The 72,089-nt window shown below is 46.1% G+C and overlaps 1 long non-coding RNA gene across 1 annotated transcript; it reads right to left on the bottom strand.

Moving 5' to 3' along the window:
* Positions 1-5,190: 5,190 nt before the first annotated feature.
* LOC132247737 (uncharacterized) lies at positions 5,191-47,666 on the bottom strand. The gene is made up of 4 exons (XR_009459109.1): positions 47,598-47,666; positions 32,706-32,922; positions 8,387-8,543; positions 5,191-6,812 (listed from the first exon to the last, which is right to left on the bottom strand). It is a non-coding gene; the product is annotated as an uncharacterized LOC132247737 (long non-coding RNA).
* Between the last annotated feature and the right edge of the window lie 24,423 nt (positions 47,667-72,089).

Below are 72,089 nucleotides of genomic sequence, written 5' to 3' on the forward strand. Positions count from 1 at the left end.
GGCAGAGATGGAACTCAGGCTAGCGACCAGGATTAAGGACAACAAAAAGTCCTTCTTCAAATACATTGGGAGTAAGAAGAGGGCACCGGGTAATGTAGGGCCCCTGTTAGACTCAAATGGTAATCTTGTGGCTACGCCAGATGAGAAAGCCAAAATTTTTAACAAATTCTTTGCCTCTGTTTTCTTGGACAGGGACCAGGACAGCTCTCCCACCACAGGTAGGGATAATCTTGGGAATAGCTCTGCCAGGCCTCGGGTCTGCGCAGAAGTAGTTAGGGATCTTCTGGAAGGGCTGGATGTTTTTAAATCTGCGGCCCTGATGCCCTCCACCCATGAGTGTTGAGAGAGCTGGCGGGGTCATTGCTCTGCCCTTGGCCTGGCTGTACGAGCAATTGTGGTCCATGGGCCAGGTGCCTGGAGATTGGAAACTAGCTAATGTGGTCCCCATTTATAAGAAAAGGAGAAAGGAGGACCCAGGAAACTATAGGCCCATAAGCCTCACACCAGTGTTGGGGAAAATCCTTGGAAAAATTATCAAGGATCACATCTGTGAGGGCCCAGCAGGGGAAATCATGCCTAGGGGAAATCAACATGGGTTCATCAAAGGCAGGTCCTGCCAGACCAACCTGATGGTCTTTTATGACCAGGTAACTAAATCCTTGGATGATGGTGTCACCGTGGACGTAGTCTTTCTGGATTTTAAGAAGGCCTTTGACACCGTCTCTCACCCCATTCTCATTAATAAATTGAGCAACTGTGGCATTGATGCCTACACAGTTGGATGGGTCAGAAATTGGCTGATGGGGCACATCCAGAGAGTAGTAGTGGACGGGTCGTACTTGACCTGGCGGGATGTGAATAGTGGGGTCCCCCAGGGCTCAGTCCTGGGGCGTACACTGTTCAACATCTTCATCAGTGACTTGGACGAGGGGGTAGAAAACACGTTGTCCAAGTTTGCTGATGACACCAAGATGTGGGGAGAGGTAGGCACGCTCGAAGGGAGAGAGAGGCTGCAATTAGATTTAGACAGACTACAGAAGTGGGCGGGTGGTAATAGGATGGTGTTCAATGTGGATAAGTGTAGGGTGCTGCACCTGGGGAGAAGGAATCCACAGCATACATAAGCTGGGGAGCTCCCCCCTTGAGAGCACAGAGGTGGAAAGTGATCTTGGAGTCATTATTGACTCCAAAATGAACATGAGCCACCAATGCCAGACCGCAGCCAGCAAAGCCAACTGCACCTTGTTGTGCATGCAAAGATGCATCTCAAGCCAGTCCAGAGAGGTGATACTCCCCCGCTATGAGACATTGGTTCGACCTCAGTTGGAGTACTGCGTCCAGTACTGGGCACCGCACTTTAAGAAGGATGTGCCCTGCCTTGAGAGGGTTCAGAGGAGGGCCACCCGCTTGGTTGTAGGGCAACAGGGCAGGCCCTATGAGAGGCTGAGGGACCTGAACCTGTTCAGCCTCAGTAAACGGAGGCCGAGCAGGGATTTGGTGGCTGCCTACAAACTCATTAGGGGAGATCAGCAGCAAATAGGAAGGGTCCTAGTCCCCCCAGCAGCACCTGGGGTGGCGAGGAACAATGGCCAGAAGCTGCTGGAGGATAGGTTCAGGTTACAGATTAGGAGGCACTATTTCACTGTTAGGGTGGCTAGGATCTGGAACCAACTTCCTAGCGAAGTGGTCCTCGCTCTTACCTTGGGCAAATTAAAAAAGAGTTTGGATGAACACCTGTCTGGGGTCGTGTGATCCCAGCATGTGCTCCGGCCAGTGGCGGGGGGTCAGACTAGATGATCTATTTAGGTCCCTTCTGACCCCTAACTACTATGAAACTACTATGAAACTATGACACATCAAGGAGGAGGACACACCTACCTTTTGCATTTAGGCCAGATACAGACATTACATTTTTACCAGCATAAGTGTATCAGAAACAAGTCTATACCTAGAACAGAACAGAAGTTCAGGACACATAGACTGGTTTAAAAATGGTGGAACGTGATCTTTCTTCCCCAACTCCCACCCATCCTTCCCTCCCCCACCAAAGGGTGAATGGGTGCTCTGTTTGCTACTGATCTAAATGACACTGCTTACAGAAAACCATGTAAATTTAGATTGATTCTGCCTCAAGCTTTTGGAATATTTGTACCTAGCCTTACAGTACACTTAGGTGCCCAATAGGTTCTACTAGATTCTAGTCTTTACTGTCTGTATCTCAGTGCCTATCTGGAATATGGGTCTACTAGAGCTTGCCCAAGTCACAATAGCGTTGGAAGAATAAACAAACATACTGGAAAGGATGGAAGCACTGAGATGCAATGTAGCAGAGACCACGTATTCCAATTCAAGGTAATATACCTGCATTGTGCATAAGGCAGAGGTCAGTAATAGCCAAACAATTCTAGTCTGGGCACGTTCCTTTAATTTATTCAAGTTCTAGATTGACACAGTCTTTGCTTCAGTCATTATCATACTGCAAGTTATCCCTCCAAGTCAACCTTGCTTCCTTTTGACTTGGAGTCACTGAAACAGGGCTTGTTTACAGTGCTCATCCAGCATCCTCAAAAAACTTATCCAAGGAGCATCCGTCTTCTTCCCCGAATTTTTGGACAGTTGTAGTTTATTCTGCCTGTTTCAAGGTCAACATTAATTTAGTCTGTCAGAGCACCATATTCTGAATAACTGGTTTAGGCAATGGCAGTGAAACCTGCTTTACCTTCTGTTAGAGAGACTTGTTACTTTTCCATGGTGCTGAGCTATAAATGAATGTTTATTATAGTGCTGCTAAGATTCACAGCTTGGTGTTGAAGTTCACGTGATAGTCTTTTCTTTACTGGTGTGAGCTTCCAAAAAGTAGTGCTCATCTAACTCACTTTATTGTCAAATGGCCATAAAAGCACTACAGATCTAGATATCCCAGTCTCTAGGCAGCCCAGTACAGACACAGATTCATTAAATCAACCACACCTTGTTTCCAATCAAACAGCTATTACAAAAGTAGCTTAAGCAAAATCAAGAAGATCTAGGGAGATGAAGACCAGTAGTGCAGCCTTGCCAAAACGTACGTGATAAGCTTCCAGGAAGGATGACACCACTGGCTGCATTATTACAATACTGCAAAGCACCTGGAAATGTTGTTCTTGGGGGATGTACTTATTCAGATTTTTTTTGTTCATTTGCTTGTTCTTGTTCCCACCCCCCCTTTTTTTCCAGAATTGAGTGGACAATTGTAAGTGGCCTCTTAAAAAGCATTACATCAATTGCAACCCTAATCATAGTACTAGTCTACAGCCTCAGGAACTTTTTGGTCTCTTGGATGATGTTGGTTGTCTAAATAAATGATAATTAAATAGTATGCTCCCTTGCCTGCACCTAGCCTGAAGGTTGCACCCCAGCTTTTCAGATACAAATCTGGCTGTGATGAGCCACACATGAGTGCTTACAAATTTATTATGACTAACTATATTTTAAAATCAGCTTTAGCTTGTAAAAATGCTACCACTTGTCTGTTTCATTATAGTATTTTGCTCACTGTATTGGCTAATAGCATAACAAAGATGGAGTGAGTGGGGCACCAGCCTCAGGCACCAGACTGCCAGAATCCTTCTATTCCAGGAGTCTTTGCTATAGCAGGGCAGTCCTGTGTTGCCCGTGCCCAGCCATGGCAGCATCCCTGAACCCAGCAGTGTGTCTGAGGGGTGGGGTGTAGGGCGCAGGGGTGGGGGAATGAATGGCATGAGCAAAATGGTGCTCTTCCCTCCATTAGCCCTTGCTAGAGTTTCCATGGCCCTGCACCCAACAGCATATCTGGGGTTGGGTGGGGAGGAGGGGGAGTGAACAGAATGGGCTCCAAAGGAATGGTTCCCAGGAAACCTGTGCCATGGGGCTGCTGCCACTGGAGGGACACTGCTTCAGCAGTGGCAGCAGTATTAGTGGTCTTCAGTTTGCAAAGAGCCCAGGGAAGGTAAGACTTCCTTCCTCCATGGCCCTCTTGGCATAGGCATGGGCAAACTGGGTGGCTGCCTGGGCCCTGGACAGAAAGGGGGCCCAAAAGTGGTAATTTTGTTATTATTATTATCATCATTTCTGGCAAAGGGGGACCCCAATACTAGGAGTTTGCCCAGTGCCATCAGGAGTCTAAGCATGGTGTTATCTCCGCCCCTGTCCTGGGCACACTGAGTTTTCTACACCTCTGGTACTGGGCTTCCAATTGAATTCAGTATCTAGTTAAAAAAAACTGTTTTGATATTCACCGTTCTTTATAGAATAGGCTCCACCTACATGATTTACCATGTTTTCCTCTGCGACCATGATGATAAACAATGCAAGTGATCCACCCTTAGGGAGATTTATGGGTACAGGAGGCAGAACTGGTACTTACCCTGGAAGTGTAAGCATGACTCAGGGACTACTTCACCCCAGATCCACCACAAGGAACTTAACAACTTTTACACACTTGGAACTCCAACCCAATTTTTTCTACAGAACGGGAAGCAAAAGAGAGTGTGGCACTGCCCACGTTCAGGATCCTGGTGGCTGGTAGCTGGCTTCCAAGATGCACTGGCTGGGCTCTAGTCTAACACCCAGATACTGTTTGCATCTTAGACAAAGGCAGGAGACCGCTTTGTCTTTAATGCCACTATCTTGTCTCCAACTGTTTGAAGGAGCTGCTTTTCCTAAGCAGTAAAGTGGCTATAGAACTACAGATTACCATGAGTTGAGCCCTACATATTTTGGAATTTGATTAGATACGAGAACCTCTCTCACACTACCATAAATGATAAGTGAACTATGACCTTGTTGACAATACAGTTATGAGCATTAGTAATACTGGACTGTAGAAAACAGAGGGAAAGACATAAAATTGGATCTGGAGCAAGGCTACTACATGTGGAACAGAGGGAGGACTTTTGAGGGAAATAGCTAAAGGAGGAAGGAGGGGTTGATGACAGGCAGTGAAGACAGCGTATTGTAGCAGGCTTGTGGAAGTTGGGATAGGAAAGATTTCTAGAACAACCAAAGAACAGTGTTGTGTCTTATACTGCCACATGGCAATTGTGCGGGCCGGGTCAGGCCCCGGGCCCTTTTCGTCGCTCTGCACGCGGGCTGTGGCTGGCAGCCCGGGCAGGCTGGGTCGGAGAGGGCGGGCGCAGAGCTAGAATTAGGCACAGACACGTAATGGTTGATTTTAAGATTGTTTACTTACACCGAGATGGTCGCGGTGCAGGCTGAGAACTTGCTCGAGTTGCGGTTACAACAGAAAACACGAACACACGTGGAGTTTGCTAGGCTCCACGCAGACAGAACTCGAACAATCACGTGGAGTTTGCTAGGCTCCACGCAGACAGAACTCCGGATGTCCAGGACAAGCACGCATAAAACTCGTCAATACGTCTTATAGTAGGCTCCGTTCGAAGACGGGAAGAGGTGGGCAGTGGATCAGGCCGCCAAACTCCTCTGAGCAACACACAGGGTTTCTATTACCCTGCCACGCACACCCAGAGTCCCCACGAGATGGATGCGGAGTCCTTTTCGGCTTGGGCGGAAACTGCTCAAGCCTCTTATATGGCTAGCAGGCCAATCGCTAGCCGCCACGTGTGAATAATTTAGCACTAGCCAATTGCGGGGCACAAATTTGCATACGACGAGCAGGAACTCCTTTGCACCGTGCATTTCTGTGTTGCAAAGAAAATGCACCCTGCAAAGACAGCTGAAAAGTGGCGGGAACACTCCTTTGCACATGGGTTCTCTGCGCAGCAGAACTCCTCCGTGCAATGAAGCTGTAAACCCACGGGAATAATTCTTAGTGCTGAAGCGCACACACAAAAAACCCCCCAAAAAACCAGACCTTTGGGTCATGACAGCAATGACTGAAGAACAGTGTGTGCATATGCGACTAGAATGCTGCAGAAATATATTGTTCAGAGCCTCGACCACTATGTTGCATCAACTGCTTGCCAGCAAGTGACACAGGTTTGCTCCAGATCCTATCCCCAAATTGCATCTTGCCAGATACACTTTCATCACTGTTAGCACCCCAAAATAAGTTTTGGAGCCAGTTGTGTCATAATGACTGTCTTGAGGCACCTGGTAAAAAGTGCCACATGAGACTATTTATATTCCACCCAACACACCAGTAAGTGGAGTCAATACTAAGCTTTATCCTCTGAAAAAAGTTAGATCTCCTTAAAATGTTTCAAAGTGGGTACCTAAAAACTACTTAAAAACAACAAATAGAAAAACAAACAACCCCCCCAAAACTTGGCCATCATTGTTTGCTGTTCTATAGAGAATAAAAGGTAGGGAAAAATGACAACTTTGGTGAGCCCTGTAAGCCAACCAGTTTTAGAATTTTTTCTTGAAACTGGCTTTTCCATTTTTTGACCAGTTTATCATCAACTAAGTTTCAGCTGCAGGGCTAAATTCTACCTTTGTAACCCCCCTGTAAACATCTGCACTACCTTTTTCAGGTGGTACATAAACCACAAAGATCACAGTTTGGATTTCAAATCCAAAGTCAGGCATGCAGGACAAATGGGAAAGACAAAAAGAAAATTTGCCTGAAAAAAAATAATTTGACCTGGAAATCACCAACACACTCTAGATGAAAACTTACAATTGCATTTCTATATTTGATTTTCAAAATGGAATGAATGTGATTGATACAGTAGTTTTCCTGAAGGCTACAACACAAATGACTTTAGTGTCATGCCAGATATGGGCGGCCAAGTCCAGGGGTCACTTCAGGATCAAGAGAAGCCAGGAAGTCAGCAGCCAGGAGATCTGTCCAGGGAACCAGGGTCAGGTATCTAGGAGAATCCATCAGAGTCAGTAGCAGCACTAGCCAGGGATACAGCATCCTAAATACAAGGCTACACCTTGTTACCCAGGCACTTCCCCTTCTGGGTCAGGGTTTACATTCGGAAGGGGTAAGCTCAGCTGACCTTGGCTGGCCACTCTGGTGGCAGAGAGCGGGTGTGTACCTAGACCTAGATGGGGGGTTTTGGCTACCTGTTTCTGCCCTGATGTTCTGCTGAGGAGGCGGCAAACTGGGATGAGCTGCTGCACCAGGTAGGGCAAGGTCCTAGGTTTAAGGTCACATCCTGACATTCAGCTGTGCATCTCATAGGAGTCAGAGCAGTTCAGCAGAACCCTGTTTGGAAACTAACTGAATGCAAGTCCTGTTCTGTTCTGCCAGCCTCCAAAGGGCCGCAAATAATTTTCCTCAGCTATAAGCTGGAACAGGAGGTTTCATAGTCTGTGCACCAGCTCAGGACTATAGAAATTCATTGTGAATCTAAAGTTCTCTGCATTATTGTTTTTGGAAGCCCCCTTGAGCCATCAGTCATTAACCTTTCAGTTCCTTCAATTCCTGGCAGCAGCTCTTCTGTACAGAAGATAGACTATGCATATTTCTAGAGACACATTTCACCTTCATTACCTCCTTCTGCTTTTGTGAACTGAAGAGTTAATTGGAATGGAAAAGACTCTCTCTGTAACATTGTTTTAAATTTAATGCTCATGAATAGTGCCAGAATAGCATTCTTAGAAGTTGCAGTCCTCTGTTTAAAATCATACAGTCCAGTTAGTTCTTCTCCAAGGCAGCAATATATAGTATTTGATCTCTACTACTCAGATGGCTCTTAAGGGAGTAAGAATTCAGCTTTCATAATTGTTCTGCTCTTGGCACCTCAGAAAGTGTATCGATACTGCAGTCTTAGTGACATATCTGAACTAGCTAGAAAACTAGCTTCCTGCTGGTGCCCAAGCTAGCTACCCATGGCAGCTTGACTTCCATGCCCAATTTGTCCTTGATCTCAGACAGTTAATAAGGTTGTCAACTGGTGCTCGTGGCTTTTGAGATGTCAAGACACAAACCTACTGGATTTTCTGAGTACTAAATATTGGCAGGCTCCCAACCATATATCATGGGCCTGTTGTTGGATACAATGCTTACAGGTTTTCTTCACTAAACTGCATATTTAGAGTTCTTCTGCTTCAGGGGTTATTGTTTAAACAAGTGAGGCATACTAGCTGCCCTCCCTAAGGTGCTATATGTCCATAGTCTACAGTTGAAGACTTAAGAAAAAATTCAAGATTTATGATCAGTCAGTAGCACAGAGACTTCAGTGCAGTTTAAACACCTGGCACACACAATCAAAGTGCTTTCCTGGTTTTTAGAGCTCACACTGAGGTCTGTCTGTCTGTCTGTCTCTCTCTCTCTCAATGGGTATGGTTACTGTGCGGGCTGGGGGTGATCCGTGGCCCGTTTTGCACACGCGGGCCGTGGCCAGCAGCCCGGGCACGCGGGGTCGGAGAAAACCGGGGCGAGCTAGAATTAGTCACGGACGCGTAATGGTTGATTTAAAGATTGTTTACTTACACCAAAGGTGGTCATGGTGTAGGCTGGACAGTTTTCCAGGTACAGCTCCACTTAAATCCTCGTTAGAGGACTACGACAAATTCGCTCTCTCCCACAGAGTTGTTGAAGCTCCGTGGGTTCGTCTGTTTCTCGTGCAGGAAGGGATACGTCTAGGAATCTAACAGCGACGGGGAGAGGCCAGAGGCTGGTCAGGCCCCTGTTGCCTTTTAAGAAATACGTTGGGTCCGTAAGGATCTGCAGCGCTTAGAGATCTTCACGCAAGGTGAAGGTTTCTCTCTCACTCCGATTTCTCTCCGACTTTGATTTCTCTCCAACTTGGGCGGAAACCACCCAAGCTCTTTATACGGCTAGCAAGCCAATCGCTAGCCGCCACGTGTGCATAATTTAATGTGAACCAGTAATGTGGCTCAAATTTGAATACAAATGGCGGGAACTCTTTGCACCGAGCATTTCTTAGATGCAAAAAGAAATGCACCATGAAAAGAAAGCTACAAATTGGCGGGAAATTCTCCATTGCACCGGGGTTCTCTTCTGCGGCAGAAAACTCCACCGTGCAAAGAAGCTGCACTTTGCTAAATTATTTTCCCGCTAGTGCCGAAGCGCACACAAACAAAAAAATCACAACTTTGGGTTGTGACAGTTATCCTCTTAGATAAAAGCTAATATAGGTATGCCTACCCATGCTGCAATCACCAGTTACTTCAGTGTCCTGACCTACCAAACATCTTTTGTAGTCATATCATAAATTTTCAGATATTCCCCAATTCAGTTGTTATACAATAAGAGCATTAAAGGCAGTTAAATATGATGTGGTGGTATCTTTAAGCTTCCCAGCCATTTAATAGACTCATAGAAAATAAGGGTTGGATGGGACTCAAGGAGAGTAGCTAGTTCAACCCCCTGCTCAAAGCAGGACCATTCCCAACTATCTGTTCCAGTGCTTCACCATCCTCCTAGTGAGAAATATTTTTCCTAATGTCCCAGCTAAACCTCCCTTGCTGCAACTGAGACCATTGGTCACTTACACACATGCAGTGAGTCTGCTGGAGAACATAACTGATGTTCTCAGCACTGTGTCAGGTACAGGTGTATAAAGTGGTGCAGTACACATTAGTGCTAAGAAAATGGTGGGTGGTGCTCTTTGAACTAACAAGTTCAATGTGTTTTAGTTCAAAGTGCACCGCCTGCCATTTTCTCAGAGCTGACATGCTGCACCACTTATACACCTGCACCTGCTTTTAATTAGCACTAAAAGCACCCAGTGCTGCATTGGAAGCATTTATAAAAATGCCCATTGGTCCTTGTTCTGTCAACTGTCCCCACTGAGAACAGTCTAGCTCCATCCTTTTTGCAACCACTCTTCAGGTAGTTAAAGGCTGCTATCAAATCGTCTCTCAGTCTTATCTTCTGTAGACTAAATAAACTCAATTCTCACAATCTCTCCTCATAAGTCATGTCCCCTAGCCTCCTCACCATTTGTGTTGCCCTCCGCTGGGCCCTCTCCAACTTGTCCACATCCTTTCTATAGTGGGGGCCCAAAACTGGACACAGTACTCCAGATGTGGCCTCACCAGTGCAGAATAATTACTTCTCCTGATCTGTTGGCAATGCTTCTACTAATGGAGCCCAGTATGCTGTTAGCCTTCTTAGCAACAAGGGCGCACTGCTGACTCATATCCATCTTACTGTCTATGGTAATCCCCAGGTCCTTTTCTGTACAACTGGTGCTTAGCCAGGTAGTCCCAAGCATGTAGCTCTGAATGGGAATGTTCCACCTTAAGTGCATAGATTTAATAGATTTTTAGGGTCAGAAGGGACCTGGTAGATCATTGGGTCCGACCCCCTGCTCCAGGCAGGAAAGAGCGCTGGGGTTAAGTAACCTCAGCAAAATGCCTATCTAATCTCTTCTTGAACACCTCCAAGGTCAGGGAAAGCACCACCTCCCTTGGAAGCCCATTTCATATTTTGGCAACCCTTACCGTAAATAATTTCTTCCTTTTGCCCAATCTACATCTATTCTCCTTCAGTCTGTGGCCATTATTTCTGGTAACCCTGAGGAGTGCCCTGGTAAACAGAGTGTCCCCTATTCCCTGCTGATCCCCACCCCCACCACCTGATGAGTTTGTAGGCAGCCACAAGATCACCTCTCAGCCTTCTCTTGCACAGGCTGAAGAGATTCAGGTCCCTCAGTCTGTCTTCATAGGGTCTTACCTGCAGGCCCTCAACCATATGAGTGGCCCTCCTCTGAAACCTCTCAAGGTTATCCACATTCCTCTTGAAGTGCGGCGCCCAAAACTGGATGCAGTATTCCATCTGCAGCCTCACCAATGCCATATACAAGGGAATTATCACTCCCCAAACCTGCTTGTGATGCACCTGCTGATGCAAGAAAGAGTGCGGTTAGCCTTGCTTATTACCTCGTCACACTGGCGACTCATGTTTATTTTTGTGTCAAGTGCAGGACCTTGCACTTGTCCTTGTTGAATTTCATGAGATTTCTTGTCCAATTCTCCAATTTGTTGCTTGGTGTCATCCGCAAACTTGATTAAGGTGCAATCTATCCCATCTTCCAGATCGTTACTGAAGATATTGAACAAAACCAGCCCCAGGACCAGCCCCTGGGGCACTCCAATTAGATCTTGAGCCACTGATCACTACCCATTGAACCTGACAATCCAGCCAGCTCTCTCTCCACCTTACAATCCATTTATCCAACCCATACTTCCTTAGCTTGCTTGCAAGAAAGCTGTGTGGGAACATATCAAAAGCCTTGCTAAATTCAAGGTATATCACATCCACTGCTTCTCTGCATCCACAGAGCCAGTCATCTCATCATAGAAAGCAATCAGGTTGGTCAGGCATGACTTGTCCTTGGTGAATCCATGCTGACTGTTCTTGGTCACTTTCTTCTCCTCCTCCAAGTGTTTGGAAAGGGATTCCTTGAGGACCTGTTCCATAATTTCTCCAGGAACTGAGGTGTCATCTGCTTAACTGTCTCAATATGGTAATATATATATAAAAATATATGGTATATATAAAAATATTTGTATAGAGGGCAATAAAAAGGCCATGCCTTTGCTGTTATGGTGATGAGACTTGGTAGAAATTACATCTCAGATATCTAGTATGAACTACAGGTACTGTAGGCAATACTGCCTGATATACATAAAGCAAAACTGAATTAAATGTTTTGGTCCAGATTCTGATTCCATTACAGCAGAAGGGCCTCAACTAATGGCTTCCACAGGCTATGGATTAGGTCATTAATGGCTATGGATTAGGTGATAAATCTGGAGTAACTCAATTAACTTCAACCAGTACTGAAGCCAGTGTAATTGCTTAGAATTTACAGAGATCAGATTCTGCTGCTTTGAATTCTGCAGTACAAGATTGATTTTCAGATCTCCAGACTCTTTGAATTACTATTAGAGAAGCTATTGCTAGCTTTTTAGAAATGAATAAAATTGGCCTTTTGTCCCAGTGCTGGGATCATGATGTTTGTTGTAAATTGACTTCTATATTTTACCAGTTTTGTACCTTAACTTTGCAAAGATGCCCCTTTAAACACTTGCTTGGTAAGTTATTTGAAAGATTGTATTAAACCAATTGTCACTTACTTTAAGTTGAAACAATCCTGTATCCTTCTCAGAAGTGGCAAGCTTCAATGTGGCACACTGTAAGAGTACAAAACCATCTAGACAAGAATGTGCATGAAAATTTGAGTACCTGCTCCCAATTTTGTGCCAATGTTCTACAAAACAGTCTGTTTTAATCATCTGGACTTTGTGTTAAAGCAGCACCACATGGAAAATATATTCAGGAGGATTGGATCAAAGTCAATAGCTCTGTAAAAAATTGTGTGAAGGGAATGGAGCAGCAGACAGTGCCAATTCTGTAGAAGCTTGTAACCATAAAAAAAATTTTAAAAAAGGGAAAAATGTCTCATTTCAATACATTTCTCTCATGTCCACAATCAAGAAGCCTACGCTTGATGAATTTGATCCTCTGATGGCAAAGGTAATGGAGAAGGGTTTAGAATGTCTTTCTTTGTTTTCAAAATGTTTGTAACCTGAATGTTTCCTTTAAAAATATTATTCAAGTCTAATGGACAAATTCTGCTGGAATAGATGTTGGGAACAGTCCTTCTGAATTTGGGCTTCTTTGTGATAACAGGACTTAGGGCTTCACTGGACACATCTACACATTGCCATGCTTTAGTACTTCCTTTTGGAAGTACTAAAGCATGGCACAGTATGGGTAGTTATTGCACTGTGCACGCAGCGCACGGTTAGATTTTGCAGCTACGTTGCCATAGCAGCACACTATACTGGGGGAGTGTATTGCTATGGTGATGTAGCTGGCAATCATGTGTAGACCCACGTTGCCATAGCACACTGTACAGCAATACAGTGCTCCGCTACATTATCCTAGGGAGACACGTAGATGCTCCTGCTGTCTCTGAAGCCCAAAATTCACTGTTCACTCTCCTTGACCTAACCTATTCCACACTTTTATGACCAGCAAGTCCTGTGTAGGGGTGGTAAAGAAGTAATGTGCAAGAGCTAGGGTAGCACAGGATGTAGGTTTGCTGTTAATAAGGAAGTTAGAGAATCTATATTATGCCCCAGCAAGGAGATAGGTACAGGTCAAAAAATCCCCCAAACATTTCAGTGGACATTGAATCAGGTCTTAGGGAATCAAGATATCCTAACTAGCTAGGGATTCAGTATGTTATCACCATCAACCCAGCATGAAGTAGCATGTACTCTAACTATGAAGCACTGGTGTACAACTAACAAACATTACCTTTACTATTATGACTGATAGCTCCCAGAAGACAACCTGGACAGTACTGCTCCAAATCCCAAGGAGGGTTGGTGCACAATTTCTATACAGACATAAGTGGAATGGTACTTTATTACTACAAAGGAGAAACTACTGTGCAGTGGAGACATCTCTAAAGTGTGGCCATACATTGCCTTCAGTCTTTGCGCGTTTCCCATTAACATCCCTAGAACCAGAATCCTAACAACAGTTCCAGGAACTGGTTTACTCCTGTATGAAGTTTCATTAAACCAATGGGTCTCTATGCAGAAGTAACTATGGGATGTCTCCTCAGCAAAATAAGAGTGTGACTGTTTCCTGAATAGACACACTTGAGTCTGGGTAACAGTAGTAATAGAAACACAGCAACAGATTTTAGTGCACACTAATATATTGAACATGCCAACAAGGACCCTGGTGGCTTTATAGTTCATACTGAAGAGTCTGTCTTCCCATGTCCTCAGTGCTATAGTAATCTCTGATAGGTAGATGCCTACATAGATGCCTATTCACTCCAATCTCACCCTCATGTTAACATAATGTACATGGGAAGGGGTAATTGTTTGTAAGCTCAGTCCCTAAGACAGCATATGGCCCAAAGATCAGATTTTTTCATAAGCAGAAAAAAAAAGAAGATTTTTTTAAGTCTTGTCATCAGTATCCTGGCTCAGTTTCTTGTGCTTCCTTTCCTTTTCTTTTCCTGACCTTTATTGCAGATATAAAATTCTGATACCAGCTTTCACCCTCTTGCTAGCTTGTGTTTTATATTCCTGGATCACCCCCCTTCCTTTCTCTTTTGATGGAGAAATTAGGCAGAGATCCAAAAGCAGAGATGGCTCTTAAAAAATGGTACAAATTAATTTAAAATCTGATGTTGTTCTCACTGTATAATAAAATCTGGGTCTGAGACGCAGTATTGGAATAAGCAAATGCTACTGTTAGGAGTATTTTTCGACAGCTGAGAATTCTGTAAGTGGTGAATCAAGTACTAGATAAAATGTTTTTAAAAAGAACAGTAACTAAGGGAATTTGATGACTCACAGGAAAAGATTACTGTGTCTTTCATCTCTGGTTCATAGCCAGTTCTGATTGGTATTAACTGAAAGATGTTACCACCAAGTACTTCTTTCATAGCCTGGATGACACAAATTGGATGCTCTTAATGCAGCTTCCTAGTGCTCACAGCCTTAGGAAACCTACCATCAAGTGGCACTAATATGGGCTTGTTGTCAGGCTCAGCAGAGAGGCCAGGGATAGAAGAAAAGAGAGAATGAATTACCCCCTTGAATCCATAGTTCAACTAATCTTAAGTTTAAAGTATGTAGGGGAGATGGAAAGTTGAGCTGTTTTAAAGGATTCTAGTCTTCAGGGTTGCCAAACCCTCCCCCCCCGCCCCTACCTTCCAGAAGCAGTAAATTTAGGCGCACACAAAGAAAACTGCATTATTTATAGAAGTGTTGCATGTGGCGTTCATTAGCATAGGCCATGAATAAAAATTCAGTAGCTGATCTACTTTAAAGTGCCCTTTTTTCAGACTATAGTCTCTCAGTTCACTTTCAGTATGACTTTGTTTTCAACCTTCCTAGCACAGATGGAAGAGAACACAGAAAATAATACAGACTAGTAAGAGAATCAGACTTCCATAGCTGGTTGTTATAACTTAGGCAATAAAAATATATACCAAACAAAGAACAAAGAAAGAAAAGAGAAAAAAGTGAGAAGAGCAATGCCAAGGGGTCTGATTGAAATTTCATCAAAGTCAATGGAAAAAGACCTCCTGCCTTCAATGAACTTTAGATAAGGTTCATAGGAAGCAAATGAGAGAGAGAAGGCATAGAAATGAGTAGATATCCAGAGTTAACCCATTAGCTCAGCTGTCTGAAAGCACATAGCCTGGGAAACAAGAAGGTAGAATTGGAAATCCTCACACAGTCAAGGAACTATGGTGTGATTGTGTAACAGCTGCAAAGGCTCACTTGACTGCAAGCTGAGTGGGTGAGCTGTGCCTAAGAACTTTGCAAGAAAGGCAGCAAAAAGTTTGCAGAGGGTGCAATAGCTTTTCTAGGCACCAGGGTACACTGTGCACAGTGCATGCTTTTTATTGGAACACTTGAACTGTGACCAGAGGCCCCATTGTAAACCAAGGGCTCTGATTGGCTGCTATTGAGCCATAAAAAAGCTGAGGGAGGAAAAAGAGAAACAGAAAAACTACAGGAGACCAACGCCAGCCTGGAGAGAGGGACAGGGACTCAGTCCCCTCCTCTCCAGCTCAGGCAGTAAGGAATGGAGCTGAGGCTTGCCAGGGAGCAGACATCAGAATGGAGAAGAGCCTGAGTCATCCAAGGAGAGGCTGATTCCCTACCCAGGTTGAAGCTGTGCAATCAGGTACCCAGGGAAAGAGTTGGTAAGTTGACTAGAAACTTGGAGAAGCTGCCTGGTGAGAGACCTTTGGAGAGTAGCCCTCTGTTTGAGCTGGAAAAGCTTGTACTGCAGGAACAGAGACCTGCAGAGGGAATCCACTATCTGCATATGGAGGTGTTGGGGAAAAGAGACAGCCCAAACAGCAAGTGGGCTATGAGAATCCCAAACCCTGCATGGGTATGTGGGGGGACACTTAACCCCTAGTAATTGCAGGAGGTGTATGTTTTCAGAAAGAAACTAAAGAAAAGAAGCTTATTACCTGCAGTGGCTGAGTGGAGACCTGTTCTTTGCTAAATTACCAAGAAACACCAAAGAGTCCACTTTCCCCAGAGCAGCAGAAGCCTCACCTCTGCCATCTAATAGTGGATCATAGTTAAAGCTGTGTTGCCATTTATTGTTATGGGAGGGGGATTGTAACCAGAGGAAAATCAACCTGGGTTGGGGGGGGGGGGGGAGGGGGGACACAGAACTGTTTTAAAGGGTTATCACCAGGTAAACGTAATTATTAAAGTTGTTTAATGCAAGTAGGACCACCCAGTGTGTTAAAATTATTCACCTAATATTGCAATTGTAAATTTGATTCAAATGGTTAATTTTATTATTAACTGTTGACACGTGTGTGTTTCATCTTTTGATTAATCATTAATGTGTATGGTTGTATATAATAAAAGCAACCAATAGGTTTATTGGGCGGGGACCAAATTCTTGGGCAGTGAGGGTGAGGGACATAACTCTCCATGGGACACCACAAAATCAGCAGACCTGCCTTAGAGGGTTTCCCAAGGGTACTGGCACCCTGAGGACCCAGAATCTGGTACATCTCCCAGCCTAGCATTCTGGCATAGGTCACAAATGGAATGCCAGAGACTTAGTGGGATAGCTCACATGACTGGATCACTGTCATGGATGGATATAAACTGTTCAGGAAGGACAGGCAGGGGAGAAAAGGAGGAGGAATTGTACTTTATGTTAAAGAATGATATGCTTGCTCAGAGATCCAGTCTGAAACTGGAGATAGGTCTGTTTAAAGTCTCTGGGTTAAGGTCAGAGGAGAGAGCAACAAGGGTGATGTTATGATGGGTGTCTGCTATAGACCATCAGACCAGGGGGATGAGGTAGATGAGACTTTCTTCAGACAACTAGAGGAAGTTTCCAGATGACAGGCCCTGGGTCTCATCTGGGATTGCAATAACCCTGACATCTGCTTGGAGGGCAATCTAGCAGTGGACAGGCAATCTAGGAAGTTTTTGGAGAGTACCAGAGACAATTTTCTGGTGCAAGTGCTGGAGTGGCCAACTAGGGGCCATGGTTTTCTTGACTTGCTGCACACAAACAGGGAAGAATTGGTGGGGGGGGGATGTAGAAGTGGATGGCAATTTGGGCAGCAGTGACCATGACATGATCAAGTTCAGGATCTTGACAAAAGGAAGAAAGGAGAGCAGTGGAGTATGGACCATAGTCTTCAGAAAAGCAGATTTTGGCCTCCCAAGGGATCCTGCCCATCAGTTCCTAGACGGAGTCAGTGATGGGGAAAGGAGTCCAGGAGAGTTGGTTGTATAGTAAAGAAACCTTATTGAGGGTGCAGGAACAAACCATCTTGATGTGCAGGAAGAATAACAAATATGGCAGGCAACTAGCTTGGCTTAGCAGAGAAATCTTAGGTGAGTGTAAACAAAGAAAGGAAGCTTACAAGAAGTAGAAGCTTGGACAGAAGACTAGGGATGACAGGCCCAGGGGGCTGGCAAAGACGTAGTGCATTTTTGCTGCAGGCAGAGGGGGCACCTCTCATGAGAATGCCCCACGCAACCTGCTGCACAATGGGTCCCAGCTAACCAACCCAGAGGTTTCCCTGACCGGCGCCATGGCACAGAAGTGGGTGAACCTATGGATTGCAGCTACGCCTGCTGTGAGGGGAACGCAACGTGGAGCTGCTCGACTGTCAAGGCCTGGGTAGACGGCTGGCCTGTACGGGCCACTCTTGACTCAGGGTGTGCCCAATCTATGGTAAGAGCCGACGTGGTCTGACGCCGAGAAGGGAGGGAGGCCCCACCAGTGGCAGTGGCCTGCCTCCATGGAGAAACCAAGCACGTGAGGCGACAATGGATACAGCTACGCATGATGGAGCACCAAGGGGAGCTACTCATTGGGGTGATGCCAAAGCTAGCATGTGAGATGCTACTAGGTCGAGATTGGACATCCCTCTACGATGTACTGGAGTGAGTGAGAGACGTAGAACTCACCCGTAAAAAGATGGGAGCCAGAGAAGGATGGCTAGGCGAGGAAGAAGCGGATCCGACCAGCATTGAGGGTTCCATAAACCTCGACCTAAACTGTATCGCCAGTAGCCGACAGTTCCGGGAGGCACAGAATGAGGACCCGGAACTCGAAACCCACTGGAGACGAGCCCACGAGGACCGAGCCAAGGCCGCGTCACCCAGAGGGGAGCAGCCCCAATTCGAGGTAAGGAACCACCTCCTCTATCGTGTACCAGGGCCCAGGCGGGAGGGCCCTGCGGAAGCACAGCTGGTAGTCCCGAGACAGTTCCACCAGGCGGTCTGGCAACTCGCCCATGCGAGCCCAGTGGGGGGGCCATTTGGGGCGAGATAAAACCCTGGCCAAGGTAGGACGGTGGTTCTTTTGGCCCGGGATGGGAGAAGTGGCCTGCCGATGTGCAGCCTGTCCAGAGTGTCAGAAGACCTGGACCGAGCGCCCTGCTAGGGCCCCTTTACAGCCAATGCCAGTCATAGATACCCGCTTTGTGAGGATAGCCCTAGACATTGTGGGGCCCTCGCCCCGCAGCAGTTCCGGTCATCAGTATGTGCTAGTCATGGTGGACTATGCGACGCGGTATCCCGAGGCCGTCCCGTTGCGAACTGCCACGGCTCCCCGGGTGGCGGAAGAACTGACAAAGTGGGTCGCAAGAATGGGGGTCCCTGAAGAGATTTTGACCCACCAGGGCCGAAATTTTATGCCAGGCGTCATGAAGGTGGTGTGTCAGACCCTGCAAATACTACAGATATGAACCTCGGTGTACCACCCCCAAACCAACGGGCTGGTGGAACGCCTGAACGGCACCCTAAAGAGGGTATTGAGACGGTGCATCCAGGGAGATCCTCAGAAGTGGGATTTACTGTTGCCGTTGGTCCTATTCTCTCTCAGAGATACCCCTCAGGACTCCATGAAGTTTTCCCCGTTCGAGCTGGTCCTCAGGCATCGCCCGAGGGGATGGCTGCAGGTCCTCCGAGAAGAGTGGGAGCGGGACCCTGGGGGGGTGCAGGACCCGGCAGAATATCGCCAGGCTTTCCAACAAAGGATACGAACAGCCCAGAACATAGCTCACGAGAATTTGAGAGATGCCCAGGCGCGGCAGAAGGAGAGGTACAACAACAACACCAGAGAGCGGGTCTTCAGACCTGGGCAGCGAGTACTAGTGCTATTACCCACGTCCGCAAGCCCGTTCCTGACACAATGGCAAGGCCCCTTCGAGATCCTCCGGCGAGTCGGGCCTGTGGACTACGAAGCGCACCGGGGCCAGGTCATCGCTGACAGAAGCAAATCTTCCATGTGAATTTGCTGCGGGAATGGAAAGAACCAACGGGCTGGGTAATTTTCGTCGAGACTGAAGGGGAGGATTTGGGGCCCCAAGGGCAACAGCGAGACGTGACACCGGCTGGCGAGGTACAGCAACTAATCGGGATAGGGGAAGACTTGTCGGAACCACAGAAGCAGGAAACACGGAAGGTAATTCGGGAATTCCGGGATGTGTTCTGCAAAGAGCCGGGGTGGGTCCATGGCGCAACGCATACCATTAAGACACCTCCCGGGGCTATAGTAAGGGAGAAGTGGAGGCCCATCCCGCACCACTTGCTAGACACTGTGCGGGAAGAGGTGGACTCCATGCTACAACTGGGAGTGGTGAGACCTTCCCGAAGCCCTTGGAAAAGCCCATTGGTCCCCGTACGAAAACCGGCCGGGTCACTGAGACTACGCGTTGACTACAGAAGGTGGCCAGCGCGTTTAACCTTTGACGCATTCCCCATGCCCCAGGTAGACGAGTTAATAGAGAGGATCGGAGAGGCCCAATATATATCAATGCTGGATTTGGCCAAGGGATACTGGCAAATCCCAGTGGCCCCAGCCGACCGGCCAAAGACGGCCTTTGGCATGCCCTGGGGCCTATGTGAGTTCGTAAGAATGCCCTTCGGGCTACATGGGGCGGCCGCAACATTCCAACCGTTAATGGACCGACTGCTGGCCCCACACGCAGAGTACGCGGCGGCCTACATCGACGACATTATATACTCGCCAACCTGGATGCACCATAAACAAGCCCTCCAGGCTGTATTGTCGGAACTAAGGCGGGCCGGGCTTACAGCAAACCCGCGGAAATGCGCCTTAGCAAAAAGGGAGACCAAATACCTAGGATTCCTGGTGGGTAGAGGCACTATCAGACCCCTGGCAGACAAAGTAGAAACAGTGCGGAATTTCCCAGCCCCCCAAAATTGCCGTCAGCTCCAATCATTCTTGGGGCTGACCAACTATTACCGGAGGTTTGTGCCCCACTTCTCGGAACTGACGGCTCCCTTGACAGAGGCATTAAAGGGGAGGAAGAACGGGGCAGTAAGGTGGATGAAGCACATGGAGCAGTGCTTTAGAAAATTAAAACAGGCCCTCTGCGAGGATGTGATAACGCATACTCCTAACTTCGGGAAAACTTTCGTTTTACAGATGGACGTGTCCAAAACGGCAGTGGGGGCCGTCTTCATGCAGGAGGAGGAAGGAATTGAAAGACCGATAGCATATGCCAGTCGCAAGTTGACACCGGCAGAAAAGAGGTATGCCACAATAGAAAGGGAATGCTTGGGCATTCGGTGGGCCATGGACCATTTCCGATATTATTTAATGGGCCGAGAATTCAAGCTAGTAATGGACCATGCCCCGCTCCAATGGCTGAGCACTGCCAGGACCGATTATGCCTGGATCACCCGGTAGGCATTGGCCCTACAACCTTACAAATTTCAAATTGTGTTCAGGCCTGGAAAATCAAACGCTGTGGCGGATTTCCTGTCTAGGTGCAACAGCAGCGACTTGGGCGAAACAATAGAGCCGCAGATGTACAAGGCAGACAACTCCCCCGGTGTACCCCAGAAAGGTAAAATAGGAGCGCCCCAAGGCATTTTGAGGGGGGGGTTGTGTCCCAGGGGAGTGGGGACGCCGGGAGACCCCCGTGGCAGCAAAGGGGTCCGCTTACCTCCCGCAGGGCCGGAGGAGCCGAAGGGAGTCCACGCGCCGGCTGTGCCGGCGCGGGTCGTCAGCCAGGCGTTTATCCAGCTGCGGCTGAGCAGCAGGGGCGGGGCACGCCTGCCGGGAGAAACAAAAGGCGGCCCCGCCGAGGCAACGGGGTGGCTGAGAAGAGAGAGCTGGAGCACGGAGCCCCAGCGAGTGGGGGATCAGCCGCCACCCGCAGAGTGCGGGACAGCACAAGGAGAAGGTGGAGACGGCTGCGAGCAACGCGGCGGAGCAGCCAGGAGCAGCACGAGGAGGGGAGGAGTCAGCTCCGTATGTTGGAACACAGCCAGCAGGGAAGCCGGCAGCCGAGGCGGCAGCAGGGTCGGCAGCAGCGCCCAGAGAGGGGCCAACTGCACTCCGCACCACAGAGCCGACGGTGAGGGTAACCGCGGCGTAAGCTATTGGAGCAGCAAAGAGGCCAGCCGCATCCCAGGGAAGGAGGGATCAAGTCAGCCTCCCTACTGGGGGTATACCCAGTCCGAAGACCGCTGTTGACGGCCACGTGGAGTGAGGCAAGAGAGGACAAGGCAAGAATGGGTTAGAGGCCAGAATAGGAAGACCCTAAGGTGGCGAATGGCCGGGGTGTAGGGGAGGACGGAGCCCTGAGAGTACCCGCAGAGGAGCACGCCGGCGCTGGGGTACACCCCAAGGGAAGACCCCCCACTGAAGGCGTCATCAAAGTTGTGGCAGGCGAGTTCTGGGGTCCCCCTAGATACCAGTTGGGGTAAACTCCGGGGCGCACTAGCAAAGCCCAGGTGCACGAGATCTTGGGCCCGGGCAAAGGCGGTGCGTGAACTCCTGGTGGAACGGAGGCGGGTACAATGAGTATAAGAATATTGCTTGAGCATGCAGGGATGAAATCAGGAAGGCCAAAGCGCAGTTAGAAATACAACTACCAAGTGACAAGAAGAGTAACGAGAAGGATGTCTACAAGTATGTTAACAACAAGAAGGTGATCAGGGGAAGTGAGACAGGTGAGAGAGAGGCTTAAGTACTCAATACCTTTTTTACTTCAGTCTTCACAGGCAAGGTCACCTCCCAGACTAGTGTGCTGGGCAGCACAGTTTTGGGAGAAGATGAGCAGCCCTCAGTGGTGAAAAAACAGGTTAGGGACTATTTAGAGAACCGGGATGCATACAAGTCCATGGGGCTGGATGCACTGCATCGGACACGGAGGCGGTTGAGAGAGTTGGCTGATGTGACTGCAGAGCCACTGGCCATTATCTTTGAAAACTCATGGTGATTGGGAGAGGTCCCAGACTATTGGAAAAGGCAAATATAGCACCCATTTTTAAGAAAGGGAAGAAAAAGGATCTGAGGAACTACAGACTGGTCAGCCTCACCCCAGTCCCTGGAAAAATCATGGAGCAGGTCCTCAAGGAATCCCTTTCTAAGCACTTGGAGGAAAAGAAAGTGATTGGGAACAGTCAGGATTCACCAAGGGCAAGTCATGCCTGACTAACCCAATTGCCTTCTATGATGAGATAACTGGCTCTGTGAATACAGGGAAAGCAGTAAACATGATATACCTTGACTTAAGCAAGGCTTTTGATATGGTTCCACACAGCATTCTTGCAATCAAGCTAAGGAAGCATGGGTTGGATGAATGGACTGTAAGGTGGAGAGAACTGGCTGGATCATCAGGCTCAATAGGTAGCAATCAATGGCTCAAGATCTAGTCAGCAGCCGGCGTCAAGTGGAGTGCCACAGGGGTTAGTCCTGGGGCCAATTTTATTCAATATCTTCACTGATGATCTGGAAGATGGGATGGATTGCACCCTAAGCACTTCCATGGATGACACCAAGCTGGGGGAGTAGTGGGTATGCTGAAGGGCATGGCTAAGCTTCAGAGTGACTTAGATGAATTGGACCAAAATAAATTTCATAAAGTTCAACAAGGACAAGTGCAAAGTCCTGCGCTTAGGGTGGAACAATCCCATGCACAGCTACATGCTTGGGACCAACTGGCTAAGCACCAGCTCTGCAGAAAAATTGCTGGGGGTCACAGTGGACAGTAAGTTGGTTATGAGTCAACAGTGTGACCTTGTCGCCAAGAAGGCTAACAGCATACTGGGCTGCGTTAGTAGGAGTATTGCCAGCAAAATGAAGGGAAGTAATTATTCCCCTTTATTCAGCACTGGAGAGGCCACATCTTCAGTACTATGTCCAGTTTTGGGTCCCCACTGTAGAAAGGATGTGGACAAGTTGGAGAGAATCCAGCATAGGGCAACAAAAATGATTAGGGTGCTGGGGAGCATGACTTATGAGGAGAGGTTGAGGGAACTGAGTTTATTTAGTTTACTTGAAGGGTTGTTCTAAAGAAGATGGAGCTAGGCTGTTCTCAGTGGGAACAGATGACAGAAGAAGGAGCAGTGGTCTCAAGTTGCAGCAAGGGAGGTTTAGCTTGGATGTTCGGAAAAAACTTTTGCACTAGGAGGGTGGTAAAGCACTGGAACAGGTCACCTGGAAAGGTGATAGACTCCCCATCCTTGGAGGTTTTCAAGGCCCAGCTTGGCAAAGCCTTGGCTGGAATGATCTAGTTGGGGGTGGTCCTGCTTTGAGCAGGGCATTGGACTAGATGACCTCCTGAGATCCCTAATTTTCTCTGATTCTAATTCTATAAATTGGGTGGGGTTTCTACAATGAAATGAGAGAGATTACATGACTATTACTGTCTTAGTCTATGTTTTAAGGAAATACTTAAGTATATACAGTAAGACCCAATTGAAATCGATAGAATTAAACAAATACTTAGCACTTAAGTATGTACTTCACTGTGTCCTGAATAGGAAGAGTCTCCTGAATTGGAATGTCATTACCATACTAGAAGTGGGTCATTCACGCAGCTTCCTTATCTAGGCCAGTCAGCTCTGTGTTCAGGTTTTCCATTTTTATTCCTTCAACAGTGGCTTCATAGCACAATAGACAAATCAACACAAACAAACAAACAAACAAACAAACAAACCAGTGTAGGTCACACTGGGCGAGTCTACCTGAGACACTTTACTGTACAGTACACTAATCTGCTGGACAGTAAAGTATCACAGTCCACACATGCGGGACATTTTTTGTTCAGAAAAATAGGCTTCTGTGCAGTTATCTAGTACCTGTAAATATGGGTACTAGATTAAGCATGCAGTAGTCACTGCGCAGTACTGCATTTGTAGATGCTGACTGGGAGCAAACTTGCAGAGGGCCATAGGGAATAGAGAGCTCTCTGTCCCTTGTCCCGGCACTGCTCAGGCTCCCCCTCAGGAGCTGATCAGTCCTGGGACTGGGGAGCCGTCCCCTGTCCTAGCTTCCAGCCCCCACTTGTTCTCCAGAGTTTCCAGATCTGTGCCATGCAGAGCTGCTCCAGGGGGCAAGTGGGGGCTGGGAACCCAAGCAGGGCAGTTGCCAGTGAGCCCCATGCTCCCCCACTTAGCAGGGGGCTGGCCAGGAACTGTCCCACAATTGGGGCAGCTGTCAGTGATCCCCCTACCTGTCAGGGGGCTTAGCGCTCACTGTCAGCTGCCCCAATTGTGGGACAGTTTCTGGCCAGCTCCCTGCTGAGCAGGGGGACCTGCCCAGCAGGAGGCTCACCCACACCCAGAAGAGCTCCTGGCAAACTCCCTGCTGGGCAGGGAAGACCCACTTGGTAGGGGGCTTACTGCCAGCTGTGACACAATGTGCACAGGGCCAGGAGAGTTTTGCTGGCTGCGGTGGCAGCCGTCTCCTGTTCCTTCAGCTACTAGTAGGTCTCAGCCACCTGCTCAAAAGTCTCTAAGAAACCTCCAGGTCATTTACCTCCCCACCTTTGTCAAATACTCTGCCCTCCCCATTTGGGAATGGGTGACATGCCAATCTGTATGAGGGTCTTCTCCAGATAAACACTGAATAAACTGCTGTTGCTTCTCTTGTTGTTCCCACTGGAAATGCTGCTGCTGTAGTTGCAGATGCTGGTATAGTTATTGCTGCTGCAAGCCTTCTAGCCATTTTAACACACATTCTGACTTCATAATGCTGGGAAAATGTAAGCTGCCCACGTTCTCCACTACATATAAGCAGGTCACTCAGCCAGCTTCTGCATCTAGGCTAATCAGCTCTGTATTCAGGCTTTCCATTTTTATTCCTCTCACAGAGGTTTCACAGTCACAGTAAATAAATCAACCCAAACCAAGGTAAACAAACAAACCAACCAGACTCTGCTGCTGTCCTTCAGGCCATAGGACAGCCATCTTTCTGACTCTGGGTTTCTCCCCAGCCCTGCAGCTTGTCCATTCTCTCTCTGTTTCTGTCTCTCCCTCCCCTTCCAGCTCTTAACCCTCTTTAAGACTTCATCCTGGTTAACTAGTCAGCAGTTTCAGCTTGTTCCCAGCCAGGCAGACTATTAACAGCAAACTATTAACTGTTGACCATCTGCAACTGGATTTCAGCCCCTTGAAGGCTGAGGATCTCCTTACACAGACTAATGGAACTACAAAAAAATAATAACAGATGAACTGAAGAAAAGATTACCTTATTGAACTATACTATAGAGAAATATTTCACTGAAGACCACCCAAATCTCTCCAGCAGGATACCAACTGACAACACACAATTAGTAGACATTGGGTCAAATGCACAGCATTGTCAGAAGAAAGGTCCTTGGCTGATTGTATCTTGAAGCAGAACATCAGGGTAGACATTACAGAAAGCTGCTTTCATTAAATTTACTCTTTCTTGCTTACCAAACATCCTAAATTGCCAGAGGAGACCCAAATAATAAAAGGTGCTATGAGCCTGATCTGACACTCCTTCCACCAGCAAAACTTCCATTGGTATTGGTTACTCCAGCTGAATAATGATTTACTTAAGTTTAATTGTGCTAGGCTTCTGCAGTAGTTGTGTAGACATGAGTATGCCTATACTCGTAGCCTATAGTGACAAGGCTAGTTATACTGATAATTATTAATTTGGTCATGAGAGCTGTATAAAGACTGGCATTTGTAGAAGCATTATTCTGATAGTCTAGCAGGTCTGGTGCTGGGGTGGCAAATTCACCCCCGGCAGCTGCCTGGACTCCACCTTGTTTGTCTCCTCTGGCCTTTCAGGGTCCCACCTGTTGCTTTCCCTGCCATACCTTGACATTATGATTGGACAGGGAGGCTGACCCTAGAGGGCAGCGGGGGTTGGGATCTTTGGCCCTTGTCTGGGCTAAGGCCCCCCTGGTCCTGGCCCACTTTACTCTAGCTGAGTCCCTCCACCCAAGGACCACTGTACCAGGACCCTAGGTTCCTGGGCCCCAGGTCTTACCCTCTATGGGCTCTGGGCCCCTCAGCCCATGGTCTTTACTGTCTGACACCACAGGCCTGCTAATAGCAGTGCTAGACCCTTCAGAGGGTCTAGGGTCTGGGGTGCCCTTGGCACTCTTCTCAATGATCTCTTCCACCCCTACAGCCACAACCCAGTCCTCGGGTCTTTAAACACAAATGACAAACTACAAGCATCTGCTCTCAAACAAAAGTTTCCCCACCCTGGGTCAACACCACCCTATGGCAACACTACCACACAGGCTCAAAACAATTATCTGCTGCTGCCCAGTGCTGCAGAGGTTTCCTTCCCACTTCCCTGCAGCCTGGGGTTCTTCCTCCTTGGTCAATCCAGCCCCTCTCCTCCCCAGAGCTCTGCTCCCTGGGGCATGCAGGGCCAGACAGCCTTCAAGCCTCAGACCCTGGGCTTATATGCCCCTCTCTGGGTCAACTGACCAACTACTTTGGCCCCAAGCCTGTCAATCACAGGCTGCACTGTGCTGGCCACAACTGGCATGGGTGGCCATTTTATTAAAGGGCCCTCTGCCCCTATCAGTTCCTTCAGAGGCTAGAGCCAGCTAGCAGTTCCCTGGGTCCCACTCACTTCCAGTAATAGGGCCCCATTACAGACATAATCAATGAAATAGTGTCTATATAACATCTTTCTAACCCGCTTGAATAGTCCATTGTGAACTATATTGTTTTGTTTTTTCTATCAATTATTTCTAAATAAAATATTGTATTACTCAATTAGTCCCATCTATTCCTTACACATACAGTAATGACTATTACAAAGAAAACAGCGTTTGCCATCAAAGTATTATGTTAGATGTAACATTTCCTCATGCTTAGAGTCAGAAATTATTATAGTAACTGTGGAATCTGAGAACTTCTGGATTCTTATTTGCAAAACCTGTATATACACTACGGAGGTGGTAGTGAGAAGAACCACATGACACGCTGCAGTGTTATGTGACAAAGTGCATCTATTCTGTATTTTAACAATGTTGCTCACACTTTGTCCACCAGCCTGTCTCCCAGAGGCATCCCTCAGAGTTTGTGTCCTGGGGCATTGAAATGGAAGCAGGAGGGCTCATGAATCTGGCCATGTGGAGCAGTGCCGGAGCAAGACACTACTACAAGGGGACTTGTCACCTGCAGCTGTTGCCAAATTAAAGGCTTGTATTGTTGCTTGGCATATAAATCTGTGATGACTGCGTGGCCAGAGAAGGGTTAAACTGGCTGTTGGAGACAACACACTGATCTGCATGGCTGGAGGTGTCCTGCCTCTACTTTGTGTGGCCAGAACCTCAAGTGCCCCTGCCTCCATTCTAGTGCCCTCCTTTATGGACTGGCTTGTACTTCATCTGCCTATCCTTAATTCTGCTACTGGTGTCTCCTGCAGTTTGATGAAGTAATCAATTGTTGTTGCAGTAATGAAACCTGCAACAATCTTAGATTCTTTATGACCCACATACATGTTGTGGCAGAAGGCCACCTCTGTCTCTCTCCAAAAACTCTGCTCTGTGACAATTTGGTTAATACAGGCCCTGCAGAGGGCAGACATCCCATCTCTTAAGTAACCTCTGTTGGATACATTCCTAAGGGAGGGGGGGGAACTGGTTTCTTCTGCCTACATGACTGGCATTACATACCTGCCAGCCTGACTGGGAGGGGGCTAGAGACCCTGCCAGTTTGCCCAGCAACCAGTGATGCATTTCATATTGGTTGGCTGGCTACCAACAAGTGCTGGTCTCCATTGGACCAGGTAAATGAGGTCATAAGGGTTATATAAGTTAAGGACTGCCCAGGAGGAGGAGCAGTAGCCATGATGAAAATTCAGAGAGAGAAGAGCTGGATCATCTGAAACTTGCTATCTCTCTTGAAACTTGTGATCAGTGAAATGCCTGCCTCCAGAGCAAATCTCCACCTGCCTCTGGATGATACTCGTAAGTAAGCTACCTGAGCTCTAACTAGATATATAGCTTGCAGTAACTCAGATGCGTGATCAAAGGCTACACAGCCATGCCAGTTTGCTCTAAGGTATTTCTCTGGTATTGCTCTACTCTGTACCCTATTCTAAACCTACTCCTTGTAACCAATAAAGTCCTCCTTTGTACTTCACATAGGAGACATTGGGAGTGGGTCTAAATTATGCCTTGGGGTCCCCTTGGTTCGGCTGACTAAGGGAGACCACTATTTGTGATTCAGACTGAGGGAAGCACCCCAAGTTCTTGAAATGGGTCAAGTACCCTACTAGCCCTGTGTTTTCCAGGGGGCACAGTGCCATGATCAGGCCAGACCCTGGGTGGTGGCGGCACTACCCCCAGAGTAGCAGGTGTGCTTCAGGAAGGGGGTCGGCCAGACATGAGGCACCCCCAGGGAGGCACTCAGAGCCTGGAAGGTGGTTGGGCACAGTGAGGTGGGTGGCTCAGTGCAGGAGCACCCCCTACTGGCCCACCACACATGTATCTTTAAAATCATGGCATGATGGAAGGCCCAACTTGCAAGGTTTGCGACAGTCTCTGAAAACTGTTTCCTATTCTTTCTTCTGAAAGTACCACTTCTACTGTAAATTTCAGCAAAAGTTTATGTGTGACTGAAACTGAGACCATATGACATGCAGTTTATGATACTTAAATCTCTATTACTAAATCAAAACATCCCAGAAGAATTTTCAGGGTAGTTACATGAAATAAGATACTCAACACTTTACATTATTCTTCTTACACTTTTCACCAAAAGTAGAAACCCAAACTGACAAATAACCCTACTTATCTTGCTATATGCAATCTATCTCTTGCTATTGCCTTAATTATATGTGGTTACATATATATCTTTGAGGATTTGAACAAGGATACTCTTAATTTCAGTGATATTTTTGAGAAGGCCTTGCTTCTCTGTGAAGGACTTGCTTGGAGTTTGGATCTGCTATTGCAATGAAAATGTGCTGCTTGAGAACAGTAAGCTGACACAGCCATTTCTCTTCTGCCTCCACTCTAGTCCTTACCCTTACCCCCCAAATATTCCTACTTTCTTCTTTTCTTTTGATTGTTACTCCCAACTTCACAGAGTGAAGGTTAAGGTTGTATCTCTAGATCTGGGTAGGCAACCCTTGGTATGCATGCCAGAGGATGGCACACACAGCCATTTTGCTTGGCACATGAGCTTCAGGGTGGTCAGCCGGGGAGCCACAAGGGGCCTATTTCTTGTTTTGGTAGTGCAGCCTTGGCCCCTTTCTTATGGTTCACCTCATGCCATGCATGCACCTGCCATTGGCAATGAGCTGGGCTGGGGCTCTGTGGACTCTGGTGCAGCTACTTGCAGCCTTCCTGCAACCTGCTGTGAGTATTCTGGGCTCCGTGGCAGGCAGCAGGGGCCTGCCCAGAGCCTGGGTCAGCTGTGATAGGCTGCAAGAGGCTGCACTGGGGTTTGTGGAGCCTCAGACTGGCTCATTGCTGGTAGTGGGTACATACATGCCTTGGGGCAGATGGCGAGGAATGGGCTGGGGCTGCGCTGCCATAACAAGGATTGGGCCCCCCATAGTTCCTCTGGTGTCTGCCCCTGGTATGCCAACATTTTATGAGTCAAAGTTGAGGGTGCTTTTGGCACCCTGCCCAAAAACATTGCCAATCCCTATTCTAGATGCACAGTTTTATTTCCTAACAGGATTCCTAGTCTTGATATATATATTTTTAGATGGAGGCAGAAAGAACTTATTCAATTTCCACTGTACTGTCTGAGTGCCATCTAAACCCCCATGTATGAATCTAGGGCCATTGGTTCTAAAAAGCAAGTATTACAAATATTATACCAGAGATAATTACTTCAAATTGCCTGCATCTACATGAAAAGCCAACTGTGCAGTAGCTCGTTACTAGTGCTTAGTAGCGTCGTATGGCACAAAGCATGTGATGCTACTGCACAGTAGTAACGAGCTACTGCACAGTCAGCATCACCTAAAAGCTGTTGGGTGACACTATTGTGCAGCAACTCTGGTTACTTTGCAGTCATTTAGTACTTGTGTATGCAGGTATTAAAGTAATGACTCTGCAGCCAGCGTCTCGTGTTGACATGGCCACTGAGCCCTATATTTAGCTATAGTTGTAAAGCACTTTAGCATGCTTTGGAATGATTTAACACTCTCACTGGTGATTTTGACCACTATGTATGCTAACCTTATAGCCAGCAGCAATAATTCATGCCCTTTCCCTCCCATTTTATTTTATTTTTTTTTCAGATTGGTAGACAACTCCAGCATACATGGAAAATCACTTATATGTGCAAATCTCCTTAAAAATTAACTTTGACTTTGTAAAGTGCTGCCAGTAGAACTCTATATATACACTCCTGGTTTTTTAAAATTTTTGTATTTATATTGTGTCCTTTTTATCTGGTGCCAAGAAACCTTTCATCTGGAACATTTCACAAAATCTTTCCAAAGCAACAGTAGAAAAATTTCCATTTGACATACAGCAATCTTACTTTTCAAGGAGGATCCTTTTTTTTTTTAAATAGCAAAAATAATTTGGCACTTACGATTAACTGGCAAAGTAATGCTAAGTGAAATAATCTGGTCAGAAGCTTAAAGTAGAGAACATTCAAAACTTATTCTTCCCAAATTGCATGTGATTGGAACCAGATACATTAATTCTGCTACAGACCTGATTAAGACTGTTTATATAAAGAAAAAGGTAGCTGATAGAAACACCACCTTATTTAGTATTCAGAATTTAAAGGGTATTGCACTTGCAAGTAGCCAGCATTCACAGGTGCTTCTCAACATCAATACTTGTTTGAGAGACTTAAAGTCAATCATTTAGTTTCCCCTCTGATTTTGATTTATAGTGACTGTGTGAGGGTTAATGCATCTTCCTGTTTCAATCCCATCATTTCAACCCAATCTTGCTTTACAAGATCAACACCGATTTTTCCCTGGGAAGCCTGACGACTTAGTATATTCTTGGCATCGCTATGTTGGTGATCTTTGCTAATCATTTTTCAGTTGCTGTCTTGGTTTCTGTTAGTAGTACCTTAACAAATGAACCTTCTGGAATGAGTTATTTGTTAAGGTACAGTCTTATCAGGAACAACCTAGGTTAACTATATTAACATTTTGCCTTCTGTTGGATTTTTATTTTTCATTTTTTATATGACCCAAAGAAAATGTATGATGGAAAGGAGTCAACAAACAATCACTTCTAATATCATAGTTGCCTGTTCCTCAAATTCACTCCCTGCCATGAAAGCATAAACAGAAACAGTGTAAGACTTGTAAAATTATTGTTTTGCCCTCTCCAGCTTGTCTACACAGGAAGGTTCATTTAGATTAAAGTAGGTAAATTTAAAGCAGATTTAAATTGCAAACCTAGGGCTGGATGGGATCTTGAGAGGTGTCAACCTCATCTGGCCCCATGGAGCAGTGAGGGGCACAAGGCTGGTTTGAAGACCAGGTTGGGCTCGCTGACTAGCCCCACATGCTGGATCCAGTGCATGGGGCTGATATGGTACAGGCACCACATATGGCATGCGCCTTGAACTGACCCTGTGTGTTGCTGGCAGTGTGTTCTGGCTCTGGTCCTGTGCACCGCATGCCAAAAGTGCTGCCCCAACCCTGCATGTAGCATGTGGTATGTGGGGTGGATCTGGGGTGTGTACACACCTGGCATACAGAAGAAGGCTGAGGCATGTGCTGCATGGGGTACCCATGCTGGACTGGCCCAGTGCGCTAGATCTGGTACACAGGGCAGTTCTGTGAACCTGAACTGGCCTGGCCCCAAATCCAGTGTGCAGGGCTGGGCCAGCATGTGTGCCACATGCAGCACCCACCCCAGAGTGCTCCTGTGTGCAGCGTGCAGTATGTGCTGTGAGGACTGGAGCCAGCACATGGAGCACAGGGATGGTCTGGGGCACATGCTGCACATGGCATCTACACCATCTTGGCCCCGAGTGCTGGATCCAGCATGTGCAGCTGGTCTGTGGGCCCAGTCCGGCACACTAGATCCAGGGCTGGGCTGGTTCAGGTGGCTAGTTCAGTCCGGTGTGGGCACTGCATACAGCACATCCTGCAGACTGGCCCCATGCGCTGAGTGCAGCGTACACACCAGCTCCAGGCCCCATGCTGTGTGCAATGTGTACCAGATGGCCTCCAAGCATTGCATGCCGTACACAGGCCAGTCCGAGACTGATAGGCAGCACTAGGGGCCAGATGATAGCACTCTATGGGCCATATCTTTGACACTCTAGGTTTAGATCAATCCTCTGTTCAAGACAGGATCATCCCAGTGTAAACCATCCCAGGCAAGTATGTATCCAACTCATAGAGAGAATTTACCACTTCTCTATGCAATTCATTCTAGACCTTAAACACCCTAAAGCTGAAGGGTCTTCCTAAAACCTAGCACAAATCAGTCATGTTACAATATAAGATCCCTAATTTTTGTATTCTGAAGTGGATGTAAACAACAATCAATCACCACCCTTTTTATAATTTTTTTTTTTATTTGAAGACCTACCTCTCTAACTCCTTTCAATCTTTTCTTCTGTAGACTAGACACTTCCAGTTCTTCCAAACTTTTCTAACGTGGCATATCTTCTAGACCTCAAATACTTTTTGTAGCTCTCCTCTGGATCCTCTCTATAGTCAGGCTTAAAATTTGGTACCCAAAACTGGACACAAAACTCCAGGTGAGGTCTCATCAGGCCTGAATATAGTGGAAGTCATTAACGTTCCTGTTAACACAACAACACTTTTCTTAATACATGATGTTCCTGCTCATGCAATTATTCCTATTTGACTTTCTATGCAGATGCTGGGACAAAAGTGCCAGCAAATATTTAATGATATATTGCAAAATGTTACACAGCTGAAAAAGATTCCTACATACAGGGGGAACTCAGAGTTTTCAAGGATATGTTTCCAATATCATCTGCCCATTTCTGAAGTGGAGGATGCTATTTAGGAGTAAAGCACCCTCATTCTGGAATGAGAACATCCACACAAGGAGTCAGTCAGGAATCATTAAGGAAAAGGCATTCCAGGATCATTCCTGTGTAGAGAAGCCCCTGGAGCAAGGGCAGCCAACCTGCAGCCCATTTGCCACAAGTGGCAGTGGCAACCTGTGTGTGGCATGCAGCAGATTGAGGATGGAGCAGGCAGCACAATGGCAAAAAGGGAAGGTAGCAGAAAGCAGAGCAGCAGACTGGGCAGAAGAAGAGGATCAGAGTGGCACTCAGGGAAGGAGTGGGGTTTAATTTGTGGCACTCGTACAAAAAAGGTTGGCTCTTACTACCCTGAAGTAATTCACTTAGCTTTCAGAGGATGATTTATCCCATCTGCAAAGTAGGACACTTTGATGGTTTTTTAACTTGGGCACCCAAAAATCACTGATCGCTTTTCAATTTAAGCAATTCTGTTGAAATGTTCCAAATACTGCCTTTTAAAATCAGAGCACAAACTGCTGAAGGGAACAAATATTAAAGCTTGCAAAATTATTTTCATTGGGTTTTGTCTTCTGTTATCTAGACCACATCATTGTTGTCACTCTTTAGTTTTAAATGAGTAGTTTTGGAATCTGAGCCACTGTGAAATAAAGTGACACAGAAATGGCTGACTTCTGGGAACAGCTGCAGTGAGTACATCTTCTGTGAGGATGGGAGGGAATTGACTTATTTGAAGTTTCCTGCATTAAATGAAGTGTTAAGAACTAATAGTGGTAGTTAGAATGTGAGAGGGAAATGTCCCACCATCAGTCTAGAAATGATGACTATAACCAAAAAAAATCATAAAAAATTGTCACTACCATGATCTCTGGAGGCTTGATGCCCTCAAATTCATTAATTCATAGCCAAATCATGAGAATAGTGAAGAATGAATTAAACCAAAAATGATGGACGTAGAAAATGAGCCAGCTGCCTTGCTCACATTGGACACATCTACATGAGATGTTAGCTGCTCAGTAGCTTAACACCATGCAGTAGCCTGCTGGGCAAAAAATGTACTAATATAGCACTGCACAGTAGTATTAGGCTACTGTGCAGTAAGTGTAACTAAAAACCCATGTGCCGGTGCTACTGTGCAGTAGCACGAGTTACTGTGCATTGATTTAGTACTTGGTTAACCAAGTACTAAACTTAATGTGCAGTAACTATGGTGCATTAATGAATATGTAGACATGCCCACTGAGTGGGACAATACCTGCCAGCCACAGGTAATTGTAACCCATTTTCTATTTGCTCTAAAAGTGGATTTTTTTTTTTTAGTCATAAAGGATTCTAGGTGGAAGAGCACACAGTTATTCATATGCTCATTCTCCAGTTCTAACTCTGGTCTGTTTTGACAAGCCTACTGGTCCCTATACTTTGGCTTTCTTGTTTCCTACCCCTGGTTTCAGCTGTTGTTTCTGGACTCTGGCTCATTTTGGATTTTCCCATGGATCCGTTTCCTGGCTCTGTTTGATTCTGTTCTCAGACTTCAACCTATAGATTATCCCCAGGACTTGGTAACTCAGTATATGATTCCTGGACCCTGACCCCAGTCTGTGTTGTAGATTTTGTCCTTTGATTTCTCTTCAGATTTGGTAATTTGACTCCTGAACCTAGCCCCTGGCCTCTGCCATCCCTCGGTGGCCTAACCATTAGGCAAGACTGCCTACAACTTTGTCTTCAACTAAAATATAATATGCTTACTTTTCTATAGCAAATAGGCTGCAGAGGACTCTCCATAAGCTTCCTTCTCTGGTGCTCTGAATATGGAAGTAAACTCCCTGGACACTTCCACATGTGATGGGGGTTTAGTCCTCTAAATTGAAATGGTGCATTTTGAATTGTGATGATTAATAACCCACCATTTCAATTTAGGGGTTTCCATTACTGTTACAGTGAGGGGCCCAATCCTTCCCCCCCCCCCCCCCCCCCCCCCCCCCCCATGAAGCCTACCTACCTCTCCTATGGCCAGAGAATGAGCCTCTGGTGCGCTGAGCAGCCCATTCCTGGGTGGTCCCAGGTGGCGGGGACAGTGCATGGGGCGTTGCTCTGCAGGCGGGCTCGGGGAAGAGTTGGATCCATCAGGTGCTGCCTCCAAGCTGGGGCAGCATCTGGTCCACTAGCAGCCTACCCAGGCATCCTCAGTGGCAGCACCTCTTGAGGTGAGAAGGGGCACTCAGGCCACTGGCAGTTGGTGTGGGCAGGCTCTGCTGGAAAAGCAAAAAGCAGCAAGGGGCCCAATCCTTTTTTCTTTTTTCCATGGAGCCTGCCTGCAGCCAGGGGACAAGCTGCCAGTGGGCCCTGAGTTGCAGAGGGCCCCGGTCCTTTCCTCTGCAGTGGTGGTGCCCCCTGGGGCCACCCAGGTGGGTTGCTAGCAGGCTGAATGCTGCCCCAGGTTAGAGACAGCACACGCCAGATTCAGCTTTCCTGAGCCCGCCCAGGGAGCAGTGCCCCATGCACTGGGACCACCTAACTATCTGGGACCACCTAGAAACAGGCTGGATTGCCCCTGGGGCAGCGTGGAAAGGCAGCAGGAGGGCAGCTTGGTGGGTGCATGGCACACACATGGCACACTGGAAGCCTGGGGAGGCTCAGGAAAGCATTGGATCAGGTGCCTCTGAGCTGCAGCAGCTCCTAGCCTGCTAGCAGCTCACCTGGGTGGCCCTGGGAAGGACTGCCACCATGGAGGGAAGGACTAGGGCCCTCCACAGCTCAGAGGCTGCTTGGCCAACCAGCAGTTTATCCCCTGGCCATGGGAGAGGCGGGCAGGCTCTGCAAAAAAGGAAAAGATCGGATCCCTCACTGGTTCTTTCTTCAGCCATCCTCTCCTGTGGCAGGGGGAGCTGGAGGTGGAGGGAGAGGTGAACTGTCAGATTAAAGGCTGCGGTGTTACAAGTAGCTACTTTGCAAATTAAACTACATGGGGATGTGGTTTAGTTTGCAATGTAACAAACTCATTTAAATTGCAAAAAAGACCCATGCATGTAAACTGCAAAAATTAGCAAGTTTTGTCATGTGTACAAACGCCCCCCGAGTAAAAGACATACCAGCATCATCTTGAAAACAAAGCTAGTCAAATGGCTGTGTGCCCATTATGTCTGGAATAAATTAATTCTATTCACTTTTACAACATATAAGCCTGTCTCTCTTGCCACTTCTTTGGGAAAAAACAATATATGCTTTGGGCTTGTAGCCACTGGTATTCAGAAATCTGTGTACCGTTCCTGAAGACAAAAATATTAAAGAAAATATTAGAGCTGTTAGGATGGCATTTCTGATATCAAACTTCTGTCCCCACTTGCTAACCGTGACCCAGTTGGCCTCCTAAAATTCTACACTCTGCACCCATTTCTGCCTGCACAGCAGATCCAGTCTGTCTACAAATGCCTCCATGGTTTTGACACATTGAGTGCCTGTTGATGTGTGGGACGCCTGCTCCAATATGTTGGAGCAGACTCAATTAATCAAGTCTGATGGAGCGTGTTAATTAGCACACTCCAGTGCCTCAGCATCTTGTGTATATATTTCAGTGTCCCTGCACTTCAAAATGGCAATGGGGGCACTTTAACTAAAGCTTGTTGAGTGAGCTTTAGTTAAAGTGCATCCACCACCTCTTTGAAGCATGGGACTCTGAATACACGAGATGCTGCAGGTGCTTTAATTAGAGTGGCTCCTGAGAGGCACTCTAATTTTAGCACCTCCCCACTGGCCCCCACAGCACATGTAAAGAAGCCCATTGTTTTTGTTCAGACCTGCTTACAATATCTTATATGCTGCCATGCAGTTGCTGCAGCCTTAGTTTCATTGGTACTGTACTTTTAAATTCTCAAGAAGTTGTTTTTGTTTTTTTCTTTGTGACTGGTGCAAGACCTTCTATTTTGGCAGAGATGTTACAGTTCAAGGCGACTGCTGTTGCAGGGGAGTTGCGCTCACACGCTCACACTGCACTCTCCATGGAGATGTTGCTTGTTTTTGTTATTCCCCTCAATCTACAATAAAAGTAACTCAGAGAGAGCATACGGTTGTTCTTTGTTCAAGGGCAAACATAACAAAGCATTACAGTTCTTTCTGACAAAAAGCATAGGGCCAGAATGTCAGCCAGTGCAGAACGGCATAACTCAACTGAAGTAGGGTGTGCTGCGGTGAGTTACAGCAGCTGAGAACCTCATCCAGAATGTTTGAAGTACTGATTTGATGCCTAGTATGGAGCACTGCCATGAGGAGGAGTGCAAAGCCATGAATCTTAGATTATCATTGGCTGATGCTTTTTATTCAGTGTCTTTCATCTTGAAAGCTTCCAGAGCTCTGTCTAATCATATTTATATTACACTAATCCCCTTGTATCTGGGCACCATTTCATCTGATGACAGTAAGTATGTACTGCCCTTCTGCAGTAAGTTTTACTCAGATGTCTTGTGAACTCTTAGGGCAGAGCTGTCCAACTTCTCCAGACCCAGCTGCTGCACACTGTGGGGGGCTACCCCTCTGGACCCGTGCTGCACGCACTGCCACCACTGGCCATACATGCTGTGTGCACATCTTTGCTCTGCCCTGCCATGGGTACAGCTCCCCCACTCCCTTCCCAGCCACACATCTGGTAGATATCTTGTTGATGAAGTGCAGTTCATAGGCTCATCTGTGTAAAGTGGTTTGTAAATTCAAACAAGCGCTGAACCTTGGTAACCTCATCACCAGAAGCCAACTTCCTACAACCCAAAACACACCGAATGGATCCAGGCCAGGCCATGACACGACATGTAAAACCTGACAACAAACTCTCTAGTATGGAGATATCTTCACAATACAATACATATCTCCATCAGAGCACCAAGTGCCCTGATGGAAAATATGTAGGAGACACGAAACAACAACTGCGCACCAGAATGAGCGCACACCAAAAATCTATCAAAGACAACAACAGAACACAACCTGTCTCCAGTCTCTGAGGCCTGATTCTCAAAGGGAATTTACAAACCACTTTTCACAGATGAGCCTATAAACTGCACTTCACCAACCTCCTAGGTGCAGAAACTCATGGACTCAATATATGCAGTGGAATTTTGACAAACTACAGCCTGCCAGACAGCTGACTCCCCTGATAACTCTCCATTTTTACCTGCACTGCTACATCCCCCTTCCCCACCCACCCCAATCTGTCCCTCCCCCCTGACACCTCCATTTTGTCTCTAGTGGGTTATGGAATAGAGAAAATCCCACACAATTTACTGATTTGTTTTGATGCACTGGCTGGGGGAGTAGTTAACTGATTGCATGATTTCACAATGATTACACACTTAATTTATACAACACAATTTTATTTTAAAACTCTTTGCTATGCACATAACACTGCTTAGCTTTAAGAAACACCACAAACATTAAAAACACAGTAATTACATATATCAGAAACAATGCTCCGAATGCACTTCCTTCCCAAACAATACTATAAGAATATGTTACAAAAACAACTACAATTACAACTAAAAGTTAAATTTGAATCAATACTATTATTTTTCATATTATACTTACAATCCTAGAATTCCAAGAAGCCAAATACCAAAATATGGTTTCATTCCTCAGTAGTACGATTTAATGGGTTGGCCTCAGTAGTACGGTTCAATGAAATGGGCTCAGCAATACAATTCAATAGGCTGGCCTCAGCAGTGATAGGACTAAGTCCCCTTCCTTCAGTCCCTTTCAGGTGCTCCGCGGCTTCAGCGTGAACTAAGAGATTCGTGTTCACAGAGAGGGTGGTTCAGGTGATCAGTCTGGACCCGGGCTATACTTGCGATTTTTCCTTCGTTGTTCTACAAGTATAGTCACCTCCAAATTGGGACAGTAAGTTACCATTTTTATTGAGCAAGCTGCTGTCAGTGGGCTCCTCCTACTCAATATATCACTGCTCCCAAATTTGGGCTCAGAGCTTACTCAACAGATTCTTTTACCTTTGTTGAGCATTTTAAATTACCTTTGGGAAACTTCCATATCACTGCAAATGCCCTTTTCTTACCAACCTGGTCAAAAGGCCTCAGGGTTTGATCTCTTGGAATTCAGGATATTTGCTCTCTTTGTAAAAGATTTCTAAAAGATGAAATTTAAATTAAGACTTTAAGCAAAGTCAGGACCTTTTGCACGTAGTCCCCAAAACAAAGAACTAGATAAGGAGATAAATCTTATCTTCTTCCTGAAAACTGGCTAATGGGCAACCTACAAACATTCAAACTATTTCATTCAATATGACACATTTCCATTTTCACTGACTAGTTTTCTTGCCTGCATTGCATGCCAGCCTCTGGCTTCTTTACCATTCCTTTCATCCAGGAACAGTACACAGACACATAAACTATAGGTGCTTCCTCAGCCTGACAAAGGATATTTCAACCCGAAAGCTGGCATCCAAGGCAGCTAAGCTGAGCTCACCTGGAGCCTCACAACTCCACTGCAACCAGCAAGCCTCAGGCTTGTCAAAAATGTGATGGGACTGGGCTTTCTCCAGCCAGGACTTTGTGTGTGCGTGTGGTGGCTGGAGGTTATGGCTTTGGCTCGGCAGTGCAGGCAGATAGCATATGTGGGATCATCTGCCAGCTCAGAAGGATCCCAGACCACACTACCCGCTCGCTTCTGGGGTGCAGGTGCATGTGCAGTTAATGCTTTTTACCCCTCCTCAGCAGGCAGAGGCACAGCAACAGAAGGAGTGGACTCAGCTGAGCCACTTGCCTCCACAACCTCTACCTCAGCTTCCTCCAGAGTGCTTTCTGGGGAAGGAGACCTGGCTCTCGGGGAAACTTGAGGGATTTGGAACACAAACTCAGCTCATTTCCCCTCCTTCCCCAGAATTCCCCTTGCTATGGCACTCAGATCCAGATCCCTTCCTCTGGCACTGAAAGCTTCAGCATGGGAAATGAAACGGGGGTGGAGGAAACCGTCATACTGATGCTGCTGCTTGTTGTCATGGTGGTGGTGGTGGGGGTTATGGCTGGTGCTCTTGGAGGGGATGCAGACTCATGCACAGGCAGTAGCATTGACACTGCTCTCCTCTCCTTGCTGCCTGTAGAACTAGTGGAAGCCTCATCCCTGCTTATTGTAGCAAACAGGCTGCGTCTCAGTTTCAGGGTGGGGGAAACTTACAGATCTCCCTCTAACCCCTCTTCTGCCCCTCTCTGAAGGCTTGCCTGCTGCCTTTCCAGGACCCTTCATGGTGCGTTTCATAATGCCTTTGCCTTGGAGTGCTGGAAAATTTGTGTTCTTCTATAATGTTATCTGATTTATGTAATATATGTAGATAATTGGATATGTATGGGTATTTATGTAATGTATGTGCTTATGTATTTATGTAATAAATAAAATATAAATATAGAAATGTATGTATGTATGTGTTCCTGTATAAACTCTATATTATAATATGCAATATATGCTTTTCTTCCCTGCACAGTGAATGGAATGCACAGTGCGAGAGAAAGCATAGATTAAAAAAAAAAAAAAAATCAAAGTAGACTAACAAAAACAAAAAGAAGATTTTGGGGGAGGAATAAATTGAAAGGAATCAATTAATATAATAATAAAATAAGAGGGTATAGAAAGCAAAAGGTATTGATGAATCCCACTTGCTAGGCTAGCAAGTAGGAAATGAATGAAACTTTATTGTCTGATGCTTCTGAGCTGCTGGAAAACACAGCTCAGTAACTGACCTCAAGGCAGAAAGCAGCTCAGTTCAAACAATGCTGCTTTTTATGCTGTTTTTCTATCCCTCCCCCAGAACACTGGGATTGGAAGGGACATCAGGGGAGGATCACAGTCACTGGCCAGCAACACAGTCGATATCAGAGAAGTCTTTCCCCCCCTCTTTCTCCTCCCTCTCCTTATTTTCTGTTTCTCTGCAGGCAAGCCCAGCTTCAGCTTCAAAACTCAAAATGTTTTGAAACTTTCAAAACGTTTCGACTGTCCTTGTTTAATTTCAGAGCTGTTTTGAAGCCCTTTATTTTATTTTGATTTTGCTGTTTTGAGCTCAAAACAAGTTGAAACAGAATCAAAATGACACAGCTGGTGAAATTTCACATAGCCCTAATGTGCACCACTGCACTGACCTGCCCCCAGGAGTAGGAAAAGGAACCAGAAGCTGGAGGAGAGAGAGGAAGCCTGCAGACCCCAGTTGCCACAGCTGCACGAGCAATGGGCAGAGTGGTGGTTCAGCGAGAGCTGGCAGACAACATGTTAACCCCCCCACAGGCTGCCAGCTGGACAGCCCTGCCTTAGGAAATCATCACTTATCCTGATACTTAAGACCATGATCAAATACCAGTGTCTTCTGCTGAAACAGGATGGATTTGTTGGATCAACAGTTCTACAAAAGTACTTTAATACCTAAACTCCTGACTAAAGGCTGAAGCTGGTTGGAAAAGTTGAGAATATTTTGCCTTGTGAAGTCTTCCATCAGAAGAAAATGCTATTGATCCTATTATCCCCTCCTCCCCCATTAGACTTCCAGGGAGAACTATAAATACAAGATGACAATTTTCCTTTTGTTCAAGTTTAAATGTAAAAATATTGTTAAAAAACTGAAATGACAAGTGTTGCATCTCTTCCCCTCCTCTATTGTCTACTCTGCAATCACAGTATAAAAGGGAACCTATTTTTTCACACCCTACTTTTTCTAATCCTAAAATAGATTTAGATGTATCGAAACTTTGAGCTAGAACAAGCAGTGGATTTTTCTCTTCCTCTTTTCCAAGCTTTTTCCAAAATATAAAAGTAGGAATATTTAGAAGATTTCCAGAAAATTCAGATAGACTCATAAACTGGTAGGGATATCAAGGGTCATCTGGTCCAATCCTAACACTGATGTAGGATGTGCTATTCCTAATCTGTCTCAGACAAATACCTATCCAGTCTCTTGAAAACCTCCAATGGAAAAGATTCCACAATTTCCCTGGGAAGGTTCTATTGCCCTACTGTTTCTAGAGTTAGGAAGTTTTTCCCCAAAACTTAATCTCAATCTATTTTGCTTCAGTTTAAACCCATTGCTTCATATCCCGTCATCTGTGACAAGGAAGAATTTTTCTTCCTCCTTTTTATGGCAGCCTTTCAAATATTTGAAAACTGTTCTTTATTGCCTTCCTTGATCTCATTTTCTCCAAGATAAACATACCTAGTTCTAGCAACCTTTCCCTGTACACCTTGCATTCCAGGTCCTTTATCACCATTGCTGCCTGCCTCTGGATCCTTTCCAGTTTCACCATATTCTTCTTAGTTTGTGAAGCTCAGAATTTTACACAATGCCTAACAATATTCTATAGTCCAGTTCTCCAATCTAGCAAGATATTACTGAATTCTAATCCTATCCTCCTAAATGTTTGCAAGCCCCCCCCAGGTTTGTGTCATCTACAAACTTGATGAGGAAACTCTATAATTTTTTACATAAACCTATTTTTCCAATGAAAAATATTTTCTTCAGAATGCTTTTAGATAGACATGTTAGCATTCAAGCCTCCCTCTTCCACTGCCAGACTGTGGAAAAAGTAGGGCTGGAAGGAACCTCCAAGTCCATCTCTATCCAAACCATTCTATACAAATCCACTATCTAACTTATTAGCAAAACTACATGGTCAATGCTGACACAACCACAAGACATAACACCTTAACCTGACACAGGTAAGTCAGGTGGACAATGGTGGCCAATGCCCTGCTGCTGTGAGGGGTGTTAAAACATGCTTAAGAAGGCCACACCCCCCAGAATGGAGAAAGACACAAACTTCCACGGTCCGTATCGGTCTGACCATGGGGTAAAATTCCTTCCTGACCCCAAATATGGAAATTGGGCTGACCTGACTGGAGAACATTCATTACTTTGCAGGATCAAGACCTTAGTATTTGGGAAGCTAGAATCTTTGCTTGAAGATGAACATTTCTCTCATTACAATCCCACTGCTCTTCTTGATACTACAATGGATGATGTAGGGACATAATCAAAAGTGAAAAGATAAAAAATGAGGTACAGCTAGTAACAAATATTAGAGACAACAAGAAGGGCTTCGACAAATATACCTCTCTTTTTGGCCCAGAATACCAGATATGTCTTTGGAGGGGGGTGGGAGGAGGATTCTACTTTCTTTTGGGCCATGCATTCTGAAGGTACCATGGTGCAGTTAAATAACTTGCACGTGGTGGTTGGAATTACATTACTGTCATCGAAACAAGCAGTGTGTGCTCAGATAGTGGTTTTGCGCCAAATTGATTCAGTGCCCTTTCACAGCACAAAAGAATGAGAATAATGATTAGGGCTATACAGGATTTTATACAATTCCTTCTTTTCCTCATTTTACACTTTTGGCTTTGCCAAGTCCCCTTTTATAATAAAACTCTGTTTCACTTTGAAGATGAGGCCTGACATCTCAAAGCCCTGTGTTATTTTACTTTATTACATTTCTTTTCAGTTTCTCTCTTGCTAAATTTGTGATTGAAGCCAAATGAAAAGGAAAAGAAGTCTTTCTGCTTCTGCTCAGTCCTAAAACATGAAGAACTAGATTAAAAAAAACAAAAAAACAAAACTGTTCGCATTTGGTATATTATACATAAGAGTACGTGTGCATGTGTGTGTGCGCACATGCAACCTATCACTGATAAAGTAAACAAGCAAACATCTCCCCATCTTGCAGGGTGGTTTATTTAGCTGTATGACAGGGCTGGCAGTTGCTCCCAATCAGGATGGAGGCCTGGGTGTTCCAGGTACTAAACAGACATACGCAGGGCCAGCTCGGCCCCAGAAGTGAGGTGTATACAGTCTAAGTTCTCAATCTTGCAAAGGTTTTTTAAGGTTTTTTATTTTCCAAGGGGCTACTCAGCATCATAATACTAAGCAGACACATACATCTTTATAGGATCAGGGTGTAAATGAAACCTCGACCTCCAAACTGGGCAAAACAAATAGTAGGAAGCAGCATGGGGGAGGGCACTGCAAAGGTAACAAGTAAGAGAAGCACATTTAAGTCACTAGCTGTGAGTTTTGGTTGTCTACAATTTTAGGGGCTTGTGCAACATTTCTGGCATCTATGAGGAAGCAGAGTCACACCAGAATGTAAACGGAGTTCAATGCTTTTAGAGCAATACTGAAGCGCTCCTGAGCGCATGCAGTAGAACAAGGTAGTTGTACAGGGTGAATATACAGCTGCATAATGAATTCAGACACCTTAACATGGGGTGTGTCATCAGGTGAGGCAAAGTAGAATATTGTGCAATTAGATGCCTAAAATTGAATAAGTGCCATTTATGCATCTTAGCATGGGAGCAGAATTTTGAGACTGCTCCTAGAAATTTTTAAACCTCTACTTGTTTCTGGTCTGTTGCCAAATCTACAACTCCATGTGTTAGACTTCTGTGTAAAAATCTCAGAAGTGCCTACTTGAGGCAGGAGCCAAAAACCCCCCCCCCCCTTTTTTTTTTTTCTAATGAGCTCTGTATTGTTGTACTGGCTCTCTGTTCTTTTGGAAATTTGGCAGTAGGGGAGTGGTGGCAACATTAATTGCTTCTACCCTACTGCCAAATTTCCAGACCTCTGGGAAGCCCTGTGGGGTGAATAGCATGGCCCTGCCCTGGCGCACAGTGTTTATTACTCTGAGGCCAGATCCAGGCATGCAGGGTCAGGCTGGTGTGCAGGACCAGCCAAACGGGCTGAACCCACACACTAAATTAATGCAGACCAAGCCCATGGACTGACCCCACAGCACTCATCTAGCTCGTGGCGTTAGAAGGTTGGGCACCACTTGCCTTACACTCCTAGATGAGCTGCAGCACTAGCAGACATTCCGTTTCTTGCACAATTGGGATCTGACTAATTATATGTCAGATCCCAAAAAGATCACCTGCCCTGCTATTTCACATGTGCATGGGCCTAACTGCATCTGAAAGGACATAAACTGCTGGTGTGAAGAAATTGTTTAAAAAAAGAAAGGCGGGACTGGAAGGAACCTCAGGAGGTCATCAGGTCCAGCTGCCTGCTCAAGGCAGGATCATCCCCACCTTACGTAAGTGTTTATTAAACCTATTCATAAAAGCTTCACAAACAATCCTCTTAACAGCTACCAAATACAATGGCAGAAATATTAAAAACACCCTAATTTGCCACATGCAAAGCAAGGGGACAAGGGCACTATTAATGTCCTGCCAGGGAAAGTAATTGGTAAATATGCTCAAGACATCTGATTATGATCTTTTTTTTTTTTTTTTTATGGATTTTCTTATTCAAATCAAATATATTTTTCTTTTTAAAAATAAACTTACTTAAAATTGAATTTGAATGTGAAGAAAACTTCATAATTTTTTCTTCCATTGTGCAGACAAGTTGAAATTACACTTAAATACATGTTGCTATGGTTACTGATTATGCTCTTTTTAGTCTTAGCAGGATGGTAATTGGTTGAATTAAAGAACAGGTTGTGTGCGGGAGATAACTGCTGACCTTCATGATGTTAATTTTTATTTATACTAATCAAGAGTTTCAAATTTAAAGTTAAGTTTCTAAATCCAAAGTGAAGTGTTTACAGAGTGAAATCTGAGTTTTGTCATCTGACTTTGTATGTAGAGGTCAATCTGCCACAGACAGATTAGAAAAAAGTTGGCCATAGTTTCCCAGAGTGTAGAATTAGCTGGCTGCTTCCTTCCTACAATTCTTCAAAGTATTTAGCAAATGTATCCTGCAGGCTTTCTGGGTACATTTCTGTGCTTCCTTTAGTGAAGCCCCTCAAAAAAAAAAGATGGAAGTATGGATAATCTTGCTCTTAAAATCATCAGGTCCCTCTGTCTTATTTCTAGGGTTGTAGTCCCTACAGCTACCAAGTTCAGTTAAGTGCTGTACAAGCATGTTTTGAGAAGCAGAGTCTGGGGAGTTACCTCCTTTAGAGAAGTAGGCTTCTTTGGGGTGATGGAAGGGATCACTAGCTGGCTTTTCCCTAACTTACTGCTGGGTAAAAGGTGTCAGGGTTTAACTGATTGTACAGTTTACTGCTCTTAAACTACAGTAAGCAGAAACTACACCATTGTATTTGGCAGCTATCAAGGATTGTCTGTGAAGCTTTTAAGAATGAAACAACAGATTTAATCTACTTCAGTTAAACTTTCCCTTATATCGGCATAAGAGCACACAGGTTGTTATTGCAGTGACTGAAATGTGGTAAAGATCCGCCCCTTTTTACTCTATGGAAAATTATTCATATGTTCCTACTTTATTAGGCAGAAAGGGCGAAGGGTGGGAGTGGGTACAAAGGCTGAGCAGTGGTGTGGTGATGTGATCTGGTATTCAGGACAGTGGCAACTTGTAGTTTCAGTTTTACTGTCAGTGGAATTGCACAGTTGGCAGAAGCAGCTGGATTCCCCTCCCTGTTTCTCCCCCTCCTCCTGCCCAAATAGGCACCAAGAGCAATTGCTCAGTTGCCCTGCCCTAGTTACACCACTGGCACAGGGAGGTGAAGCATAAGGTCACATAACAGGTGTGACAGGGGGCCTCCTGGGGCTGAGCTCTGTGGCCCACCCGCCTGTCACCGTGACAGGGGCCTACTCAGGGCCGAGCTCTTCGTGGCCCGCCCGCCTGTCTCTGGGCAACCGCCCGCTTATCTCACCCACCACGCCTTTGATGATAATTGATTCATATATCGATGTCAATTAAGCGGGAGGCTGCCCATTGTAATGCCCTGATGCCAAGGGGCGCTCTGCGCTCCAACCTCCCCTAATACCGCAGCCCAAGCTTCACAGATGGCATCATGGTGTTATTACAATCACTGGCCCCATACTGGGCCCCAGAATCGTCCTAACAGGACCCCTCTCTGATCCTTCCCTTCAGGCGGCCACTCCGCCTTCATCCGGGCTACCTAGCCCCCTCAAAGCTACTTCCCCCTCTCGGGTGTGGTTCCCCCAAAACTTTCAGCTACCTGGCCCACCTCAAGGCCGGTCAGGACCCCAGGCCCCCGGCTCTTGGGCGTCCCTCGCGGTGGGCCCCTGGCCTTTTTGACTACCATAGTCCTGGCCCCAGCATGTGCCAGTCGAGAGTACAATCCCTTTCAGGCTAGGTCTCTCTAGCTGCTCACTCTGTTACTGGGCCTCACTGTGCCACTACTCCCCATCCTCTCGGGGGCAACTGCAGCACCACACCCACATCACTCCCCCTCTTGGGGTCCACCCTCTCTGGGCCCCCCACAGCACTGGCCCTCTGGGCCCCCCAACAAACACATAGGTAACCCACCCCATGGTGGTGGGAGCTAGGGGTTAAGGCACCCCAACCCACCTTTCACTGGGGGGGGGGGGGGGTAACTGGCCTGGTATTTCCTGGGGGCTCCCACACCACAGAGTCCCACCAGGCCACCCACTCCCGGCAGGGTGCAGTTTCAGGTCATGCCCAGGACCATGAGCCTCCTGCCAACCCCTTACAGCTTTCCCCTTACCTCCAGGTCACTCACAGCAGCCCTACAGCCAGATAGTATTGCTGCCTGATCTCCTGCAGTCAAACTGCCTTGTTTATATAGGCAGCCTAGGCCTCAAAATGGCTGCCGTAATCAGGCACCTGGAGGCTGCCAGCTCCAGGCCCTTAAAGTGGCAGAGACACCCTGTGCTCTGCTATAACAGATTAGTGGCAGACCCAAGAAAAGATGCCCGATCTTTGGGTGCTCAGTCCAATTCTGAAGACATCAGACTGCACATCCTAGAACTCCAGCTTCTTCATCTTAACAACTGTTTGTGTAAATGGGCACCTGTGCGAACTGGGATAACATTCAAAGGTGTTTGACTTAATTTTCCATTAATGCTTCCCAGCTGTCCCTAAAGGAAACATAGGCACATCCCTAAATGGTGGGGCTTGAGTTATTTGTACCAAGGCTGTTATTCTCAACCTCCGCTTGAGCCTGCTAGTGTTTTTGGCACTACAGAAACTCTTAACTTTCCTGCCTAGCAGGTAATGATGAAGAAGTGCTCAAACATTATGAAAAGCAGCACCTTGCATAAATTGAAAGTACCCATAACATTTAAGCAGAACTTCCAGTTAATTAGGAAGCAAAAAAACCTGTTTGTTCCCCACACTTGTTAATACTGTGATTTGAAGAGTTCATTTCCTGTATTTTGAATTGGGGATAATGCCTGTATATTTAGTTGTCTGAAGACATGCTTGATTAACACCCACAACATTTTCTGCCATGACCACTTGCTCTCAAAGGCCAATTTATTACCTGTTGAAATTAAGAGAAGGTTTGTTGTTACTATGAACAGAATTAAGCTGTAAATAAAAAGACCAGTCTGGAAATAGAGTGACTAACTTCAAAGAGTTCCATCCTATCACTATTTCTGTTCACTATCCATATGGGCACTATGCTGACTATACCAATGACATGCATATATTTTCATCACTTCTGACCTCCTGATACAGCCAAATGACTTACATTCACTAACAGAGACTGGGTTCTGGGTGAAATCCATAGTCTTGCCAGAACCCAACCTAGAGGAGACTGAAATAAGGCTGTTTTGGCTGGGTGGCTGAGAATTACTAGAGTGATGTATATTCCACCTGTGCTTTTGACAGAAGGTCTAAACTGGTTTTCAAATGGTGTTCGGCAGACCCTTGGGGTTCAGGTCTTCCACAGAGACTAGGGGTAACGGCGGAACAGGCTGGGCGGTGGTGCACCGACACAGCTGACCAGAGTCACCAGGCTCCACATCAGCTCACATGGCTTGCGGAGCCTGGGGTAGGTTTCCATGGCTGAAGAAATGATATGAAAGGTTTTCCTGACTTCAGGAAGTTTGAAAATCACTGATTTAGAGGGAGGAAGTGTTACCTAGAGAGGGAGTGCTGACTGATACAATTCATTGGTGCTACAGTCCCTAGAGCATTGCAGGCGGTAATTTAGAAATATCTATTAGAAGTTAAGCAATTAATAAGGTTTAAATCATCTTAATTAGCTGTTAAATCTGAGTTACAAAAACATGAAGTAACAAATGTTCAATGTGAGCAGATCTAGCAAACAAATGAGACAATCTTTCATCTCATTTATTAGGTATTTAGCACTTGAACTGAAGAGTATAAATAGCTGGAAGAAAGGCTTTAAAGATTTACACAGAAGGCAGCGTTACTTAAAGCAACAACATTCTTCAGAGATGCACCAGAACACAGTGGGGTGAGAACACAGATCCTCTGAAATAAAGAGTCTCAGAGCGAGCCTCTTTTCAATGTACATTCTTGCTGTAATTGCGCTGTATTGACGCCAGCCTGTTTAGGATAATGCATTAGAAGTGTTCTGAGCCCACTCACAGCAGCTTAGAATGAATTCATACAATCTCCTATACTCACTTACTAATGAGTCAGTTTATTTCTTGGATGGAAAAGTGAACAGATGTAGAATAATTTGGCTAACAAAGCTAGGGGTCTGCAATAATGAATCTGAATACAGGAGGAAGTTACTGTATATATGGTATGGTAGAAGAGAAGCACTAATCGTTTTGTCCATCTTCCTGCTTAGGCAGAGTTATTTTCTATAATCATGATTGTTTTGGTAATAACTCTGCTGGCTGTCTGATTTATGCCAGATTTCCTTCTTGTTCTTTTGTTATTTGCTTTCAGTAATGTCCCTGATGTGTTAGGCAGTTTTCTACACACAAAAGTCATTGCCTTATCCAGAAGAGATTCTGAGTTAAAGTTGTGCAAAAGGCTGTGTTGACACTCTTGCTCCTGCATAAATGAGGTCCTTTTTGGTTTAGTTTATGCCAGCTGCAACACCTATGAGGCCTGGTCTACACACCATTTTTGTATCACTCTTGCTAGCCCTTTTTAGAAACCAATATAGTTCAAGCACTGGAATTCTCTAGTGTGACTTTATAAAGAGGCTTACAAATATAAGAGGGGCCGGGCAATGGGGGTGAGGGACTGGCCAGGCAGGGACAAGCTAGAGCCTACACTTGTCTGCTTATCTCCTCATATCTTGTGGCACCCTTGAAAGGTTCTGGTGACACCTCAGGGTGCAACAGCACTGGCTGAGAATCATTGGCATAACTAGATTGGTTCAAACCCTGTCATATTCACCTACAACAACTTTTACATTTAGGCAAGGCCTAAGGCTTTGACATTCGCTCTTTGTGAATTTGACCTGGATTAGCCAAAAAATTTCAGCTGGAAAAAACAGAGGCTTGGATGGTGGTAGAAGTATTCCATTTTTATCTGTTAGTCCAATGAGTAGGGCAGTCACCCAGAATGGGAAGGTCCCAGGCTCCCATAGTTCCTTTGTCTGAGAAGCTGCAAACCCACACCTCCCACATTAAGTCAGATGCCATTTATCCCACCTGTGGGAGATGTTCCAATCTGTATAAAATTCTTACATATTACAAAGCCAATAAATGTTACTCTGGTGCTCAAGACTTTCTCCTGAGTGTCCTGAGGGCACTTGGATTCCAGCCCATGCCTCAGTGCCCAAAACCAAGACTTCATTTTAGGTTGAATGTTTCATACAAAAAAAATCATTTCTTTTGAATACTTTTCAGTGTTTCTTTTTCAAAACAGAAATCAAATTATTGTTTCACTTTTGGTTCTGCCTGGAGAGATTTCTTTTTCCTCTCCCACAATTTTTCTGAGCCCACTTAAAACCTTCATACAGTCACAAGGGCACTGCCCTGGCTCTGGATTCTTTGCTAACAAGCACAACTAAAAGATCAGTGTCAGAAAGCCTTGTGTTTCTTGCTCTGCATATATTCTTTATGGAAAGCAGGGTACAGTCTGGAACAGATGTTTTTCTTACTCTATATAATGAAATAAATGATTTTCTAAATCTTTGTCCACTAGCTTTAACTTCCACCGCTTCTAACTTCTGCTGCTTATTTTTCAAGTTCCTCGATAGGATGCATTCCCCAAGATGATATTCAAACAACTAGTTCATATTCATGTAATCACATGATTCTGTCTGTCTTCTGTCTCTGTAAGAAAAATAAAAAACCCTCCTCTTTCTGTTAGGGGACTAAAGACACATCTACACCAAACGTTTACTGTGCAGTTGACTAATTAACCACGCAGTAAATGTCTCAGCGTCTACACGTGCCCCCCTGTTAGGGTGCACAGAACTAATAAAATCCACAGCATGGTAGTATTTGTACTTACCACTTGCCTTTACTGAAGTTTATTAGTTTCATGAACAGCAGTGCACGTATAGATACTTACATGGCTGGCTGAGGCATGAGTGTGCTTCAGTGCTAGGGCTGCCTGCTGGCTAGCCCCACGCTGAAGCACCTTAGTGCTCTAGCCAGATCCTCTGCAGCGTATTAAGCCTCCTCATATTGAGCCTGCTCTGCAACATATTGAGCAGGCAGTCTGACCTCTCAATGTGCCGTGGTCCTGGTTCACTTGCAGATGTGTGCTCTGGAGTAATAAGCTGCGGAGCAATAAGCCTCTGCAGTTCATTGCTGCCCCCTAATGGCATGTGTAGATGCATCCTAAGAAGCCCAATCTTATACCTACCAAAAGCAATGGGTGCTTTTCTATTCACTCCAACTGATGTAGAATTAAATACTAGGAACTGTCAGTGTCAGGTCATGGGCTGCCAGGCCTGGGGCCCAATCAGGAATCAAGGTTGCTGTAGTCAGGTACAAACCAGAGTCAGAGACAGCAACCAGAATCCAGGGATAAACTGAGTCAGGAAACCAGGAGGTGTAGGGATGAATGAAATCTATGAATGCACTGAGTCAGAAAACCAGGAGATCAAAAGGAGAGAGAATTCCACAAGCAAGGTTAGGAAACAAGGAGGTCAGAAAGCAGGCAGAGTTCCTAGAGATACAGCCATAGATCAAGAAGAGACCCATTACCCAGACAAGTCCTGTTTTTCGGAAGTGTATGTTCACAGAGCCACAGAACGCTACCCTGATGCTCTGAACTCTCTCCTGAGAGGTGGGGCATTTGGGTTCCAGTCCATGCCCCAGTGCCCAAAACTAAGGCTTCATTTTATGTTGAATGCTTCAATCAAAAAATTAGTTCTTTTCAGTGTTTCAATTTTCAAAAAAGAAATTTAATATACGGGAAGCAGAGCATCAGGTGACAGAAGCAAGCCACTCACGTATCAGGGAGTGGACAGAGACTCAAGCACTGACAGCAGCTTGAGTAGACCTCATCCAGCCTTTAGGAACAGCAGCAGGGTGATGGATTAGGGTAGATAACTGTAGAAATCAAATCTAAGGCTCTGGGTCTATGATCTGGCATGAGATAAGAGTTAAATTTTCTTAAATTTTGCCCATTTGTTTTTGGGAAAGCTAGTCAATATAATCTCAGGAACATATGTTTGAAAGTTTAGATCTACACATGGGTGACTGGTGCCTACAGAGTCTTAGGGGGGCACCAGCAGCTGATTGCTGACTGTGGGGGGGGGGGGGGGGCAGAGGCAGATAGCCAACCAGGGGGTGCACTTCTTTCACTACCGGCCAGTGCCAGTCTCAAGGGTGGCACCGACCGGCGTTTCACTCAGTGCCCCCACTCCTGGGCTGGCAAGAGCCAATCTCAGGGGAGGCACATGCCTCCCCTACATGCTGCCTATGGATTTATACCTAATGTTTATCTTTGCAGCAGTGAGTCAGAGCAGGGGTGGACAACCCCCAGTCTATGAGCCAGATCTTGGCCCCAGTGCTGGGTCATCTGGCCAGCAGGGTTTCCCACGAGTATGTGGGAGCCCTGCAAGCCATGGCTGTGCACTCTAGATCAGGGTGTGCAGAGAAGCACCTGACCCAATCCTGACATGTGGGGCCAGGTGGGGGCAGTGTGGGACCCTGGAGCTCCAATTTTAGTGCTTGGGGGTGACACAGGGTCCCAGTACCTCAGTCCTGGAGCATGGGACCAGACGGGGGCAGAGTGGGCACTGGGTCCCTGATCCCAGCATGTGGGGCTGGGTGAGGATAGCATGGGACTCTGGAGTCCTGATTCTGGCTCCTTGGAGCTGGGTGGGGGCAATGCTGGGCCCTAAAGCTGTGAGGTTGGGCAGGGGCAGCTCTGGGCCCCAGGGTCTGATCCAGGTGCATGGGTGGAGTGCAAAACTTGATTCCAGCATGCAGGGTCTGATCTTACCCAAAGACTGGTCATGTGCTGTTCATTGGGCCCTAGGGCCAAGATATTGAGAACCATGGTTTAGAGGAATTGAATGCATTTGGAAACCAAGTTTCACCTCTGCCACAGATTGCCTTTGGTACCTTGTTACTGAACTAAAGGGCTTGATTTATCCTAAAGGCATAGCCAGGAAGATGCTCAGGTACCCAGCAAAGAGTTTCAGGGCTGTGCCTGCACTAGCAGACTTAACAGTAGTGGTAGCCTGGACATTTGTCATTGTCACCTAAGTGTGTATAGCATGGAGTTAGCTCACAGGACTCACAGTCCTATCCGCTCTGTAGCCTCCACTATGGCTGCCTCTGTGGAAACTGCAAAGGTTGGGTCCCCTATGAAAGGGCGAAAAAAGACTTTTTTTGGATAAGTTTGAACTTATGGCAACAGTCCACTTCCTCCTCCCTGCAGTAGCATAGTGATAACTGAGCTAGGTTTGAATGAACAAAAGCGGGTACTGGAAGTGACCCCTTGCATTGTCATTATCTGACCAGCAGGATAAATTAGCAGGTAGCTCAGTCCAGGCTACTAAAGCTAGCCCGTTTCTGGTACCCAAGCTCATCTGCTTCAAGCTATACTACCACAGATTGCAGTGTAGACATACCCAGTATTTTTGTGTAGTCATAGTAAAAAAAAGCCTTGCATCATTTATTTAGTGTTTGTGGAAATGCTGAACACAGTTGGCTCCCATTCTGTTCCCTCTCTCCCAGTGCTATTGAACACAAATATTTAAAAAAAAATGAACATTGCAGGAGGGCTAGCAAGAGCATGCATGGTTCATGTAATAAAAGCAAATAAATTAAAGAATGTTCCCTTAGATTTATGCCTAGAAAGAGCTAAATGAGCCTCTCCAGGGCTGTTATAGTGCTGAGCTCCAAAACACAAAGCTAGGCATCTCTTCCAATCTGCTACTTGAGGGTGGTAACTGTTTTACTCCCTCATATCCCAGCGTGCTAGATCAAAACTATTAAAATGTGGGCTGAATAATTGAATAAATGACCTACCCTCTGAACGGCAGTGTTGTAGTGGTAGTGTTTTGGGAGGGGAGTGAGGAATAGAGAGCACCAAGTCACCAGCTGGGAATTTAAACTAAGCATTCATAGCAGCTATTACACTCTCCAAAGAAATACTGCACTATTTACTCCTACATCCCAATAAAAATTGATCTTGCACAGCCTCTAATGTGTATACGGGATGTGCTATGTGCTTCTAACCCACTTGTTATCTTTTAGGATGGTGCCTTCTAGTGGCTTCTGTTAGTACTGCTAGACAGAGATTTGTCATACATTTTCTTCATAGAGATACTAGATAAGAAAAAAATCTTCTCAAGGGTCTAGCTAATTCACTTCTGTCAATGAAAGACTGATTCTTCTAGTACTTTATCAAATACTCTCTCCCACCCATGTTTAAAATGATCTGAGCTAAATTTTCCACCATTTTCCATATAAAGCTATCTTGCAATCCTAGCTCTAAAATAGTACAATGTTTCTGATGGCTACTATTTGAGTTGCTTCTTCAGTGCATCCTCTCTCCCTAGACAGCTTTTTGAATCTCCCCTTATCCTGGTTAGAACAACCCAGCAGGGTCAACAGCTGTTAATAAGATGGAGTGCATCAGGTAAGTGCTGTTAGCTGCTACAGAATTATATCCTGGGGGAAAACAATACAATATTGAGCAATTTCATGGAAGAGAGAGAATTTTAACAAGACAAATTTGTGGTAATATAATGTGTAATTGTACAAAAAAAAAAAATCATAGATTCATAGATTGGAAGGCCAGAAGGTACCTCGGAAGATCATCGGATCGAGCCCCTGCACCAAGCATGAAAGATAACTGGGGGTCAGGTGGCCCCAGCAAGGTGACCGTCCACTTTCCTTTTGAAGATTTTCAGGGTAGGCGATTGCACCACCTCTGGAGGGAGCTTATTACACAGTCCGGACATCCCAACTTTGAAAAAGTTTTTCCTAATGTTGAGCCTGAATCAATCTTCCAGGAGTTTGTGGCCATTACTCCTGGTTTTCCCCTCGGGTGCCCTGGTGAACAGTTGCCCACTGAACCCTTGGTGTTCTCCTTTCGTGTAGCAGTAAGCTGTTACCAGGTCCCCTCTCAGCCTTCTTTTCCTCAGGCTGTAGAGTCCCAGGTCCCTCAGCCTTTCCTCGTATGGCTTGCTGTGCAAGTCTCTAATCATACAGGTGGCTCTTCTCTGAACTGTCTCAAGCTTGTGCACGTCCTTGTTAACGTGTGGTGCCCAGAACTGGACTCAATACTCCAGCTGCAGTTTCACCAGTGCTGAGTAGAGTGGAAGAATCACTACCTTGGTTTTGCTGGAGATGCATCGATTGATGTATGCCAGAGTATTATTTGCCCTGCTGGCAACAGTGTTGCGCACTGCCAGCTCATATCCACACAGTGGTCCATTATTACCCCCAGGTTCCTTTCATTCATGGTGCTAGTCAGTTCGTTGCTGTCAAGCCTGTAGGTGTGTTGGGAATTGCCCGTCCTGAGGTGGAGCACTTTACATTTCTCAACATTGAACTTCATCAGGTTCCGATCTGCCCAACTTGCTAGCCTGTCTAGGTCCACCTGTAACAGTAGCCTATCAACCAACTCAATCAACTCAAATGGAAAACCTTCAAGAATATTGCCTGTGAGTTTCCAGCTTATTCCTGAAAGGAAAAGCTCCCCAAAAGGGAGGCAAGGTTCTTTGAGTAGATGTGATATCTGTTATTAGACCAACTGAGTAGTTGGAAAAAAGTTCTTAGCAAGCTTTTCAGCACAGTCATCCTTCATCAGGCATAGGGAGTCTCTGCGGGTCTGAGAGTCCAAGGAATGAGAGAAGCTAAAAGTGTGGCAGGACATCAGTGAAAATGTAAAAGGGTAGAAGTAGGAAAATGAAAGATAAAACAGGGGAGGGAGGGGGAAGATAACAGGGGACAAAAAGGTCAAAGGGAAAACACTACAGTGGTAATAACACAAGGTAAAAAAGAGGCTAGGGATAAAAATGAAATGGTAGGGAACCATGAAGAAAAAAAGGCAGAGAAGTGGGGGAGAGGATGAGAGAAAAGGTGGAAGGAAAAAAGGAATGTAAGAGGTCAGGTCAGGCAGGTACCATGTGAATAAGATGTCAGGCAGGTTGTAGTGTGTCATAAATCCAATGTCTATACTGAATCCATGATTTTTAGTATCCAGTAGGTTGATGAAGTGAAGTTCATAGGCTCATCTATTAAAGGTGTGTTGTAAGTTCCCTTTGAGGATTAGAACTGAGAGATGGGAGCGGAAGTGATTGTCCTGTGAGAAGTGTGCACCCACGGGTAGTTGGGTATTTTTGTCTTTGATAGATTTGTGGTGTGCGTTCATTCTGGTGCGCAGTTGTTGTTTGGTCTCTCCTACATATTTTCCATCAGGGCATTTGGTGCATTGGATGAGACACTACATTTCTGGAGGTGCAGGTGTAAGATCCAGGAATGGTGATGGTTCTGTTGTAGGGTGTAGTTATAGTGGAGGTGGTGGAGATGTGTTGGCGGGTTTTGCATTTCTTGTCCTGGCATGGTCTGGATCCATTGGGTGTGGGTTGGGTCATAGGGAGTTTGCTTCTGATGATGAGGTTAGTGAGGTTTGGTGCTTGTGTAAAGGCTAGGATGGGTGGCTCTGGAAAGATCTCTTTAAGAATGGGGTCTTCTTCTAGTGTGGGTTGCAATTGTTTGAGGATTTTCTGTATAGGTTCCAGGGAAGGGAGGTATGTAATAAATAATGATGTGCGATTCATGGGGATTTTCTTTTTGTAGCAAATCTTCACATGGTATCTGGGTGACTCTTTCAAAAGTGCAATCTATCTCTCTGGAGGAGCGTTCTTGCTGGGTGAAAGCCCTTTTGAGATTGTTGAGGTGGTGATCGTGGGTATTCTCCTCTTGTATCCAGGGAACTAAATGTCCACACATATCTGGATGCACCCTATGGGTGCATCCACGTGAGCACGCATGTGCACTCTGTGGTGCCTCAAAGACTTTTGAGGTGCAGCAAAATACCCCGTGCAAGTGATTTGGCTCTCCGTGCTGCATATTTGCTGCTTGGAGCCAAATTTAGATACCAGGAAATTCTGGTATCAAAAAAAAGATGCCCAAAAGAAGCAGCATGGGACATGTGGCAGCAGCATGTGCCACTAGAAACTGAAGCCTGGCTGGCCAGAGCCACACTCTGGCTGCCAGCAAGGCTCTGCATGCCCACATTGCTATTGCTGCAGCCCCAGAAGGCCCCCAGGACCCCAGGTAAGGCTGCTGGGGCCACCTGAGGCAATTTGCCCAGCACCAGAGGTGTGCAGAAGCATTCCTGAGGGACAACTAGCAGCAGGACAAATATCCAAGATCAAATATGTACAGCTGCTAGTTGTCCCCAGGGAAATGCACATGTGCGCTTGTCTGGACACACCCTACAGATTTGTACTCGTGGACAGCCTGGCTCCAGCAGCTATAGAAATCAGTGGAACTACTGCCGTGGTGTTTGATGGAATTTGGAGTTTCAAGTGAAAGCAGAATTTAACCCCATTGGTAAGGGAGAATGAAGTGAAATTATTAATAAATACAAATAATATCTTGATTCATATTATGGCAGTGATTTCCCTTCTCTCTTCCCTGAACAACATTGTCTACAGGTTTCAACAAACAAACAAACAAGCAAAGAACAGTACAAATGTGACCCCCTGAGAATATAATTCTTCAAGAAAGAACAAGGACTGATTTTTTTCTCCCATATGTATCAAATCTTACTCAAATCAGACCAAGATGAGAAAAATTCCACAACTTTTTGCAACAAATACTGAAATCCTCTCTCAACTCTGACTCTCCCATTAATGTCAGTGAGAGTTTTGCCCAAGTCAGGATCTGGTTTGGTTTATAAATAATAACTCCTGCTGATAGAGGAGGCATGGGTCGGATACTCACGAATTGTCTTCCTCCTTTGTGCTTCCTGGAAAGCTCCTCGACCCATACCCTTCTCAAGCTATACATTCTAGCTCTCAGATACAGGTCTTGCTCAAGCATAAACACAACCAATGTGTCATATCCCACCTTTAATTTTAGAGATGATAATTTGTTATCAATGTTGACTCTGATTGATATGAAAAAAATATCTAGCCTTATCTATGGTGGGGATTTGCTCCAAGATGAGATTTGCTCCAATTCTAACCATTGCTCCAAACACCTAGTATAGACAAGGAAAGATGCAATTTACACCAGTGCAGATTTATTCAGTTACAAGCTCTGTGTTTCCCCACCCCTGTACATCTCCAGTCAGGAAACACTAACAAAAACTAATGATTAGGTAAATTCTTATCATCACCAACAGCAGCACATCTCCTCAGTACCATAGGCTGCCAGGAGCATATCAGACCTATCCTCTATACTTCACGTCATAGTTTCACATAGCCTCTGAAGCAATTTAAATGTGACATTTGAAAATTGGTCACTCACCTTAGTGAGTAACCTAGCTCAGGTCACTGCTTACTATTTCTAATGGATAAACAAAGCTATTATTAGCTTTGTTATTAGCTTTGCAGCGGCTTCTGGAATATTCTGAAAAGTGACTAGGCCATGGTGGAAATCTCTGCCTAAACTCAAACAATTTACTTTCCAACTTTAAGACAGTATTGTGAGTAGCCATTTCATGACTCTAATATCCTGTCCTGGTGCAGAGATCAGAGGGAGAATGAAAGCCTTAGAGTCAAGGGAGAGAACTGACAAGTTTCACTTGAAGAGCAAGAAAACGGGAACAAAACTGAAGTTCTGCAATATGAGTCTGTAGTTTCTTCTTTGATGTTATAGGGGCCTTCAAAAATAACATTATTTGCAATTAGCATCATAAAACTGCCTGGTACTGATACATTTAAAATATAACTGGTCCTCCATGTTCCACATGAATAACAGTAAGTTTGGAGAACTGTAACTTTCAGAAAAGAAAACGAGGGTTATAAATAGCTAGAAAATAGATCACATCAGAGAACCAAAATATCAACTTGGAGTTTAGTAAATTCACTGTGTACCTGGTATTATCCACCATGAGTTGGCAAACATTTTTAAAAATCATAAAGCAGACCCCACACTGAATGGAATGAAAAAAAATCTAAGAATGACACAATGGGTATTTTCATATCTGAATGTTCAGTATTTGTATCATGGCAGAATTAGGCAGTCAGCAACAGCATTAATCTGTTGCTCTCTGGCAGAAGCTACAGACATTGAGGCACTGATCGTCTGGACTTTCTCTGGCCTTCAGACACTGTCTCAGTGGTCTAAAAAGGAGATGGTAGGTCTAGGGCAGACTTTATTCCTCCATTAGGGTAGCCATTGAGGTACCTCAAGAATAGAGAACAGTTGCATTTAGTTTAACCACCATTAATGTCGTGTTCCTTCCAAGGCTGGGAGGGCACAGTGAGCTCCTGCAGGCAGCAGCAGAGGTGTCAGCAGCAGGGGCGCTGTGGCAGCGAGCAGGAAGCTCCTGCAGGCAGCTGCAGTGGTGTCGGCAGCGGGGGTGGGCTGAGCTCCTGCAGGCAGCCATGGTGGTGTCAGCAGTGGGAGGGTGGCGGGTGGGGTGAGCAGTGAAAAATAGAGGACGTAAAGGCATCCGGTTTCATATCAATAGAGGACCAGACAACTGGACTGTCCTCTATAAAACTGAACAAATGGCCACCCTATCCTCCATACTCTTGCCTAGGCATACATGCTGAAGGTTTTGGTGTGATCTATAGTGGCCAAAATGATAAAGTGACTTGCATGTTTGAACATTCGGACTGTTGACTCCTGGGTTTGATTTGGATTCCAATTTATAAAAAATGCCACTACTAAACTATGAACAGCCTAGACTCAGAATTGACATTGCTGTATTATCAGAAACTCGGCTCTCAGATACAGGTTCTATCCAAGAGCATGATTACACCATATTCTAGCATGGGAAGCCAGCAGGAGAAAAGAGAGGGCAGGGAGTAGGCTTAGCCATTAGAAACCTATTACTATCTTCCTGTGAAAGCTTCATTGCTGTATCTCTTTGACTCATGATGCTCAGAATACACACACATGAAGAATGGCTTCATCACATTGTTTAATGTCTATGTACCTACCCTTCAAGCTAGCAACAAAGACAAGAATATTTTCTACCAACAATTTGAAGAGGCTGAGAGAACTCCCCTGATCCTGTGGCCCAGCTAGTCCGGCCAGCCTGACCCCCCAAAGAAAGGGGCCATCATGGAGACGGTAGTGGGCCTTGTAGGGAGGCAGTTAGACGGGCCAAAGCTACCATGGAGCTAAGGATGGCATCCCAAGTAAAGGATAACAAAAAATTGTTTTTTAGATATATAGGGAGTAAAAGGAAGGCCCAGGGATGAATAGGACCCCTACTAAATGGGCAGAAGCAATTGGTGATAGACAGGGGGGACAAGGCTGAACTCCTCAATGAGTTCTTTGCCTCAGTGTTCCTAAGTGAGGGGAAAGACAAGTCTCTCACTGGGATTGTAGAGAGGCAGCAGCAAGGCGCCAGACTACCATGAGTAGACCCTGAGATGGTGCAGAGTCACTTGGAGGAACTGGATGCCTTTAAGTCGGCAGGCCCGGATGAGCTCCATTCGAGGGTACTGAAGGCACTGGGCAACGTCATTGCACAGCCACTGGCGGGAATATTTGAATGCTCGTGGGGCATGGGCCAGGTCCCGGAGGACTGGAAAAGGGCCAATGTGGTCCCCATTTTCAAGAAGGGGAGGAAGGAGGGCCCAGGCAACTATAGGCCAGTCAGTCTCACCTCCATCCTTGGCAAAATCTTTGAAAAAATTATCAAGGCTCACATTTGCGAGATCCTGGCAGGACAAATTATGCTGAGGGGAAACCAGCGCGGATTCATAGCAGGCAGATCATGCCTGACTAATCTAGTCTCTTTTTATGACCAGGTTACAAAATGCCTGGACGCAGGAGTAGGGGTGGATGTCGTATACTCAGACTTCAGGAAGGCCTTCGATACAGTATCCCACCCCATACTGGTGAACAAGTTAAGAGGCTGTGACTTGGATGACTACACAGTCCGGTGGGTGGTGAATTGGCTGGAGGGTCGCACCCAGAGAGTCGTAATGGATGGGTTGGCTTCCACCTGGAAGGGTGTGGGCAGTGGGGTACCGCAGGGCTCGGTCCTTGGACCAATGCTCTTCAATGTCTTTATCAGCGACTTGGACGAGGGAGTGAAGTGTACTCTGTCCAAGTTTGCGGATGACACAAAACTGTGGGGAGAAGTGGACACGCCGGAGGGCAGGGAACAACTACAAGCAGACCTGGACAGGTTGGACAAATGGGCAGAAAACAACAGAATGCAGTTCAACAAGGAGAAGTGCAAAGTGCTGCACCTAGGGAGGAAAAATGTCCAGCATACCTGCCTAGGAAATGACCTGCTTGATGGCACGGAAGCGGAAAGGGATGAAAAGCTAATGGCACTTTATCGTGCATCAGCAGATGCATGACGAATAGATCCAAGGAGGTGTACTTCCCCTCTATCGGGCACTGGTCAGACTGCAGTTGGAGTACTGTGTGCAGTTCTGGGCGCCGCACTTCAAGAGGGATGTGGATAACCTGGAGAGTGTCCAGAGAAGGGCCACTCGTATGGTTAAGGGCTTGCAGGCCAAGCCCTACGAGGAAAGACTAGAGAACCTGGACCTTTTTAGCCTCCGCAAGAGAAGGTTGAGAGGCGGCCTTGTGGCTGCCTATAAGTTCATTACGGGGGCACAGAAGGGAATTGGTGAGGTTTTATTCACCAAGGCGCCCCTGGGGGTTACAAGAAATAATGGCCACAAGCTAGCAGAGAGCAGATTTAGACATTAGGAAGAACTTCTTCACAGTTAGAGTGGCCAAGGTCTGGAATGGGCTCCCAAGGGAGGTGGTGCTCTCCCCTACCATGGGGGTCTTCAAGAGGAGGTTAGATAGACATCTAGCGGGGGTCATCTAAACCCAGCACTCTTTCCTGCCTATGCAGGGGGTCGGACTCGATGATCTATTGAGGTCCCTTACAACCCTAACATCTGTGAATCTATGAATCTAATGTTAATATTGGCCCCTTAATTCAGATACTTATACAGATTCAATTAGGTAAAAGTGAGAAGTCAATCAATATGCTATTAGACACGCATGCCCATTTTTGCATTTTAGATTCCGGGGATTGGAAGGGGGAGAAAAGAACCCCTTATCAAGTAATTAGAATCGGAGGCACTAGACGACCAGGACATCTGTTCCGAGTGATCTTCACGCTACCTAATGACTCTAAGATAACAGCGGTAGCAGTAATACCTAAAGGGGGACCAAGCTTACTGGGACTTAATGTACTAAGAAGACAGCGGTTTGCCCTTGAGCATGAGAATTGGCAGTTTGGGTGCGCAGTGCCTCACCAGAAACCTGAGGAAAGGGCTATAATGGCTGTAACTTGATGTAGCGTGATGCCATTAACCCTGCCTCCCATGAAAGGAGTACACCGGCCTCAATATTAAACTCCCCCTGAGGCCACACAGCCTATCCAGTGTATTATAAGCCAGTAATTAGAAGACGGAACTATTATCCAAACCCACTCTCCACATAACAATCCAGTGTGGGCAGTGCACAGGCCAAATGGAGGGCGGCGGCTAACTATTGATTTTCGAGCTTTGAGTGCTAATACTGACCCCTTGACGGCTGCTGTCCCATCACTACCAGCCTTAACAGAAAGCATCCGGTGTTATGGGCCTGCGTGGATAAGATCTGTTGCAATCAAGGACATGTTTTTTGCTATTCCCATCCATGAAAGTCACTGGCCAGTATTTGCTTTCCCGTGGATAGGGCAGCAGTATACTTACACCGTGTTGCTCCAGGGGTGGATACACAGCCCCACCCTGGCTCACAGGGCTCTAGCTACCGTAGTTTATGAGGTCCAAGAAAAGTAACCCGACGTACGCATGTGGCAGTATATAGATGATGTCATGGTGGGCAGTCAAGACAAAGAGGCTGCCACCAAGATCTTTGAATCATTAAAAGAAAAAGTGCGTACCTTCAGATTCATGCTGTCTGATCGGAAAGTCCAAGAAGTAGAGCCCCAGTGTGAATTTCTAAGAATAAAATGGCAGAATGGAGGTCCTACTATATCAACTGAAGGGCTGCAGAGTATAGTAGAGACCCTGTCCCCCACTGATGTAAAAGAACTGCAGGCCCAATTGGGAGCACTCAATTTTTGGCGTATGAATGTTCCTGAGTTTAGTGTATTAGCTCATCCCTTGTATAACCCATGTAAGAAGAGGACTAAATGGAAATGGGGTCCTAATCATAAATATGCCTTATGGGCCCTTAAAGAAGTAGTAACTGTTCATGCCTCCCTAGCAGCACAACATCCCAAAGGAGAGCTTTGGCTCCATATAGGTGTCTCGGAAAGAGGACCACACTGGAGCCTGTGGCAGAAGGAGTCCTCAGAGGCAGAAAGAAAACCCCTTGGATTCTGGAACCGAGGCTAGAGAGGGGCAGAAGCAAGGTATACTCTCTCAGAACAAATGTCGTGTGCAGCAGCAGCAGCCCTAGAAGCCACAGAAGCGCTAAGGAGAGAATTACCCACAGTTATCACTACTCCGATACCTATTCTCGGAATGGCTCTGTCAGACTGGCAGCTGCCACCTGGAAGAAAAGCCCAAGACACCACGCTCCAAAAGTGGATTTATTATATCTTGGGCCAGGTCCAATGAGTAACTCCAGAGGCATGGCCTGCATTAGTTAAAAGGGTCACAGAAGGTACAATTAATGTTTATCCTGACAAAACAAGCTGCAGTGAACCTTCACCCATCAAGGAAGCACCTCCTTTCTCGCCTGAGATGGAGACCTCAGCCGATGTTGAAGTCTGGTTTACGGACGGGTCTGCTTGAAGTCGTGCCTGGAGGGGAGTCGCCTTGAGGATTCAAGACAGCAAGCAAGTAGTAGTACAAGGCCTCTGAAAAAGCATGCAGTATGCCAAGCTCAGCGCAGTTTTCGCCATGGTGGAATGGGAATTGTTAAATGGTCCACGTCCTGTAAAGCCCATTTACATTTACAGTGACTTCTAGATGGTGGTGGAGGGATGCACTAAATGGCTACCCCTATAGAACAAGGAAAACTTTAAAAGATGAGGACAGGACATTTAGAGGCATGAGCAATGAAAGACCTTGTGGAAGTTAGCCCAAGATGATCTCTCTCTACACATGCGACATGTGAGTGTAGCACACGGGAATAAGGCGAAGGAAGGCCCGGAGGCAAAGTAGAATAGGTGAGTTAATCAGCTGACCAAGGAAGAGGGCACTGAAACCTTGTATGTTAAAGAAGAAAATGAAGCAGCTAGTCCACCATTGCCCAACTCCTCCTCCCACTGCACACCTGGAGAACAAGGCACAAAGTGGCTACATCAACAACATGAGCACCCTGGGTATGATGGAACCGCCCGCTTGGCCGTGTCTTGGGGCATTCATGTAACTAAGAAAGAGGCACAAGAAATAGTTAATACTTGTATCACCTGCCGAGAGGTCAAGATGTGACTAAAACCTTTCCCAACTGTCCCATTGTCATTACGTGGGGGAAAGGTAGTGTAGCAAGTATGGCAATGCGATTTCATAGGCCCCCTCCCTCGAACTTCCCAAAAGCGACAGTACATGTTTGTAGCGGTTAACACAAGAATAACGTTTGCCTGCTCCTCGGCGAGAGCTTCTGCCCAGGACACTTGTGCAGCACTAGAAACTGCTAGCTGTGTATCCACCACCCATAGAACTACAGAACGATAATGGCTGTCACTTCTGCAATCATCTTGTGTATGACTAGACTGCAAAATATAGCATGTTATGGATATATCACATCCCATACCATCCACAGTCTAACGGATTGGTAGAGCGAGCCAATGGCATCCTCAAATGCAATTTGCGGTTGGCCACTGGCCCAGCTCTTAAGTACTGAGACTTGCACCTGGATTGAGCTATCAATTGGGCCAAACACCGACCCCATCCAGTGTTTGGCCCAATTGATGCAACAGGCCTTTAGATTGAGTAGTCCCCACGAGCCGGCAGTTGAGCGACCTAGGGGTGGTGACCCAGGAAATCTCCAGGCAGGAGATCAGGTAGTAGTGAAGCATCCTCAGAGAGATAAATAGGAAGGGACACTATTCGCAAAATGTATGCATAATACATAGTGGGTATTTAAGTCAGATTCATCTAACAGGAGCCAAGCTCCTTGTTGTCTTGTTCCTACAGATTGGATCTGTCCACAAATGCGGCCACATCCATTCCTAACTGAGCCTGCTACTGAAGACAAGTCCTGTTCTATCACCTGTCTGAATCAGCTAGCACCATTAATTGGTAGACTGTTATAACTGTAGTCTTCTTACTAATGCTTTATTGTGTTCTTACTAATGCTTTAATGTGTTTCCTGGGTAGGGTGTGTCTACTATCCTTCTTATTACCTAGATATTAATGAACTTGCTCCTGAAGATCTAAAGGAGTAGCCTGACCCTGAAGAGCATACCTGGAAACACACTCGGATGACCTTCATGTGGTCTAGCTGCAGTATCCATATTAAAAGAAACCCGCCACCCCGGAGCAAGTGAAATCCTGTCTCTGAGTAGAAGAAACAAAATAGTTAACTAGCAAAGTAGTAACTGTCAGTGCACCTGTGGCACCAGTTAGTATCTTGGGTACATTCCCTACCTAAAGACTAAAATGGCTAACTGTGGGAGAAGTAACTGTTGTAGCTCTGCTCGTCTATGGGTTTATTGTTACATACTTCCTGAGGGAAACCCCATTGAGCTCAACGCCCCAGAGTCTGTGCCCCCAATTGTACATTCTGCATCTATTCAGCCTCTCGAGCCAGTGTGTTTCTGGGAAAATCTACCCCCTCCCATTCCTACGGCTGACAACACTCTCCAGCAATGGTGTAAAGCCCACAAGGTGGGAGGGCGCGCTACGGGTTGAAACAAAGTAATTACATGGTTTGTAAATCATACCTACACAGAAGCGTGGTAGAATAGTACCCACTTTAATACAGCCTCCTTCTAGTTGTATCCGCAAGTCTCCACCACTTATACCCATCCTTTTATACCAGTGGGATTCCTAAAGCAAATTAGTGCTATGATTCTGCCAAGGCAGTGCCATTTCACCAACCCAGTACAACATTGTCCCCATGAGTGACAGTAGGAACTCTTCCACTCTCTGGGGGGGTGAAACATCGTTATGGGCTCCCAAGGAGGGAAGGATAAATGTGATCTGTGAGAGAACGGGGTGTTCAGTATTATCTCTGGCTGTTCCCACTCAGGAGGCCCCGACACCGCCCGTGTATAACTCTACACCCTGGTGGAGATCACAGGTTAAAATCCAAACCCTCCTAAACGCTTCATTGTTCACTGCCCAGGTATGGCTCAGACTGGAACAATGGTATGTCCGAGCTACCTTTCCAAACTGTTCAGCAGGAGCCCACGTATCTGAAGGGTTACTTAGGTGGGAATGGCCGACCATTTTTTGTTCCGTGAATACAGTTAAGTCCTGCAAACGAAGAGATGCTTCAGGTTATCTTTGAGACAGACTTAACTCAGCTATGAATGTATGGAGCTTAGATAAATCCCCCCAAAATACTAAAAGAGTAGCCAATCTTTGACAGGAAGTAGGGCTGCTTACTAGGGGAGGTATGCTCGAAGGGAAAACTTTAGAGCACATTGACAAATTGCTAACTGATGTAGGATTAGAGACAGCCCCTGTTGCCCAGGCCATGATGGACACTGCTTTTAGAGCAGACAAAAATCAAACCTGGAGTACTGCTTGTGCGCAAGTTCAGTTATCATTAAACATGCATTTTTTCCAAGTAATAAGCAATGTTAAAAATAGGGAATGGCCACCTGGCTTAGAGCATCATAGAATGCCTGCAACATTTAAAGAAAGATACCCCTAACAATGTACCTAGATTACCACTTAGAAAAGCTGTAATAAAAGAAAGTGTTCATTCCTAGTGCAAGGGGTAAAAGATAAAAACTAGACCACTGCTTGTTTACTTAGCACGGGGCTAGGAGGAGGATGCCTTTAAGACTAGAATCTGCATCGCCCCATATGGAAGGTAGTTACCCCAGATGGCCCTCGGTATGTAGCACAATCCCCCTTAGTTCAAATCAGTAACACCTTAATTAGATTAAGGACCCTATAGAGAAGATGGCCTCCAGCCCACCCAACATGACCTGCAGACACGAGCTACCTAATGTGTCATATGCCACAATAGGGCAACGTGTTTGTTAGGAAAAACCAAGTTGCTTACTGTATGAAAATGGTACTACCTAGGCTTTGTGCAATTCATGTTGCTTAGAAGCTAAGAGTGGAGCCATTGCTCTGCTGCAATTAAGTAACCGTACTATTGCCCTAAAATGGCCAAAAATTTCTTCTGAGACTATAACTCAACTTTATGATACCCACGTCATGGGTATCAGATGTAGACATGCCATAGTTAGAAAACTAAAATAAAGTGAAAGATCAGCTGCAAAGCCTTGAGGCAAAAGCTCGGCAAGGAACTCAGTTAGCCCTCCTTGCTTGGGAGGGTGGGCAGATCATTAATTTAGCTGTCGATGTGCCTGAGCCATATAAATGGTACGATATAGTTTGCTCTGTTCACATGTCACCGGGTATCACCTCAGCTATGTAGCTAACCATCTTAAGCATCATAGTGCTCTGTATTGCCCTAGTGGCAACAGCTTAATAGTGTTTTAACCGTTGTTGTCATAAATCTGTCCATGCTGTGCAAGTTAAATTTAAAGATCCCTCCCCATTCCCTGATGTAGCGCATGTAGCTTTAGCATCTCAATTGTAGCTATCAAAGTGCTTCAGCAAGCAAGGGGTAGAGTGTGACAGCTGAAAATGATGTCTGTATGGTAAAGGTGCTTGCTGAATGCTCTGTGAGGATTAGACCAGGTGTTTCTTGTTGTTTGTTTATGTATGGAGCTGCATGTTGCCGCTAAGAGTTTAATTAAAGTAAAAGATTAGTGAGGCCTTGAAAGATTAGTGAGGCCTTGAAAGATTAGTGAGGCCTTGAAAGATTAGTGAGGCCTTGTATGTAGTTGCGCAGTTAAAATTAACTGTATCAAAAAAATGCAAAGGCTTGTACTGCTATTGGTCGGTCATAAGGAAAGTTCGTAGTGAGTGGCTGTGAGTCAACAGTGTAGCTCAGAAGTTATAAATTGGCTAGCATATCTGGAAATTAGCAGAAGGGAGATGCAGCATTGTGAGAGAAGCTACCGATTTAAAGATTTGTTGCTGACCTAGATTCAGTGGGCCAGTGGATCTCGAAAAGCCTGAGGACTAAATACCAGAGTCCTTCCCGGTACCCCTCAGATAGCGCAGATCCGGGACGCCTGACTTCACTGAGCTTTATAGAAGAGGAACTTGGCATACATCAGGCATCAGAGGAGACTGCTGATAAGTTGCCAATGTGAATTTTTATTGTCTGTCATTGTTGTCTTGTTATATTATACGTAGTTGTGTGTTTGTTAAGTCAATACACCTTTCTTACCTTTTTTACCCTCAACCACTCTCTCAATCCCAAACCCTCCCACTGGCAGCTAAGACAGATGCTATCCAGCTTTAATTTGCACATGTAGCAGCATCTCCACTGTGGCTGAGAGCTCCACCATCTGCCCAGGCTTCCAGCCAGGCTGAGAATCCTGCAGCTGAGGGGACTCTCAGCCCCGGCAGCACCTGGCACCCATGGACTCTGGGTCCCTACAGCATACCACAGCCGCAAGATGCTGGGTTCTGGCAGCTGCAGAGTATGGCTGCAATCTCCCAGTCCTGGGCAGTGCATGGAGTGCCCCCATGGCTGGGAGATCACAGCAATTGCAGTCTTCCAGCCATGGGGGTACCTGGTGGCCTACATGGCTAGGAGATTGCATCAGCTGAGGGGGCACCCAGCTGCAGGACCTTGCTTCTTGCTGGTGTAGGGGGAGCCTGGAATCGGCCTGAAATAAGACAGGATGGGATCTAATGCACAATTCCACTATCACACGTCCTGCCATGCATCTGTGGCATGGCAGGAGGTGTGATTGTGTGGACTGTAAATTACATCCCATTACACCTTTACTTGAATATATAGAAGGGCCCTTAAAATTATCAAACTACTAAAAAAGGGCACCCTCTATGTGTTCTGGGAGCTCTAGACATACTGGAAAAGAACACGATGAATACCCAAGCTATGAGTAAAAAAAAATAGCAGTACATTTCAATAGAACCTACTACTAACTGGCCATGCCACTAAAAAGCAAGCTTCCCTCCAAAAATCCCCCACTTCCATATTCCCTCAGTTTTCACTGTCTGGGAAAAATATGCACTCTGCAGGTAGACCAGTCATGATATTTGGGACATATCTGACAAAGATGGATGCAAATACAATAGCCAGATCCCTTGCAGAAGACACTCTCACAGACATAGATAGGCTCATTTGCCCCTGAATTACAGAATACAAGCAACCCTACAGAAAAGGAAAGAAAGCTCTTACTGGAAGATGCACCAGGTGGCAGCATGGTAACTCTAGCATCACATCAGACACCGTCAGTGACAGCAGGGCTCTGTATGAGACAGGTAAAATGTTAGTTCTCATCTAAGCCTGCCCACAGAAATTTTTGGGCTGAGACAACTTCCTGAGTCAAGCTTTCTTCCTTAGTGGATTCATATATATCTCTTTATAGTTATTGAATTTACGGTCGTGGTTGTTTTAGGCATATTTTAAGCAAAAGCACTAAAGCCCCATCAGAGTTTAAATTGAAAAAAAAACCCCAACAGCTTGTCACAGCTGAGTAAGAGTTAGAGAGAAACAGGGAAATAGAAAACTAGCATACAAATTAATGCTCCAGTCTGACTCTTAACATGCCTTCCACCTCCTATAACCACCTGGGGAAGTATTACATGTATATTTGCACTTATAAGTTTCCATCCTCTGATAAACATCTGCAGTTCCACTGGTTTGGACATGCCTTAGTTTACACTGAAGCCAACAATTATTGAAATAATATATATATTTCCCCTTGTCATCAACAGAAAGAGCAACTGGCAGTGCAATAACTTAGAAATAACTTGGGTACTCTGCAACATGGCAGTATTTTTCCATGCACAGGTCCCAGCCACAGTGACTTACCTGCTTTAGAAGGTAAGTGTTGCTTGATTCTGGTCTGCTTGCTATTGGCCAATGTTGAATAGTGCCTGTAGTCAGGTGCTACTTCAGCCCTGAATGGGAGAGGTGACAGCATTTTGAATAGCTTAGTATCCTCACTCCACCCATTTTAACTGCCACTTTGCTAGGGACTTCACCACTTTGTAGATGCATACAAAACAACAGACTGAAAATGCTGATGTCCTTTTATGTTTCAGGCTATGAATTGCTTGCTAACAGGAAGGACCCAGCTGAAGGTGTTGTCCTTCCCTATTGTGGCAGACCCCCACCCAGCTTACCTGCTCTCTGCAGCACAGGTAGCCAGGTAGTCTCCACCACAGCTGCCGCTCTGTGGCCAGATGAGCTGGGTCCTGATTGGGTCGCGGTACGGTGACTGCATACTGAAAGGAAACCCAGGGCCTGGGAAGGTGGCAGGATGCTCTAGGCACCAGAAACAGGGCCAGAGGCCATCTCCACTGCCAGGACCACCCTGTTGCTGCTGCTGCTGTTGCTGTTGCTGCTGCCACTAATTGCTGCCAATGTAGCTGCTGGTCAGTAAGCCAGGGGCATTGCCCTGACTCTCCAAGAGGGGGCCAAACACAAGGGCCCTAGACAAAGGATTGCCAGGAACAACCAACCACCAATCAGGAAAAAAATGGCCTTTGGTGCACCCTGGTGGTTATTTGAATTCTGGTGAGTGCCATTTGACTTCCATGGCATGGTGGTCACATTCCAGAGGCCCATGGATTGCCTCCTCGCACGCCGCCAGGCATATGTGTCACGGCGGGGTCCTCGCGGAGGGCCATGATCTCCTTGAGGTCCCTCGCTCCGTGTCAGGCCGGCCCAAGACACCCTCTAATTCTTGCCCGCCACGTCCTTGATGGTAAATATAATGTTGGGAGGCTGCCTTGTGTTTTCCCTGGGCACGGCTACTCGGGACCTCTGTCCCCGCGGTTCTTCCGGACCCCCCTGGGGGTCTCCCGATATGGTGGGTGTTCCCCGGACACCCTAGCCTTGTGGGCTATGCGTGGCTCCTACCTGCCCCTAATACCACGCCCCAAGCCTCGCAGATGTAATGGTTGTTCGGTCTGTACGCCCACTTCCCGGGCCTCCTCTCTAATGTGGCCCACTCTGGGCTCCCTCTCTCATGCCCAGCCTCTTGCTGGAACTCTCGTCTTGCCCACTCTGGGCCTCCCCTGCCGGTGTGGTTCCGCTCAGGGACTCTCTAGCGGGCCTCCGGTCCTATGGGCCAACCGCACGGGCACCCTCTCTGACCCTGGCTCACCGCGCTACTACTCCCTGTCTTCTCGGGGCAACCGCAGCGCCCTGCCTCGGTCTGAGGGGTGTTACCGCACTAGCCTGCGGCCAGGCTCGCTGTGCCCGTCTCGGGCTCCTTGATATGGCCCCGCTCTGTAGGGCTGCTCAGTATGGCGCTCCCCCTCTCTGGGGCTCGCCGTGCCCACACTGGGCTACTCAATAACGTACAATGGCGCTCCCCCTCTTTGGGGCTCGCCGTGCCCACTCTGGGCTACTCAATAATGTACAGTGGCGCTCCCCCTCTTTGGGGCTCGCTGTGCCCACGCTGGGCTACTCAATAATACCGCCCCTTTCCTGGGGCCGGGGTCTATGTTCCCCCACACGCAATCCGGGGTCTAGGTCCCCGT

Source organism: Alligator mississippiensis, chromosome 1, assembly GCF_030867095.1.
Source record: "Alligator mississippiensis isolate rAllMis1 chromosome 1, rAllMis1, whole genome shotgun sequence".
NCBI classification, from domain to species: domain Eukaryota; kingdom Metazoa; phylum Chordata; order Crocodylia; family Alligatoridae; genus Alligator; species Alligator mississippiensis.